This window comes from Lutjanus erythropterus, chromosome 14, assembly GCF_056507025.1.
Source record: "Lutjanus erythropterus isolate fLutEry1 chromosome 14, fLutEry1.hap2, whole genome shotgun sequence".
NCBI lineage: Eukaryota > Metazoa > Chordata > Actinopteri > Lutjaniformes > Lutjanidae > Lutjanus > Lutjanus erythropterus.
Window position 1 is genome coordinate 29,632,502 of NC_139330.1, and position 62,999 is coordinate 29,695,500.

The 62,999-nt window shown below is 38.7% G+C and overlaps 1 protein-coding gene across 1 annotated transcript; it reads left to right on the forward strand.

The window, feature by feature from the left end:
- The first annotated feature begins 9,572 nt into the window (after positions 1-9,572).
- On the forward strand, positions 9,573-56,498 carry plcb1 (phospholipase C beta 1). The gene is made up of 32 exons (XM_084735734.1): positions 9,573-9,918; positions 14,392-14,469; positions 16,696-16,764; positions 20,468-20,608; positions 20,710-20,789; positions 23,342-23,395; positions 25,571-25,646; positions 26,173-26,273; positions 27,994-28,157; positions 29,939-30,085; positions 31,350-31,507; positions 33,385-33,467; positions 33,562-33,646; positions 33,751-33,916; positions 37,572-37,627; positions 39,170-39,266; positions 40,777-40,861; positions 41,338-41,462; positions 42,874-43,028; positions 43,203-43,370; positions 44,593-44,692; positions 45,435-45,539; positions 47,582-47,694; positions 47,772-47,922; positions 48,064-48,117; positions 49,181-49,358; positions 50,174-50,306; positions 50,625-50,701; positions 52,510-52,599; positions 52,766-52,823; positions 53,022-53,108; positions 55,182-56,498. The coding sequence occupies exons 1-32, from the start codon at positions 9,820-9,822 to the stop codon at positions 55,332-55,334; spliced, it is 3,486 nt and encodes a 1,161-aa protein (XP_084591860.1). The 5' UTR covers positions 9,573-9,819; the 3' UTR covers positions 55,335-56,498.
- Positions 56,499-62,999: the final 6,501 nt, after the last annotated feature.

The following is a 62,999-nucleotide window of genomic DNA, read 5'->3' on the forward strand; positions in this document are numbered from 1 at the left end:
CTAATTTAAAAATCACTGAATCAAAAATCCAGATGGAAAAAAGTAGCATTTGCAATGCAACCAGTCTGTCGTGTAGCTGTTCCATAGAGGATGTATACCTACCTCTGCTTCATATTTTCTCCACCTGTGTATTACCAGAAACATATTCTTAACTATCTTTGTTGCTATTGTAAAGAGAGTTTGCTTGCAGCAAGAAACAAATTTTGCATGCATGGGGATATAAATACCAAGTGAAAAAGTAATTAAAAATAATGTTTTTTTCTTTACAAGCTGTCAAAAACTGAAAAAAAAAGGATTCTTAATTATATGATAATTGGGAATTCATGAACTGTTAAAGCTGTCTTGGTTAAACACTTGTGTTGCTCATTCTAACAGACATAAAACCCAGGTTGATATTCAGTCTTTCAAATTATCATTTGGGAATCTTCGCCCCAAAACTGCCATAAACACGCAGGGCTTAACTGCCGACGGTGTTTCCACCCGTTCGTTGGACGTACCGTATGTAAATGCAGCAGGAAGATCCTGAACTCAATCCACCCGAGACAAAAACCCTCCCACCTCTGCTGCAGGAGCTCCTCAAAGCCTCTGTCTCATCTCACCGAGGTGCAACACAGAGTACCTTAACTGCTCTTTTGTGCTGACAGCCATAAAACTGTTCAATGCTTCCCGAGTGTTTACTGAAGCAACACGCCCGCTGTGTTTCTGTGAACAATACTGGATTGTAATTTGGACTAAACAGCATTTCTACTGTTTATGTTCTGGAAATGCAAAATCTAGCTTCATATTTGTCCTTAATTCTGATCTGGTGATCACAGATGTAAAGACCACACTCATGTACGCTCCTGCCTTTTCTATACATCCATCACTGGTGTAGTGCCAAGTCACAATATATTCATTTTGGACATTTGCCGACACATTTGGCTCTGGCATTGACTAACAGTATCAGGACAAACTCACAGTGTCATGGCAACATGAGTCTCTGCACGTGTCTTTTTATGCATTAAAGTGTGAGTGTGTAGGAGGCTGCAGGCTGATAAAATAGGCCTTGAAGGACTGTATATCAAATACATGATGCATTATGTTTGTGTGTAAGGCAGCGTGGAGGTCACGGGGTCATGCTGAGACATTGGCAGAACGATCTATGTTCTTGTGTCTTATTAAATGTACATGTGGAGTCAATATTTTCCTGCATGCTAGTGCGTAGGCGCGTGTGTTAAGGCAAACTGCTATATATAGTTGGTAAGCAGTGTTTTTGTGTCTTAATGCAAAAATACTAATGGGACTTAAATCACAAAATGTGATTGGAAGAAAAAGAAGAGTATTTAATCTCAGGTTGGTCATTTGTGTTGGTGTAACACAAAAGTGTAACTAAAGAATTAGACAGTATAATAATGACTAACAGTTCTAATCATAAAATGACCATGATAGTCATCATGTTTCATCAAAGAAACATGTTTAACGTGAAATACACTCTACTTTGAAAACGCTTCAGCCACTTTGTCCCCCTTTGAAATTTCTGTTATATTATTAAATATCTGTTTCACATCAGAATGAATGTCGAATGATTGCTGAATGAGTTACTGTCTGAAAATGAGTTGTAAAAAATCATCAATAATCTTTTAGAAGGCGGCTAAACTGAGCAAAATTTTAATGGAGTTTGGCAGGCAGTGATACATGCAGTCACTTAACTCATCATCCAGAGTGTGTATTTTCAGAGCAGTGGGCTTTTGTTTTCAGGATAACAGTTATAAACAGCTGATCAACTTATAGTGGAGGACTTGTCATTTGTTATTGTTGATTGCACATATCTTGCACTACTTAGCAGCTCCTGCAGCCTGCCTGAGCTTCCCTGAGTCTGGGGGAAGAAAGGATGGGGGGAAATAACTTGCTTCAACCATAGATTGTATATTAAATAGGACTTCAGGCTACTTAATGTATAATCAATGGCTCCAACTCCTTATTTGGACTGCAGTGCTCATTTTTTCACATGCAATTGCTACATATAGCCCCTTTAAGTCATTCATCAAGTAAAGCATTTTTCTGCATTTTCTTTTTCTGTTTCTTATTACTGTAAATTGGATATCTTTGGGTTTTGGACCATCGGTGGGACAGACTGAGCAACTCGAAGACATTTTTTCATTATTTCACAATTTTCTGACATTTTATACCAGCAGATGGACCAGCGGGGTTTTCAAATTTCGGATGGCTGAGTGCCAATTTAAGAAGCCAGCATATGATTGAGCGCCGGACAGGAAAACTCATGAACTTGTGATCGGTCTCATTATGGTGTTTAATGCTAAATTCTCTCTGAGCTCCAAGTTTAGCAGTCTGCAGATAAGGCAGATCATCTCGACCCCGTCGATGTCCAACGCATGTATAGTTGATGCATTTTTTTCTGAAACCTCATCTTCTCTTCAACCATTTTCCATGGTGGGCTTTTCATCTCACTTCTCCATTATACTGCCAATTTGACACCAAAATTGCTAACTTTAGCTAACAGCACTACCATTGATGACAGGAAGTAATTTCCACGACACTCACAATGTGCCAGTAGTTGCCATGCAACCAGTATTTTTCTGCAAGTTGTCATTCCTAATATGACAGATACTTGTATGGGGGTGCAGTTTGAAGCAGTAGTTTTGTAGTACTGCGTTAAATGTAGACTGCTGAAAGACAAAGTATTGAAATTGACTGTTTAAAATATAATACATGCATTTCATGTCATGTTCAGGAGCTGCACAGAATGTTTCTGAGAGCCACCATTAATGCTGAATGTTCACTGAATGACTAAGTGTCTGTTTATGATTTGTAAGAAATCATTACTAATCTTGTAGAAAGCGTAGATGTTTCTAACTGATAAACAGAGCAATATGTCAATGGAGTCTGGCTAACTGTGAGACAAATTGTGAGACTGAAGGTCAGATCACATTATTCTGGGCTTCTGCAGCTCCTTAAAAAAGTCTACAACCAATCATTGCAATTTTAGGACTTAAAATGTCTCTAAAACATTAAAGTAAGCAATATATCTCAAATATGATTCTGACTGGTCTTAAAAATTGATTGGATTATTAAGTTGTCGTTACTTTTATAAAGCTGCATTAACTTCGGTCTTAAAAACTGTACTGATTACACTGTTAACTACAAAAGAAAACCAGCATTGTCATAATAACCACAGATTAATTCAAATTGTTTCTCATCTAATATGGGTAAGTGATAGAGTAATTCTTAAACAAAAACACAGGAACATAGTCTGAGATTCAAAATGAGTAGGGTCATCTAATGAAAATCTTGCATGCGAGGGAACAGGTTACATACAGGAGTCTGCAGTGTAAGTGTTCGAAGAAAGAATGTTCACACAGGATTTTTATAATGCAAAATGGACAAAATATAACATTCTTACTAATAGTCTTGTGACAGCAAATGAGTACGGTGTCTTTGTAAACGAAACAACTTATTCTGTTACTCTGTGGTATGTCAGTTTCTCCTTTCAAGGGTGCAGCTTCTTCTTCACATGCTCACACAATCATGTCTATGTACAGCATAGTTATTTCAGTTCATACAGTTCAAACAGTATATAAAGTAAAATCACCATATTTTTCTAACAGTAAGTGCGAGTTTAATGAGATCTGGCTTGAGAACAGTGCATTTAGTGTTTGGTTAAGGCCTGTTGAAAATGATAAAGTTGAAACCTGCTGCATTTGTGCAAAAACAAAACAAAAAAAAACAAAAAAACATTAAAATCAGAAACTTTTTTTCAGCCATTAGTGTCACATTTTAAAACCACTGTAAAAAGCCATCAGCAACTGCCATCACAGAGTATTTTTCCATATTCAAATTGGGAGCATCACCATCATCCAACCCGATGCGCCCAATTTGCACTAACAACATTCAGGGACACTGGGATTTTTCTCCATATCCTTCTTTTGTACCAATATGGACGTGAAATAGGTCTCAAATTGAATTCATAATGGCAAAAAGGCCTTTAAATGTCTCAGTTGAAATCTGCAGAAACTATTTACTTCTAGTGCAAAGGTGGGCGACTGTTTTTCATGGGGAGAGCAAATGAGAAATTGATCAGGCTGCCATGGGCCAGACACAGATTATGTAAGGCTAGTATTTTGTTGACAAGGTCCAACACTTGATGTTTTACAGTGTAGTGTACATGCTGCATACAGGTCACAATAATTGTGGCAGCAAAAGTATAATAACAGCATAAACATGGATATACAGCATTGAGTCAATAATGTGACTGACCCTTTTCAAAATAAAAGTCTGATAACAGTTTAATGTAAGCAAAATGCTATTGACTGTCTTTGCTAGATTTTTAACTTTTGGTATTTCCATGATGGCCTCACGGGCCACATGAAATCTGTCAGTGGGCCACATCTGGCCCCCGGGATGCATTTTGCCCATGTTTGCTCTGGTGGTATCCAAGCGTACAGAGTTTGTTAGTTCTGGTTTATTTGTTCAGATTTTAGGTTGTCCATCTTTGAGATTTTTGTATCTACTACAATATAATGGAGTTTATTTGTGGTTCTTTCAGCATCTAAGAATAACAATTTAAAAATTCAACAACATCTCTGTCTAGTACATGTGGAAGTTAAGGTAAAAAAAAAAAAAAGTCATAGTCCAAATGATGCAAAGTCCAGTTTCTGATTTGCTAAATTAAAACTATGGGACTGAAATTTAAAACTCATTGTGAATTATAATGATTTTGACACACCGTCATTGATGAGTATTTTCATTTTATCATTCTCAACTTTTCATCCCATTTGAACTTTTTTGGCTTCAATAAAAAAAGTTGTCTTTGTTAGTCGGGATAATCCACAGACCGCACTGTGAACTGTTTTCATCAGAACTACTTTGTGCCAAAAAAAAAAGCAAAAACAATCACAGAGTCTGTGAATAATCTTCAATTGCATCCGTGCAACAACAGAAAAATTCATCAGGGAACACTTTTTGCAACAGATGTTCTGTGATATCAGTGATTCAGGCATTTTTATGAGAATTTTATTATGTTTAAGTCTCTTTTTAGTCTCTGCAAAAACTTAACGGCATGTGTCACTGAAATTGCTTTACAGAAAACATGACTGGATTTAAATCCCCTGCTTATTACTAAACACAACACGCAGGGGCAGATATTACCAGATATTACAGACTTTCACAGGCTCGTGTCCTTAAATGTCCTTATTTGCCTCTTGATCCTCTGAATCAGTACACACATACTCACACTCATGTCCTCTTATTTACTGGACTCTTCATGCACCAAAACTGCCAATATCGGATATTGCTTTTAGAGGCAGACACATGGTTAATGCTTTCTGCCCGTTTGTCATTGACAGATTTTTTTTTCACAATATTGTTCCAATGTTCAATTATTGAATCTCCACTGTCTCGCCCACTCTCCTCCTTCATCTGTTATAATTAGGTGTTTGTGAACATAAAAAACCTAATTCCAACACGTTTATGTTTATATATACTTTGTGGCCAAAAGTATGTGGACACCACCATACATATTTTAGGGTTTGAGCTTATGATTCCAGTTAAGACTGATCTTAACGTTACAGCATGAAATTATATTTTAAACAAATGTTTGTTTCCAGTTTTTCTTACCACAGTGAATTCCCACAGGTGGGTGGTTTACCACAAATGTCCACCAACCCATCCTTGTTGTAAAAATAATTATTTGACTTTATTAAAGGATACTGCTAGAGTGTAGCTCCTTTAGGAACAGGACAGTGTATAATGTGTGTGCATAGTGTGCATGGTTGCAGGTAATACAGGCCGAGCAGTCAGAGAGTGATGGTGCTGCTTGCAGAGCAGAGGAAAAGGTTAGCGGTAAGTTATCAATCTGGCAGTAAATATACTGTGTAGCTTACAGTGTGCCAGCTAATAAACACTGCAGTTTCTTGAGACGAAGAAGAAAAGTCTTATTTATTATTTCTTAACTGCTGGAAAAGTGAAAGGGGTTAGCCCTGAATTAGCAGGAAAGGCTAACAATTATGGTACCTTTGTGTCTAGAACCGTGTCTAGAACTTTAGCTCTGGTGAGATCATATTCCTTTGAGAAGGTTTGTACTCCAACCTTAAACTGCTGTGTCTGTTTGGACAATTTATCACGGATGCATAAGGGAGAACTGGACGCAGCATTGGAGGCAGGCCTTCGTTTCTATAAAAGCTGCTCAGTGGTGCATGAAGCCAACGTCTGCGTTTGATCTTCCCCATATTCTGAGCAGCAGAGGCTTCCTTTAGCCTAGCAGCTAACCTCTGCTTTAGCCCTCCACTAATTTGATTGGGGATACAATTATTTGACAGCCACTTCTTTCACAATGTAAGTCTATGGGTAAAAGTCTTTTTAGACTGCAGTGCATCATGAAACATTGTCATTACACTGTTTGGCCAGTGTGTCCAATTGGCTTCAAAACTTGGTGCTCTTTCTGGGGGCTCGGGTATTAGCTGTCCACTGGCAATCCCATGATGCCTTGGGTTGAGTCTTTTGTCCAATCAGAGGTTGTGTTCCTGACTTGTCAACCGGTCAGCACCTGTATTCCTGACTGGGCATATGGTGACAGCTTAAATCTTAAACGACTGACATAAATAAAAGATGGACACTGCAGCTCTACTTCTTCCTGCAGTACAAAAGTCAGAATATCCAAGATATGAGCGCTGCCATCTTGTGCTGGTGACGAGCGGAGCCACAGTCTGGAAATTAGTGATCAGCATTGGAACCACACTTTTGCATTTCTGCCCCCATAGCCGGCCGACTCAATGGCTCAGCTTTCAATCATGGCATAAAGGCCACTTTTTATAGCATCCAAACCAATCAGGAAAGTGGACACTTGATAAGAACTACCTAAAATGACAGAAACCATCTTTGGGAAGAAATTATTTGATGTGTAGTTTGGCCTGTGTCCCACCTGGCCCCATTAGGGAGGCAGGATTTATGACCTGTACTGCAGCCAGCAACCAAGGGGCAATCCAGATGCTCTGGCTTCACTTTTAGGGAGCTCTGATGTTGTCCATTTGTATATGCAGTCTCTGTCTCAAACACATTGCACAATGGAGTAACATGAGTTTGACCAGGCAAAAATTTAAAAAACTAAAATTTGCTGTGGTGATCTTAACCCTGTGGCTTTACATCCCCTACATACATTATTGACTGATTATTGTCTTATTATGCAGGGGTGAGCCATTTCATTAATTATTAAGAGGTGAAAGCATTAATAGGCTACTTGCTTAATACATTTTACAACTAAATGATTTGCCAAACATAAATATTCCATTTTATTGTTCTCTGTAAATCACTTAGTCAGATGCATCTTATAACACAAGACAGTTTTCAGCTGTGACCAGCAGCTGTATAATATGCTTCGTCAGTCGGTACATAAAATTTCCCCACCCATTGGCGGCCACAGTCTTCACCCTAGGAGGCTGAAATTGGCATGGAGATCAAGTGTTTGTGTGTGTGTGTGTGTGTGTGTGTGTGTGTGTGTGTGTGTGTGTGTGTGTGTGTGTGTGTGTGTGTGTGTGTGAAGGTGTTTCTTTGCGTTCATGCCATGTGGCTAAAAGGGGGAAACGTGGAAATGGGAGTTGTCTATCGCAAAAAGGCTCTTAACTTCCAAATGGATCAACAGACTCACACAAGATTTTGTGGAAAGGTTAGTCATGAGCCAAAGGACAGCTGATTACGTGTTCATGTCAACTGGCAAAAACCTGGATTGGCAGTGGGAGTGGCCTACGGCAAAAAGGAGCATAAATTCTAAATGGATTCACATAACATGAACAACCTTCAGTTGTAGACTCTTGTGGAAGGCATCATTGCACTCAGCAGAGTTCCTTTTTCATTAGTGACTTATGGCCGGGCCGCTATTCTTTAGCCACACCCCTTATACAACTCGTTAACTGTTTGTCGTAGACTCCTGTAGGAGGCATAACTGGTCTCAGCAGAGTTGGTTAGCCTATACATTAGCCACGTCCCTTCTTAACTACTTAACTGTTTGTTTTGGGTACTTTTGTTTGCCAGTTCATTCTTCACTGGTAACCAACGACATATATTTGAAGTGGACATAATCACAGCTCCCCAAAAGTAGAGCCAAAGCATCTTGGTTGCCCTCTGGTGGCTGACTGCAGTACCAGTCATAAATCCTGCCTCCAATGTTAATGGGGGAACATGAGCCAAACTAAAACAACAAAGTACACGTCAAATTTTTAAAAAATGCTGGTGGTTGTTCGAGTGGTAATTTTTCTTATCAGTTTGGTTTAAATACTCACTCACAATTGAGTTAGCTCAGCTGCATGGATGGGAGCTCGATACCGCAGCTCCGACGCTGGTCACTACTGCACAGACTCTGGCTCTAATTGACGTCACCAGTGCAAGATTGCAGTGCTTGTATCCGGGTTATTTTGGCTTCAGGAGGAAGTGGAGAAGCGTCGTCCATCTTTATTTCCAGTCACTAATGGTGACGGTCTGTCTTGTCTTTTTTCATGCCCCCTTTCATAACTCATGAACCATTTGTCATGTAGCCTTGCAGCAGGAATTTGCAATGAGGTCCTTTTTTCACTGGTGTGATCACTCCCACTCCTTATACTTTAGCCCCAGAGGTCAAGAGGTTGTGTGTATGTGGCTGGTCGCAGCTATTGTGAATTTGTGCTTGCTAATAGTAAATGTTGAGAATGGGAACTCATTGAATTCGCAAGGCAGAGAGGCAAAGAGTACATACACCAAGAAGAATGTGACCAGAACATGATAAAACGTGGAACTGATCTATTTTGTGGCACAGATCCGATTGGCGTTACCAAAAATGTGACTTGGTATCAGTAGTATCACCCTCACCCCCTACACTAAAGCGATGAAATTATTTTCCCAGTTTGCTGTGGAAGATTTTCACTGGCTCTGACCTCAACACCAACGCTGACTGCACGCCAGGCCTTCCCGCCCAAAATCAGTGCCAAATCTCACTAATGCTGACCAAGAGCAAATCCCCGCAGCCAGGTTCCAAAAATCTGATGGAACCAGAAGAGTGGACGCTGTTACAGCAGCAGATTAATGCCGATGGTTTAAGAGAGAGAAAATCACATATTCTCACATACTTTTGGCAGTGGAGTGAATATTCTAAACTGGCCTCATTTGACCGAAATCCATGGTTTTGGTTTGATTCACCCTCCACTAAAATCGCCCACTCTCCTTCCCTTTTCTCCCACCAGCTCTTCATGCTCTCTCTTTTCCCTCCTTCCTCTTCCTCTCTTCTCGTTTCTCTCCATCTCTCCCACTCTCTTCTTTCTTTCTCTCTACCTCTCCCCGCCGCTCCTGTTCTCCCTCTCTCTCTTATCCCTCCCCCATCTGTGGGAAGCTGCCGTTGTGCGCATGTCGTCGATGAGTCAATTTGTGGAGGCAGTGCACGCACGCACACACACATGCACACACACACAAACACACACACGTATCCTGTCTCCCACGAAGGCATCTGTTTCAGTCTGTCTCTCTGTGAGATGCAGCACCAACAGAGGAGAGAGGGGGAGACAAACAGAGGGAGGGAGGCAGAAGAGAGGAGGGAGGGATAAAGAAAAAAGAGAGGAGAGAGGAAGGAGACACAGAGCAGAGAGGAAAAGAGGAGAGAGCAGAGTGAAATTTTAAAAAAGAGTGAACAGAGAGGAACAAGTGCAGCCAAGACAGAATCTGAAGGAGGAGTAGAGGATGCTGCTGCTGCAGCTGAGTGTCTCTGCCTGACTTCTGAGGAGTTTGGGCTCGGACATGACAGAGATGCAGCATCCAAGTGTCTGAGCATCTTCAGTTTGTGTGTGTGAGAGTGTGTGTGAAGCCATGGCGAGCGCTCAGCCGGGGGTCCACGCGTTGAAACTCCAGCCTCCCTCCGTCTCTCAGACACTGAGGAAAGGAAGCAACTTCATTAAATGGGACGAGGTAAGGACACTGATTTTCTTTAAATACTTAATGCAAAAAACAGGAGCTCAAACCAAAGATCTTTATAATTTTTAGCTTTTTAATTTCATGAAATTTTGGGGTTTATTTTTATTTTTGTAATATATACATGTATTTCGCCAATGTCAGAATGTAGACACTAAATGTGCAACTGAGTTGAATCAAATTGGATTGAGAAAAGGAGAAGGAAGAGGAGGAAATGTTCCATGTAGTCAGATGTGTTTACTCTTCATTTGTTGATTGAGCTTTGGCAGTAAGTACCTGTGGATTAGACGCCAGCAAGATAGAGAGGAGTGTGTATATTTGCGTGTGTGAGTGAAAGGCAATTGTGATCAATTTATCTATTGCCACCTGTTGGTATGGAATGCATTAGTATGCATTTACTGTACTGAGTGTGTCTGTGTGCATTTAAATGTGTATAAAACACACATGTGCAGAAGTGCTCTGATGCTGTCATGTGCACAGTCAAACACATAATTGTAGGTATTTGTGGAGTTGTGTGCATCTGTGTATGTGCGCGCAGTGTGTGTGTTGGTATGCCGAAGTACGGGTCCTGACTATGAGAAACATGCTGTCCGGTTGCCATGGTAACTGGCATGGCTACCACCACCTAAACAGATCTGATGTGTGCGAGAAAGAATGGATGTTTGTTTGGCCGTGTGTGTGTGTGTGTGTGTGTGTGTGTGAATCAATGTATTGAGCCATATAATGTCATGAATCATACTCTTGGAAGAGCTAATCTGATGTACTGTTGAATCTATTTACCATGATTGAACCCAGTGTGTGTGTGTATGTGTGTGTTTTGATATTTGAATCCCTCCAACATGAGCTGAGCTTTATGAAAAATAGAATTGGTTGCTATGCCAACGAGTGATAACCAGGGATCTAGTTAACCATCTTCTGAGCTTTCTTGTGTAGTTTTTATTCCTCTGAATGTAGGCTGCACTGTTATGGGGAAAGCGGCTCAGACAGCAGAATCCATGACCTTTTGAAAACAGGCAAAGACATATACAGAACTTTATGAGCACTGACATGTATACAGATTTTTTAGCACACTGTTTCCTGCAAGAGATCCAGGAGATATTAACAGCTGGTGTCTTAAAGCTGGTCACTGTACTGCATGTTAAATGTGCAGATTTGGATCTAGTTCTCATTTCTAAATAATCCCAAAATTATTTTAAAAACTCCTTTCGCTGATCTATACAGTACAGAAACAGCATTTTAGTAGAATGAGACAAGCTCCCCCTATCCCCTCCAAATATATGACAAAAATGTTTGTTCCAACTGGACTCCCAGGAGTTGTGGTCCGCTGGTGGACACGAGAGACCTGGGCTCCTAGCCTGACGTCATTAGAATAATTCACAGATGCGAATTAGCCAAGACTCTTCATTCAGTTTTTATTCTCAAGGGGTGTTATCAACCTGCAGAGTCTTGACCCTTGACCTACTGCCCCCTGATAGTCAACTAAACCATTAGTTGATGAGAAGAGTCGTAGTCGACCCAGTTTGAATTTATTTGTTAGTTACAGGGGGAAAAAAACACCCCTGCTGCTCCATTCAGGAGCAGCGCCTCGCTGTTCGGATTGCTGCAACACAGACTTTTATCCTGTAACGCTCTACTCACTGTTGCTAACTGTGTTGTAGTTGCCTTTAGCTAGTTAGCTTAGGTAGCAGTCCTAATTGACAGGGGCACAGCCTGATGAAGGCCGGTTTGACAACCAGGAATGCAGAGCAGTAACTTTACGGAACTGATGTACAATGGCTTGACCAGGATGATGACGAAGACAAGGCGGGGACAGAAGGTGTGAAGTAGTTCAGTTCAGTTGATAAGTCAGCGACTATTTGCTTTTATGAAGTTGGAAGTTATTTATTCCATTTCTTCGAACAAAAATTGTGTGAGGTTATACTTTGTTGAAATAAATTAACAAAATGTCCAGTCTCCACGCCTGCTGTTCCAACACATTCATTCATTGCTGTTAGCGTTTAGCAGGCGGCCTGATTTGTGCCCAAAAATATATAATTAAATAATGAAATTAATATCACAAACATGCAATGACTAATTGACTATTGGCTTTAACTAACGACTACCAGTTATGTGGGCTGGTGCTTGGTCTGTTTTCAGATGGGAATGAAATGCCAACATGGTTCTAACTTTAGCTCTTTTATAGCTAAACGATACACTAAACTAAAATAGAGTTTAGAATAGAAAATAGAGTTTTGTGAGTCCAATGCTTTGCAGTAAAAATTGTGTCATGTGTGACTTTTCAAATTTGGACCTGTGGCACTCCTCTGTCAGTCATCGTATCAAACTCGCCCCGTAATAAATAAACAGTTGAGATCCAGGGCTGGTGGAAATTTATCTGAATGGGAGGGTGGCCAGATGTGTCTGCCAGGGCAAATGAAACACAAGCTCACAGTTTCATCTGGGCTCCTCTCCTTTCTCCCTTCAAGTAGTCAGCCCTGTTTTCTGTTAATTATGACAACAGTCATGCCATTACCTTGATGAAAACAAGGTAAAGGTAAACTGACTTTATTTATTACATACACATTCATACAAGTACAACATATATAATGCAAACACCCTCGCCCATGAAATGCTGCATAAATGTTTGTTAATGTCAATCAGTGCTTGTGGTGTAGAGTCAGCAAACATGCATTTTTTTGTTGTCATTATATTATTGTATTAATTTATTGTAATTGCGGTTTGACACTATACGGCGGATTTTGAGTTATATTTGACCCATCAAATTGCTTCATGTTAACTATGAAGTTCCTATGTGTAAAATTTACAGGGATTACAGGGACAAAGCAAATGCTGACTCTATTCATTTTTTCCACAAAATCCCACACACTCATCCTTCAAAGCTCTGTGCCTCAGCTCCACCCCCATCCTTTCCACATTACTTTCCCTCATTAATTTTACCAGACACACTGGATTTTGCCATATCGCTCAGTTTTCTTCCTTGGCAATGCACATTCGCAAATTTGAGGGGTGGAGCACTGAAGGGAGGGGCGTGTTTGTTTGGCTGCTGCCTTTCTCCAAAATGACTCACTCCACCTTTAAAGCTATCAAAACCAACAACTATACTTAAACACTAACATAGTGGACTTTTTACTAAGCTTTACAGAATCATGCATGTTTGCTCCATTGTGTGTGTTCATCTGCATCTAAGTTGCAGTCCAGACTTTTCTATTCCCCTTGAGTTGAAATTATTTTTGAATCGATATTTTTATAGTTTTAGTTCTTGGTGTGGACAGCCTTTAATCTTATGGCCTGTAACCCATATGGCTATCATATTTGCTGCCAAGATATAAAATGAAATAATTTTAGGAATCATATAGTTTAAAGGGACAGTTCACCAAAAACTGAAAACTCATTATCTACTCACCCTCATGCCGATTGAAGGTCGGGTTTAGTTTTTTGGTCCACAAAACACTGCTGGAGTTTCACAGGACAGCAGCATTGCAGAATCTTCTTAACAATGGAAGTGAATCGTGACCAGAAAACAACTTGGAAAAAAGAACATATAATACCCCCACGCTGTTATTTTCACCATGTTTGAACCTAAATCTTCACTGTAGATCCTTAGCTTTGAGCCATGTTCACATGCACATGCACACTGTCTGAACTGGGTGTGTGTGGTGTGACGGTGTGCAAACAGCATGTCGGGACTTCAGGATACTTGGATCATGCCAGATGAGCAGTATGGAGGCATTTAATGTTTTTTCCAGTTGTTTCTTATGTGAGAAAACTGGTCACCATACGCTTAAAGTGTTTGAGAGATTCTGCAACACTGTTCTCCAGCCGTGTTTTGCTGACTAACAAAATAAACCCGACCCTCAATCGGCATGAGGGTGAGCAAATAATGACTGAATTTTCATTTTTGGGTGAACTATCCCTTTAACCCAGTTTGTCCTGTAAGTAATAACTTGTGCAAACCCAGAACATCAGGACAGCTGCACTGCCTGATTCCACCTGCAGCCAATTACGAACTGTCATGGTGGGTTACTATGGCAACTGGGACAATAGTTGGATGTCATGACAACTGAACAGACCAACTTTAGTCTGTAACATGAAAGAGTTACACGGTGTCCAAATCAGCCCCTTGTTCACTCACTCAATGTTCCCTGTTTGATAAGCACATTAAAAGTTGACTCCAGCCTGAGCAGGAAAATGAGATTCTGGACATTTATGAATCATCACCACTGACAGGTGTAGAGTTGCATAATTGTCTTTTCTTCCAAAATGACAGCAACAAATGAACAGTGACCCATTAATTATGAGATGAGTTTTTAGCATAAAGTATTCCTTTCAGTGTTATTTTTTTTTTTTGTTAGATTGTATGAATTCTTGATTACATCATATCGTGCAGAAACTCTTTGCTACTTGCAAGCTGTTTGCTGCTGTGGTGATTTTCTGGCTGTTTTTACTGGTTCCACCTGTCTTTCTTTTTAGGATCTGTCTACCGTGACTCCAGTGACTCTACACGTGGATTCACATGGATTTTACCTCTACTGGACCGACCAAAACAAGGTTGAGCACACATGCACTCAGATACATAGGCTGTCTTGAATCCGCTCTACATGTAGGTCTATACTGATGAGGAACAAATTTAGCTTCATACTAGGAGAAAAAATTAATTAAGCCCAAATTTGACTCATCAATATTCCATTAAGTCATCAGATTTGGGACTTGGGTCAGTTCTGAGTCAACTCATGTAGTAGTTGAAATATACCTTGTACCTCACACTCTTATTTTATTTTCTATATTTTACATTAAACTGGGCCAAATATTCTATGAATAATTTTTCAGAGGAAGTCAGATCTGTTACTGAAACCAGCAATTTGGGACTTTTGCACAAATTAATGTCTGTTATATTCAAGCCCTTGCCAAACAGGTTCACACAGAGCTGATAAAGCCTATTATCATAAAGTAAAACTGTCCGTATTTTGAAATATACTAGTGTGTGTGGTGTGTAGAGCTGAAGGGGGAAGCAACAGTATGCCAGAGCCTATGGCAGAAAAAATATAGGCCTGCTTCATTCGCTTACGTTGACTTTGTGTAATTACGCTCATTGCCTGAAGGGGGAGACAAAAGTTCCACATTGCAGGTATATATATATATATATATATATATATATATATATATATATATATATATATATATATATATAATTATTATTATTATTATTGTGCACCTATTTAAAGCTACTATAAGGGACTTTTATATTTTGTTGTTTTTGGAAGCCCTTGTGGACAAAAGCCATTGTGTTTCCACAATAATAATCACAAAATCTAACAACAAAAAGAAAATACAAAAAAAAATACTATTTTTTGTACTTTTGAGTGGTAACATGTAGATACAAACTTGTTTCATCTGATTTCAAGGGAACTCTGACCCGGTGGCAGCCATTAAGAACACTATATAGAAATAGACAATCTTCTTGTGGATGGTCTTGTTAACTTTTGTAGGTCATATAGAGGCATCAGAAATAAATTAAGGGTGTTTCATAACCAGTTAAAGACTCATTGTAGTAGCTTTAACTATATATGACCAAAAAAAATACATTTTTTTTTTTTGTGCATCAAAATCCAATCATGTTTTGTTCCTATAAGATAAAATACGACATTTGCTTACATAGGCTTGAGCCAACCACTTTCAGTAATATCATGACATGCACACATCAATCAGTTTTCAACTTGTGGCAGCACAGAGCTGAGAGCCATTAGTTAGATAGCTAGCAACAGCATGGTACGATGGGGTAAGTTAGGTTGTGAATCACACATTTTTCAACGTTTAAATCAAAATTCCTCCCAAGCTTCTTTCCCGCCTGCCTATGCTGGATCACTCAGAAATGTGTCACGATATGCAAGCTAGATACTCTCAGAACGCTGTTTCATCTGGACTTGAAGTGAAAGTACTAATATCACAAAGTATGTAAGTATAATCAGGAAAATGTACTTGTGTATTCTGCATTAAAATGTACTGAAAGTTCTCAATGCAGAAATATGGCCACAGTTACTGTTATACTACTACATATTATATTATTAGATTATAATTAGTATGAACTGTATATCATTGCTGTCGGCAAAAACCTCCATATTTTGACTTTATTTTCATAATTCAATGCTTTTGGTCACCCTTTATGTCTGTCCATGGGTTTTACAAATATTTAACTGATGAAAAGAGTTGCGAACTTTGACTAAGCAGCAATCAATGAGTTTAAAAACCCAGGGTTTTTTCATTTTCTGAAAAGAAACAGTTTTGGACATAGTTTTGGAGGTTTTAGCCGGACAGCAAAGATATGATATACATGATATAAAAAATGAATTTTGTTGTATTATTTCTTACATAATTATTGTGTTAAGTTTGATCATTATTTTCAGAGCATTCGTTGTGCATTTTTTCATAGATGACAATATATGTTAAAGGGAAACTTCCTTTTTACATCTGGCTCAAACTCTGTCATACTGGCAAACATGTATATAGTATGTGTTTGTACTGTACATGTAAATATGCTATAAAATACTTAAAACTGTGCCAATGGATCTAATATGAAAGCTGTAGAAACAACTCGATAGGCATTGCAAAGAGCAGTGCATATAGACACCATGAGTTCATCGATTGTCACACATGCACACAAACATGCACACACACTTTCTCACCAGGTGGGCTTAAAGCCTTAGCGGGAAACAGGATGAAGCATTTACCTCCTAGATAACAGCTCACTCTGTGTGTCTGTGTGTGTGTTTTGTTTAGGAGACAGAGTTATTGGACCTGACCCTTGTAAAAGATGTCAGAACGGGGAGAAGCACCAAAACACCCAAGGTACTCGACTTCACCTTTCACCCTTCATGTGTCAAGTCAGTGCTATCTCTGACGCCCACGTCAGCTCTCCCTGTAGAGACCTCTTTACTGCTGCATCTCTGTGACCTCGCTGTGACCTCTCGCTCCATGTTTGCTCCTCTTATGCCTTATATTTAAATCATGCTGTTTTCAGTATTGTGCTTGTATTATCTCTTGCACCATGTATTTTTCTTTTATAGTCCATCTCTTCTCTACAACTAATCCCTCTCTAATTTTCTACCTTTATTTATATTTCTCTACTATCATATTTTGTATTTAATCCTTTTATGTGCTGTCATTATGTTTGATCTTTCGAGAGGTAGTCTTGAAAATTGTGTATACCGCTTGAGTGCTCTATAAATAAATAATGTGAAATATACTGCATATTGTTCACTGGCAGTGGGTCAGTGGTTCTAAAATGATTTTAAATCATGATTAACGTGCCGGCTTCACAAATCTCCAATAATCTCCTCCCTCTTTCCCTCCACTAACTCTGCATTTATTTTGTCACCCAGACATTGAAATCACATTTTAACGTTTGCCTTAGCAGAAGAAAAGCTCCTTGAAATCTGGAGGATTCCTCCTCGCTAAGTCTCTACAGTTTGAGCAGAGGAGGGAATTAAACTTATTGTGAATGCACCCAAATTCTTAAAAAATACACAAGGTCAAACATGAAACTGTAAAGGATTATACTGTGTGTGTGCATATGTATGGTCTGTTTTAATTTCATTATTGAATAAAAGCAAATATGACAAGTTTATGATTAAATTACTACTTTTATTTATGATTATATTTGGAGCATTAGTATATATATAGTGTATATATTATATTATATTGGATCAGAGGTTCCCAGTAGTCTTGGGCATTATGGATAGTGCAGGACCTATGTGCATTCCAAAACCTGACACATTGTCGGTTTGCAGGGGATCTGCAGATTTTCTGCATGAAATGGCACGTGTCCCTTGTGCCAAGTTAAACTGACAGCTTCTTCAGCCAAGAAACAAAATGCCACATGTACCATTAGCAAGGTAAACAACACGGTTTTTGTGAGATGAGTAGAAGGCAACACACACACCGCTTGCCTGGTATATTTTATGGTGCAAGGAATAAAAGCCCCTGAAAATCCATTTCAAAGGAAAAAGTCAATTCCCAATTCAAGCGTGTCTTGATAAAGGAATTAAAAGTGAGGAGTGTGCGTATTTCTTTGAAATAACACGGTTAACACACAGACATCATGACTGGGCTCATACAGAGGACAAAAACTACTGTACTGCTTCTCCCAACAAGTTGTCCAAACATGAAGTCAAAGACTGTTGTAGTGGTTCAGTTGCCTGATATCAGACAGATCTGTCAAACCGTTACACTCTGTTTCATTTTTCACTCCGACAGTCTGACTCCACTCTAACCAATTTCTGTACAGGAGGGGGATTCAATTTTCCCTCACCGATCCCTAGAGACTAACGTATCCGCCTGAGTCTACCATCATTCTAATGCTGGCCTGCAGGAGTTTTGGGCCGATTTACCTCAGATTCACCCCTCCTGACAAAAGGAGGAGAAATCTGGGCTGGACCTCAGTTGGTAGCGATGTTCAACCCAGATTACCTTATAATGTGAAAAAAAAAACCCTGAACTGTTTCCAGACTGATCAGGTCCGCCCTGATAATTTTATAAAATGTTTGATATTACACGTAAAAATCTGGATGCTTGTGTTAATACTTGAGCAGGACCACAACAGCCAATGAGAGAGACAAAGAGACGGAGGTGAATGAGAGGATAGTGATGGTGACAATGTTGCCAGACCATGGTAAACACTTTAGCCCTTGAGGCTAACATTAGCCACCATTCCACTGTTGACAGATATTAAACTGGCAGTTAAAATCTCACCTCTGGATCTCGCTGTAGAATAGACAACCTGTGATGACTGCGTCTCCCAAAATATTTTCTCATCCAGAATCGTTTAGCCATTGTTTTTTCATCGCTTTTTTTTTCTTACCACAGTCTCCATTTTGTTGTGAAATCACATTCCTCATGAGATGTCACAAGATCGCTGTCCCTCTGGCATGAGAATCTTAATAATATCCTATAGTATGTGATGAACCATTATTATCAAATCATGTAGTGTGTGCATGTCTGAGATTAGAGAGAAAAACAGTTTCTTTTTATGTGCGTGATGCGGCCAGATTTCAAAAACACTTAGGATTTTAACACTCCTGTAGGGTGAGCCCAGCGCAAGTCCAAACTGATGCATAGCTTTGCCAACATGCTGGTTTTGCCAGGGATGTAAGAGTGGAGCAGAGTGAGGAGAACAGCTTTGATAGCGGCATCTATGTTGTCATTCTGGCAAGCAACCAGACAACACTTGAGAACTTTAGTCCTGCCGATGGGCACCTAGTTAAAGTTAAAGGTAGAGCTGCACGATTATTGCCAGGCAAGGTGAAGTATGGCAGGATTTTTTTTTCCTGCAGTGGTGACAAAAGGTTAAAATATATACGTATGTCCAGTTTAGTTAACTAAAGCTGTCTTGTGCCCTCTGGGGAAAATGTTAAGCCAAACTCCCTTTAAGAAATATGACATATTCACAATTCCTTACATGTCCAGAAAAACACATGACTCAAGAAGCACAAGATAAAAGGATTTGTATGTTGACAGTCTTCTTGTCAATTCGGCATCAGTATAATCAATAAAGTACAAACTGTACAAATGTAATGTTTTGGATTTTGTAGCTTCAACTCATTACCAGCCTCTGTTGGTTAGCTGTGCTATTTTAGTAGGTGAAGACAGTGGGAGCAAGAGACAAACTGTTTCAAAAATGAAGATTTCATCCTAAAATAGGTGCTGGTTGGTGGATCAGATACACAGCAAATTAAACACTGAATCACAACATTGTTAATTCACCATCTACTATGTGTTTGAGGAGTTCTTTCAGCTGTTACCAAAGAACCAGGTTTGCTCATTCCTGTTTTGTGCTGGAGAGAACGCACATACTTTCCACTAATATCAAACACATTTGATTTTTATTATGATTATAACTATTTTTGATCCACACCAGCTCAAATTTTTAAAAGTAGCAAAATTATATGATCAGAAAGCGGGGATGCAAAAGCACACGTTTGCTCCCCCGAGTCTAAGAGTGGGGGCGCAGCTGTTCCACTTGCTCTGTTGCTCAGGCGCCTGTGATCTCACCTTTAGTGCTGATTGGCTAATCGTTAGTCCCTCTGCAGCGCTCATTGGATTAGCTGCTTTTTCAACCGAGATACAGCTGTTTTATGTGATGATGCCAGAAGAATTAGTCATCCTCAGGCAGGTAGTTTAGTAGTTCTGCGGCAGTAACTCATTCTCAACAAGAAGCAATAACGTTCAACAACATTTCCTGCAACAGTTTGATCAACAGCTGATAGTTTCTCATGTTCTGCCTGCACTCATGTGTGCAGGTTTCCACACTCCACATCATCTTTTACAAATATATGATTTCACACTGGATGCAAACTTTGATTTTCTGAGACACAATGCTCTCACTATGAAAGCAGGACACTTTGTCAGCAAGCAGATTTTTGGTTTGATTTGATAAATGAGAAGTAAATAAACCAAATGGATGTCCACCTCCCCTCACCTCATCCCTCTCCTCTGTGTGGCTCAAGCGTGGCTCTGCTTCAGCCGACAGCTTTTATTCTGTGTCGTCCAATAGGAGGCCAAGCTGCGAGAGCTGCTCGACGTGGGCAACCTGGTTGGCCGGCTTGAGAACCGCATGGTTACCGTGGTTACGGCTTCAGACCTTGTAAACGTCACCCAGCTCAACTTCATCGCGTCACAGGAGGACGAAGCGAAGGTACTGAAGTCACTACAGTGATGATGTCAGGGGCTGATCATGACGACAAAGATGATGGTGATGATGATGATGATGATGATGACAACGTCTGATTTTGGTAGGTGTGGTGTGAGGAGCTGTTTTCTTTGTCTTCCAACCTGCTGAGCCACAATCTCAACAGAGACCACAGTCTGTTGAAAGCGTGAGTTTAAACACACACACACACACACACACACAAACACACACACACACACACACAATAACATGCATGTACAGACTTCAGTCTCTTTAAAGGATCAGTCTGATATTCTTTATCTTTCTTCCTGTCAACAAACCTCAAGAAAAGACCAAAACCAACAATGAAGCATTGTGTGATTGTCTTGTCTGTGTATCCAAACCCTGATGTACTTTGTTCCTCTGCGCCTCGGAGCTCCATTGTTGTCCAAATTTTATTAGAAACACATCAGTGAGCCACGCTGTTGTGCTGTGGTTCACATGATCTTTTTATTATCTAGAAGCAACTGTAGTTTATTTTGAGTCAATCCCACCTACACCGTCCTGCTGCCATAAATACTCACTAGCACACCAAATGTGTGTTGATCCACCGCCGAAAATAGTCCTCAGCAAATGCACTATTTCCACCTGTTTAAATAACGTGTTGCTGACAATAGCAGTGTCCAGCTGCTATAGGAAATTACTGAGTCTGTAATTGTTGAATGTGGGAAGAAAGAAGGTGGAACCAGACGATTCTGCAAACTGCAATTGCTCTGCTAGATAAATCTGAAACACGACCCATCTTGATGTCTTTGGGCCAATCACAACTGTTTATTTAATATGGGGCAGGTTTGATGCAATGACTGACAGCAGACTGAAAATAGATTTCAAGCACAACGCACTAGGATCATGAAACTCAGATCAAACTGTCAAACGAGGCAAATATGAATCAAGATTGTGTTATTGCTTTGCCATTTATCTCCTCAAATGATTTTAGAAATACATCCTAGTGTTCCGTCTGGCAACCAGAAGGAAAAAATAATACCACGATTTTTCAGATTTTTGCCTTCAGTTTGTTTTTTTGATCCAGCGCCTGTAAAAAGACTTTCAGATGTTTGTATCCCACAGCCTTTTTGCCCTGTTTGGCAACCAGGCAGCCATTTTTTTTCCCCCGCTTGAAAATGGACCAAACACCACCCCAACTTGTGTCACTCAGTCACACATTTCGTTGCTGTGATTAGTAATAGGTTTATCCAGCTGGCAGAGGCATTTTGGTTTGCAGCCACTGAAAACACCCCCTGGAAATGAAAAGTGAGCTAATGCAAATTAGTCTGGCAATGCCCGGCTAAGAACAAGAAGGCCTGGATAGATGCATTGTTGGTTTTGATCTTTTAATGGCATTTGTTGACAGTCAGAAGACTTAAGTTATTATAAGTCTTTCTGCATTTTTTTTTCTTTTGTAAAAATCTTATATAAACTCTTCAGTTCTTAAGTAAATCTCATGATTTAGGATTATGACGCTAACCAGACTAACAACAGTCTAACAAACAGTGTTACAGAATCTCCCAAACAATTTAAGTGAACCAATTAAGTGACCATTTTTCAAATGCAAAAAAAATAATAATAAATAAATAAAATGCTTCCCTGCTGCTCATCTGGTGTAATCCAAGTCTCCTAAAGCCCCAACATGTCATTCATTTGTGGGCGCACACGTCACACTACACACACCTAGTTGAGACGGTGTGCACGCAGATGTGAATGTGGCTCTAAGCTGAGGATCTACAGTGAAGATTTAGGCCATAAACATGGTGTAAACGATGTCTTTCATGTGAGCTTGGCATGCTGGAGCTTTAGGAGCCTTAGATTACACCAGACGAGCAGTATGGAGGCATTTTATTTCATTTTTTTTTTCTGGGTGTTTTTTTCCATTTGAAAACTGGTCACCATTCACTCAAATTATTTGGAAGATATGAGTATGAAGGTGAGAAGAAAATGACTGAATTTTCAATTTTTGGGTGAACTATCCCTTTGATGAAATCTGCATTATTATTTTAACTTCCAGCATTAGTGGCACAGGGGATATTGTCCCCACCTGCATGTAACTCAGATCTGATTACAATAACATTACAATACATTTTTGACCCACATCAAAAGACGACGTAACTAGGGCTTATCGATTAATCTGTTGATTATTTCTATGATTGTTTAGCCTGTAAAATGTGAAAAATGTTCATTACAGTTTCTCAGAACTCAATGTGGCTTCTTCAAATGACCTTTTTTTAATCCAGCAAAACAGTCCAGGACCCCAAAACTCTTAATTTACCAAATGACAAAGAAAAGTATCAAAGTCTTACATTTGATAAGCTGAAACAAGCAAATGTTTGACATTTTTGCTTGAAAAGTGACAAGACAATTATTTATCTCCGATCAACTTAACTGAAAAATAATGTTGAGAAATACTGAATAGAAATATCACTTCAGAAGTCTAGAAGAGATACTTGTTAATGTTGTACAACAGCGATACCAAAAGGTTGGCTCACCCCACAGAACTTCATCTGATAAAGTGCGATTTTTTCCCCAGTACCTCTAACAAACATTGCTGTTTGGTTAAACTGTAGGTGAGAAAACTGAAGGAGAAGTTCAGTCATGATTAAAATCTTCCTTTTGCTGGGTCATCACTTGTGGAGTTTAGGAGCCTTTGAACGAGGAAAAGACACCTGTGATATATAACTATGAACATTTCTGCTCTCTTTGTTTCAGGTACGTCAGGTTAACTCTCCAGCCGAACGCAGAGGGGAGAATTCCTGTCAAGAAGTGAGTTCGCAAATATTATTATTACCTTTCTAATGTTTAATCAATGCTTCTGTGTGAGTGTTAACTTTGAGGCACATGTTACAGTACATGACTGAGGATGTGAGAAAATAGCTCGACGAAATCTGCAGAGACACGCACAAACTGAAACTTTGCTCTTTCCTGTCCCTTGCTTCCAAAAATAAACTTAATTCCATGTGCACTTGGGAAAGCAAAAACAGGGACAGGATTCATGAAGGTGCTTAATTCAGCACTGACCTGGTAATCAACCACTGCCAAGAGCATGAGATGGATTATAGTTATATGAAGGAAAGCTGTATTTTAGAAGCACACCAGGAGCAGAATTAAGGTCAGTTGATATATCTTGGAAGTCAAGTGAGGAGAGGGGACGTTTTAAATGGGTAGTTTGGATTATCTGAAGTGGGGTTGTATGAGGTACTTATCCACAGTCAGTGTATTAGCTACAGTAGATGGCAGTCAGCAGGCCTCCAGTTTGGAGAAACACAGAGGTTAAGTAATGTACTGCTGTGGTCAGGGTCAGCAGCAAAATGTATTTTAGCCAACTAAAAAAGGCCCATCTAGAAAAAATCAATTTCAATTTAAAAGGACAGAACATCTCAAAATCAAAAATACATTTCTCCTTTTAACTGTGGTGCTATTAAGCCATCTAAATTCTTTTGGTGTGAGTTGCAGAGTTTTAGAAATAGCGACCTTAGAGGTGTCTTCCTTTTTTCTAATGTACAACGACTAAAGAAGACTCGGCTTGTGGTGCTCGAAGAACCAAAAAATTACATTGAAAAATTCAAAACCAGTGTCTCTTTCTAGAAATCATGACCATGTTACTTAAGATAATCCATAGACCTTGTTGTGAGCAATGTCATGTAGGAACTACTGTCTTTCTAGTAGAAAGAAAGGAGTTTTTGTAGAGTCTATCTTAGAAAGAAAACAGCTCCTACATGAACCTGCTCATCTTTATATCATTGAGAAACCAGACATACCAACCAAAACCATCTAGATGGATTAATAACACTACAGGTAAGAGGAAAAATCTGTATTTTTGATTTTGGGGTGAATTGTCCCTTTAAGTGCATACGTTTTCTATTTAACCTGTCTCTTTTCTTTTCTTTTTCTTTGTTTTTTGTAATTGGTCAAAGCAAAAAACAGGAGCGACTTTACGGATACACCAGTAACTGAAAGAGGGACAAAATACACAAGGGCAAACAAGCGAAGAGAGAGAGAGAGGGAATGAGGAAAAAAGAAAAACCAACAGACAAAAAAATATACATTTAGAATATTTTTGCCACTTTATCTTGTCATCAGACTGGCTTTTACGATGGGAAACCGCTGATATATAAGCCAAATATCAACCTCTTTGAATCAACCACACTCCATTGGCAAAACCAGTAATTTTACCTCACAGCACACTGGAGTTGCTGGTCTACTGCTTTCTCAGTCTGTTTGTTTTTTTGTGTTACTGTGTGACTTTGGTGTTTTAAAGATTTAGTTCAGATACACCAAAATCACACAATAACACGAACAAACTAACAGATCGATGCACCACTGGTCCAACAACTCATGTGTTCAGTATGGTAAAATTACTGTTTTTGCCAATGGAGTCTGGTAGCATGAGAGAGAGCGATATTTGGCTTATATAACAGCATTTTCCCTTTGGAAAAGGCTGTCTGACAGCAAGGTCAAGTAGTGAAAATATTCTATTCTGGTACACTTAAACTGATATTGATTTTTTTTTTCTTTTTTTTACGTGGGCCTTTTTTTTTTAGAAGGCTAAAATACAGGCATGAAAAAATACTGATCCCATCCGCAGTGGTTCATTTCTCAGCTTCCTGTATGTTGCTGCTTCCCCAAACTGGGGACGTGCTGATCACCCTCTATTTTAGGTAGTGCACTGCCTATGGATAAATCCCTCACACAACCCCACTTAATGATGTATATATTGTTAGGGTAAATTTTTGGGAGACCAGGAAGTTTGAGGAAGGTAAAGGTATTTTTTGGGATTGTGATAAAGGACACTTTGAGATTGAGGAGGACATTTGGAAGAGTTAATTAGGGAGAAGTCTGGAGGAGATACTTTTAGAAGTGAAAATGCAGGTTTGGGGTTGGTGACATGTTGTGGTTAAGGATGAGCGGATAATGGTGTGATGTCATTGTCTATTGCAGCATCGTTCGACTGTTTTCATCAGACAGAAAGAGAGTAGAGAATGCCCTGGAGAACTGCAGACTTCCATACAGCCGGGTAAACACTTCAAATCAGTGTGTATATTGCTCATATTATCGGTAGCAGTTTATAGTTTAACCAGTTAGAATTTGCCTCGAATACATGCTTTGAAAAGCTGTTCCCGTCTCTGTGGATAACTGCATTTATATAAGACACACACAGAGTCTTTTTCAACTTTATCCTTCTTTTTTCCTCCATTTTCTATTTGCCGTCGAGGCTTTTATCTGATGCTTTTTGTCCAGAATGACTCACAGTGCACGGAGGGGTGAAATGAGCTCAAATATCTGGGTCATCAAGTTTTGAAGCAACCAGTGAAAAGCAGAAATGTTAAGAGTCAGATTCTCTGCTCACACTGGATCTCACACAGAATATTCCTGCGAGCACGGAAATATTATTTAGATGGAGAAGAGCTGGGAGAATAAATCTGAGATAAGGAGAAATGTTTTTTACAGCGAGCAGGGAGAGGATAAAAACAGAAAGAGATGCTGGACACAAATTCCAGAGATGTGGTTATATCAATGTCCATGTCCTATGTATTTGACAGGGTGACAGCATCAAACTGGAGGAATTCACACTTGAAATTTACCGGAGCTTTTTGGACAGTCTCTGTCCTCGTCCTGAGCTCGGCAACATCTTTAAACTGGAGTGAGTATTTAGAAAGTCCTTTACCTTACTTACAGCTACAGTCGCTGACCTCTGATCAGCTCTAATACTTATTAAAGCTGAACAAGCTGCTCTATAAAATAAGCTTGTTAAAAGTGTGTTGTTATTTGCTTCAGGCTACTTGCTCTGATATGTGAAGAATGATGAATAATGATTCATCTTCTGTCCCATGAGTACACAGAGAAGGATTAAATAGAGACTTCTTCATCTACTACCTTTATAATGTTCAGAAAATTCAAAGCCAGGCTGCAAATTCAGTAATGATTATAAGTGTTTTCACTTTATCGTTTTTTAAAATGTCTGAAAATTAAAATGCCCAACACCAGTCAGAGTTAAGGCTTTTTGAAACACATAACTTTAACTACATTTACGCTTAACATCCACAATATCCCAGCATTTTTGAACCCCTAACATAGTATTTGAAAATGCTGCTAACCCGTGTTTTAATGTTAAAATTCTGTAATTGCATTTTAGTGTGGACAAGTAGAAATGGAGACCTTTGAAAACGATGGCGCAGACGCCCACCCCTATCAGTTACATCATGTTCTTCCCTGATTCATCACACCCCTATCACATGACCCTCTTCCATAAGAGAACAAACAGTCTGGACTATCAGCAATTAATTAGGTTGAATAACCAACCAGACAATCTGCTTCCTGTTTACAGCAGTGTGTGCAGATACGCAAATGATCATGTGATGTGCGTTTTCAGCAGAGGTGGGGCCAAGTCATTTTTGTGCGAGTCAATTCTGAGTGCAAGTTCAAACAAGTCATAATGTAATAATGTAACTTTTCAGCCTCATTGATTTTCAAAGTTACTTAGCTGTTAAGCTAGTGATAGCTACACATTAGCTCGCTAATAGTAGCCTCGTCTTATGCCTTAGTAGCCTTATCTTATTTTTTCCAACTGGAGCGCAATAATATAATGTTAGCCTTAATGGTTGTTTCTTGCAGCATGATTGGTTGCCGTTGGATTGGTTCAAACAAAGTGGATCTGGGGAATTAAGTGTGCGTTCCAATACCCATACTACCATATTTAGTATGCCAGAAAAAGATTTAGTATGTCCCAAGCATGCTTTTCTGGCTATTCTGACCCTCAATCGTTTGTGATGGGAGTATGAGCAAGAGGGTCAAAGTTCAAAGTATGTGTTTTGGAACACAGAGTTAGTGTTGACTTGCTGAAAATGAATAGTTTTCATGTTAGATTCAGGAAGGAAAATAAATAGATTTGTGGCACACTTAGGTATCAAGTATTTTCAAATTTAAAAGGATCAAGTCTGTGAAAAGCCATGAGTCCAAGTCCAAGTCGGATTGCAAGTCTTATTTTTCTAAGTCAAGTCTGAAGTCATCAATTTTTTTGTTTTTTTTTTCTTTTTAATAGCGTTTTAAAAAGAAAAGTGTGGAAGCAGCCAAAGTGGTTAATCACTTTGTCTGAACAGCAGTTGAAAGCACAAAGGGATTCAGTTTATGATGATGTGAGATGGAAAAAAGCTGCAAATCCCACAAAACAATTGGAACCAACAGTGACAAACAGAAAGTTTAACAGTGACAAACAGAAAGTTCATTTTAGGTCAATTAAAGAAGGCAGAGCTCATGTGAAAATAACATGTGGACGTAAAAGAGGATAATAAAAGATGGTGTGAGATGTTTTGAGGATCTGTAGACGCCCTGTAACCTCAGCTCCGACCTGCTCTGGTCTGTAGAGGAGCGAACGATGGGACCTTGTCGGTGGATCAGATGACTGAGTTCATCAACAACAAGCAGAGAGACCCGAGGCTCAATGAGATCCTCTACCCGCCTCTCCGTCCTGCACAGACACACACTGTGATGGAGAGGTACCAACATGACCAGGCACAGCTGAAGCAAGGTACACACACACACACACACACACAGATGTTCCTCTTTGCTATTTTATTTTCCTAAATAGCTCAAGATGCCTTTAGCTAGTCGGCTGCGTTTATTACCAACATGTTCTCTCGTATGTGTACATGTGTTGGCACCAAAATACTCTTCTAACCCACCCACACATCCACAGAGAGTAAACTGCTAAAATAAGCTCTCAAGGTGCTCACATTTGTGTTGCATGCTGCCAAAAGAAAAGTTGGCACCAACTTTGAATCACTGAATGTTATTTTTGTCATTTTCTCTATCTGTGAGCTAGAATAGACACATTTATTTATGTGTATGTGTGAAGTCCAGATAAAGCTGTTATGTTAGTCAGACACTATTAGAAATTGCTTTGCAACAGATCTGTTTACAGAACTGCTTTGTACCGTTAATATAAACAATAAAATTATGGATTGAGATTCACTGTATTTTCAAAAGCTCCCCAAAGTGATTGAACTGTAAAGCTAACAATTGGTATTAGGGTTAGAGCAACCTGACAAGCCCATTTTTCTGCAATAAAAAAACTGTAAAAGTGTTACTTTTGGGACATAATTTTCAGTTGAAAAAAACGGTAATTAATTGTTTGTTACAATTTTAAAATTGCAATATGATCACAATATGTGGGGCGTCTGGTGATTCCCACCCCTAATGGAAGGCAGAATTGTCCAGATATTAGAGGTAAAACTTTAGCAACACTGTGTTGGTACCTGACAGGTTTGCATATCAAATGAGACATTGCATTGGTACAGACAAAAAATAAAAATGTAATGCCTACAGAATAAAAGAGATCCATACAAAAGAGGGTGCAACCCTAATCATAACCCCCCTGAAAACAGCCAGATTAATAAAATTAGATAAATAAATAAAAATAGGCAAGGTAAGAAAAGAAACCAGTCATATTTCAGAATTTCAAAATTCCAATAATCCCCCCAGACTGATCCAGCATGGATTTGTATGAGGCAAGTCTTTCATTTCTGTGGGTTTAATTGATATCCGATACCTGAGTATTATTCTAGCAGCCATAATGACCCCAGCCATAACAACTGAGAATTCTTCTCTTGGTATGTGGCATACTTGTGATCCGTGTCCTAAGAAACACAGTCTTGGAGACACTGGCAGTGTCTTAGCCGGCCACCGACTCATGTGTCTAAGAATTTTACTCCAAAAGGGCTGAATGAATGGAGAATCCCAAATACAGTGTAAAAAGAAAAGTGCCTTTTTCTCTCTGCCGTTAACTTTATTTTCAGACCAACACATTTTGGCTCTGGCCTTCATCAGGGTTATCCTGATGCTGAAGGTTAGAGCTGAAACACGTTGGTCTGAACGACAAATGTTAATGGAGCTTTGAGCCTTTTCTCCTTCGCTGTGCACCTTGGAAAAAAAGTGAAGTTGTGCCAGAAATCTGAACCTGCTTCTCCAGTTGTCTGGACATTAGGACATGTTGGGTATGACTGAACTTTTTTGTCAACTTTATAAGACTATATTTTCAGATCTGAAATATTAGAAAGAAATAGTCTGAAAAGGACACTTGAGGGTTCATGAAATATTTATATCAGAGAAATACCACAAAGATGAATAGCTCACTCTGATGCTCCTTTTCTTTTATCCTTGTTTGATGGAATGTGTTTTTTACTTTTATCTTCTTATAATGTGTGTCTGTGTGTGTGTGTGTGTGTGTGTGTGTGTGTGTGTGTGTGTGTGTGTGTGGGTGGGTGGATGTTGTGTGCATGTGTGTGTGTGTGTGTGTGTGTGTGTGTGTAGGTGTCATCTCTCTCCAGGCGTTCTCCAGTTATCTGTCCAGTGATGAGAACGGAGTCATCCCACCGGAGAAACTGGACCAGTCTGAAGACATGAGCTTCCCCCTCTCTCACTACTTCATCAACTCGTCACATAATACATACCTGACAGGTACACACACACACACACACACACACACACACACACACACACACACACACACACACACACACACACACACACAGCAAATAGAAGACAACTTTCAACATGAAACAGCTACAGATTTTGCATAATGGGTTTGTTGTTAACATTCATTGATTAATGTGAGAACATTAAATGTGGTCAAGTCATGGTCTAGACTGACTTATTCATTCCTAGCTAATACAAACACCAGAGAGAATAAATTACAATCACAAGCTGCATCTGTGGACAAGATGACAGTTCAAAGGACCAGTGTGTCAGATTTTAAGATTAGATTTTGATTTGAACATGCAAAAATGAACAAAAACTAAACAAGAAAAAAAATGAAATTAACAGCAAACCTTTGGCAAACACATTAAGCATCATAAATAAATTATTCATGTCTGAAAGGAGTAGGAGGAAGTGACTACTTATAAAGTCCTGCCCTCCTTTTTTATTTTTCATCATTTAGGGCAGTGATTCCTAAAGTGTGGGTCAGATTTAAAATTGGGCTGTGGCGGTCGAAAGTTTGGGAATGGCTGATTTACTATGATGGAAACTGAATATAATATTCATAAGTATGTTTTCTTTCGTTTGGAACAATCACCTGAAAATAAGAATTGTTGTGTTTTGGCTACCTTGGAATAAGCCTTCTACGCAGATTGTGTTTTCACATCACCATGTTTCTACAGTAGCCCAGAAGGGACAAACCAAAAGTTGCATCTAGAGAGGGCTTTTTTTGTGTGTTTTTCGCAAGTTTCACAGCCACTGTAGTTTTTCCTGCACACTTAGAAGGGGAGGGTGCAGCAAACAGTGTGTTGCAGTTGTTTGCAATCTGCAGCCTCACCGCTATATGCCACTAAATCCTACACACTAGTCCTTTAAATTCTGTAGTTTCTTTTAAGTAGAGCATCTCTCTGTTCTCTGTGAGCAGTTACAGTTCCTCAGAGTGACACTCAGCATCTCAAAAAAAATCACCTCACCACCACACTGAACACCCGATGTGCATTTGTAACAGTGAGATAAAGGATTTCACTCTTGTGTAAATCAGAATTTGACATTAAAAAGACCAGAATTACAGATGGACCTAGAAAGTGAGGTATGGATTGTGCTGTATTCCATTATTATCTTTACAAATTTTTATTGAATCATCCAGAAAAACAATGTCTCTAATATGGACATTGAATGTGGAATGTGTGAATTTCTGTTGAATCTGCTCTAATGTCTCTTTTCATTTCTTCTTCTTGTGTTTCAGCTGGCCAGCTGGCAGGGAGCTCCTCAGTAGAGATGTACAGGCAGGTTCTTCTGGCTGGATGCCGCTGTGTGGAGTTAGATGTGTGGAAAGGACGAACGGCTGAGGAGGAACCTGTCATCACACACGGGTTCACCATGACATCAGAAATCTCTTTTAAGGTAAGTTGCTCCTGTGACGGTGTCAAATTTTGCTGCCAGACTGTCAGCAAGAAAGAGCAAATTTGATCACATCACATCTGTTCTCAGATGCATTCTGTCTGCATCAGCTTCTCAGTACTTTTACAGTGGATTAAAACACTTTACTGGTTTGAGCTCTCTCTTTAAAGGGACTGTTCACCCCAAAATCAAAAATACATATTTTTCCCGTGGTCTGCAGAGCTGTGTATACATCTGGATGATTTTGGCGTGAACTGCAGAGTTTTGGAGGTATCAGCCATACAAATGTCTGCCTTCTCTTAAATATAATGGGACTAAATGGCACCAAAAAAATACAAAAACCAGTATCACGTTCCAATAATCATGACCTGGTTACTCAAGCTAATCCATTGACCCTGTTGTGAGCAGTTTTATGTAGGAACCACTTTCTTTCTGTAGTAGAATCTACCAGAAGAATTTAGAATCGACTGGAACTACTTTCTTTCTACTAGAAAGAAAGTAGTCCCTACATGAAACTGCTCACAACAAGATCTGTGGATTATCTTGAGTAACAAGGTCATGATTTCTGGAAAGTGAAAGTGGTTTTGAATTTTTCAAATGTATTTGTTTTGGCACTACAAGCACCACAAGCCAAGTGGCATTTAGTCCCATTATACTGGAGAGAAGGCAAACATCTCTACAGCTGATATCTCCAAAACTCTGCAACTCACACCTAAAAAATCTAGATGGATAAATAACACTACAGGCCAGTGGAAAAACATGAATTTTTAATATTGGGGTGAACTGTTCCTTTAATGTTATCCCTCTCGTGGCAGTTCTCATAAAGACATAAAATGCCCCAGAATTTTACTAGAAATACTTTTTCGTCTTCTCTTCTGTTCCACGAACCAAATCATGAGGATGTAAAGCTGCTTTTATGGTCTTAAAGGGATAGTTTGGATTATTTGAAGCGGGGTTGGGTGAGGTACTGATCCACAGTCAGTGTATTACCTGCATTAGATTGTTTGGAGAGGCAGTAGGAGTGTGTAGGTGTAGGAAGCTAAGCAATGTCCTGCTGTGGACAGGGTCAGCAAGAAAATGTATTTTAGCCACCTTAAAAAGAGCCACATAAGAAAAATCAATATCAGTTCAAGTGTATGCTTTATTCATAACATTTTCACTGCTTCACTTTGCCATCAGAAAGCCTTTCTGAAGGGAAATCACAATTATATAAGCCAAATATTGCTCTCTTCCAAGAAAAAAGGAGTAATTTTACCTCACAGAAAGTGGGAGTTGCTGGTCAATCGTTGCCTTGATCAATTAGTTTGTATTTTTGTGTGACTTGAGTAAATCCGAACTAACCATTTAAAACACTGAAGTCGCACAATTACACAAACAAATTGAAGCAGCTGCGGATGTGGGTGAAAAACTCCTGTATTCAGCGAGGTGAAATGACTGTTTTTGCACAAAGAAGTCTGGTGGCTTTGAAGAGAGCAGTAAGTGTCTTACATAACAGCGGTTTCCCCTTGGAAAAGGTTCTCTGACGGCAAAGCAGGTAAAGCAGTGAAAACATTCTAAATACAGGGCACACTTAAACTGATATTGATTTTTTTTTTAGGTGACTGAAATTCATTTCACTGCTGACCCTGGTCTCAGCAGTACGTTGCTTAGCTTCCTACACGGCACTTTAGCTGCTTCTTCACACTGAGGGCACGCTGACCTCCATCTAGTTTAGATAACTGTGGGCACCGACTCTGGATAAATACCTCATACAACCCCACTTCAGAAAATCAGAACTATCCCTTTAACTACTGCAATATTTAGCCATTTGATTTGATGAGCTCAAAACTTGTACTGTTTGAAATAAAACTGAAAGCATGCTCTTTTTTTTAATTTTCCAGGAAGTGATTGAAGCTATTGCAGAGTGCGCCTTCAAGACCTCACCTTTCCCTGTCATACTGTCCTTTGAAAACCACGTGGACTCGTGAGAATCTTTGTCCTTATTTCATTATTGATTTATGTGTCAATTAATCTATATGGATGGACTGCAATGTCATATCTTTCTATCTATCTATTAGTTTGAAGCAGCAGGCTAAAATGGCTGAATATTGTCGATCTATTTTCGGAGATGCGCTGTTGATTGACCCTCTGGACAAATACCCTGTAAGTAACACACACACACACACACACACACAACTGCTGAACAACTTCAGATTGTGTCTTCTCAGCTAACTGCTAGCGGTTGTCTCCGCGGTGTGCGTCTGCAGCTGGAGTCGGGTGTCCACCTGCCCAGTCCTCAGGAGCTGATGGGCAAAATCCTCATCAAGAACAAGAAATCTCACAAACCCGCCAACAACACAGACACCAAAAGACTGACGGACCAACCTGCCAATCAGAGCAACGAGCCAGTGTCTCCTAGCAACAACACAGGAGGTAAGACACAAAGACACAAGGACTTTATTTCAGCCCAGAAATCCATGTTAATGTGTTCAGCTGTGACACACCGACAGTCTTTGTATCAAAAACACAAAACATACCATAATGATTCTGTGGTTTCTCTGGTTACCAGAACCACATATGGCTGGAAAATGTGAATGTGTGAGTGTTCAGACTTTAATTTAGTAGCACAATTTGTTAAATAGTTTTACAGCAGACATATGCCTTCACAAATATGACTCACATAAGCATCATTTATAAAAATGTACAATAATGTTGCTGCAGCGTCAGCACTGTGAGTGATGACTGGTGTATAGAGATTCAGACAACAGAGAATATTTTTACATATTTATTGACCAAATCGAAGGAGAGAGAGAGAAGGAGGATTTGGAGAGAGAGACAGCAAAATGTGACAAATATCACAGGCTGAGGATCATTTATGTTCAGGGGTTTATTTGAAAGGAGAATATCATTAGCATGGCAGTTACATCTTACTGCAATTTATAAAACATGTTTTCAATTAAAGTTAAAACATTAAAGTCATGATGTTGAAGGTTACTGCGCAAAAATATGTTAATATTTTCTGTATTTGGAGTCTCCTTACAAGAGCCTCCTTCAGAGGACACCTCACATCATTCAACCATAATTTCCATCATGATTTTGGCCAAATTGGGTAGTAATGGACTACATCTAATCAGGATTATGTAATCAGACTACAAAAAATATGCAACTATACAGTAATCAGCCCAGATTACATTTGAGAAAATGTGATATGATCTCTATGCTGAATATGTTCTACTGTGTAGGTGCACAGAGACGTCATTACTTGTATCTGTATCTGTTCAGCCAACAAAATGGTCAGTCTCTGTATCTGTATTCAGATAGAGAAAAGAACTTAAAATTAACAACTTAAAGTATCCACAACGCAAAGCTCTGACCTTTTTGTTTTACACTGATAATGATTTTTAAATGATGGATGCACTTCGTGGTGGTGAACTTGAGGTCACTGAGCAATAAAAAACTGGAAAAAAGAAAAACTTTAGAAATCACATGATTCTGTTTTACATTGGATATAAGAACTTTTTCTGTAAAGATATAAAAACTATCCTTCATTTGAAGGGAATAATAAAGTGGCAATGATGGTGCATTCATGTTTCTTGATGTTTTAATCTTACTGCAGTTTACAGTACCAGAATATTATACATATATATATTTAATAATATTATAATATTAAAATTGAGTATTTCTGTGAAAAAAAAACGTACTTAGAAGAAAGTAAAAAGTATTCTGAATGTTACTGTGTTACATTTTGGAAATATATTTTTTTCCCAAATAACAAGCAACTTTATGTAAAAGAAATATCCATCACATTGTTTGTGCTTTCCTGATTAATGTATTTGTATTTGAATGCATCCCTGCAACTATACATCAAAGTGACTTACTTCTCTCAGGTTGCCAGTTTTGTTAACGGTGAGTTAACTGAAAAATATAGTTTTCAATGATGATTCATGGGTGATGGAATTTTTATTCCCTTTTATTTATACATTGAAAACAGAATATGAACATTGTAAGTGCTCCTCCTGACAAAGTAAAAAAGAGAAAAAAAAAAATATAACATTTAATATTTCCGATGTTTGGCTTCAAAGTAGTCTAAAAGTTTTCAGGTTATATTGCATCAAAAAAAATACCATGTAATTTGTAACTGACTACATTTCAAAGTCGTCTGACCCAAACCTGCTGCTCCTTCTGCTCACACTGATGTCTTGATTTTCCTCTGCAGTCCTCTGCACCTCTTCTGGGATGTCTCAGTAATGAGCAGGACATCCCAGAAGAGGTCGGACGCTCAGAGCAGCAATTAAACAGCGGTGCAGGGGGAAATTAGGGAGACTTATTGACACGTTTGATGTGCAAATCCTGAAAGCAGGTCTGGGACCGAGAGCCCAGCTGGTACACAAAGAGCAGACTGGTAGCTGTGCTGAAGTACGTACTCATACACCGGCCGTGACCCTCTAGTCAGCGAATGCTTGAGTGGGCTGAATAATCACCTGCAGACAAGTTAAAGCACTGAGTTGTTTACAAAATCACAGGCATGTGTTTGGTTTATATTCTGAGCCTTTGTGAGTTTTCTACTTGAAATCACAGCACAGATTTGTCACTATGACTCAGATATTGTGCATGAGTGTCTTCTGCTGGTTTATTTAGTAACACTTCTTAAAAATAAGGACTCAGTTTACCACTTATTTACCATATTATTGTGTAGTGTCTGGATGACACTCTAAAGCATATATTTATCAGCTTTTTTTTTAAATAATAACAACAATAATAATGGTAATAATGATTATAATAATGATGTGCAGTATTTGTTCAAAGCAAAATGTGTCAAAATGCCATTTTAAATTAAAGGGAAAGTTCAGTGAATACATATTTGCTCCTGGCCTGTAGTGCTATTTATCCATCTAGTGTTTTTTTTTTTGTTTTTTTTGTCTGTGACGTGCAGGGGTTTTGGAGTTTTGGAGACATTGGCCATTACAGATGTCTGCCTTCTGTCCAGTATAATGGGATTAAGTTGCACTTGGCTGGAGCTCTCAAAAATATACATTTGAAAAATTCAAAACCAGTGTCTCTCTCCAGAGATCATGACACAGTTACTCAAGATAATCTACAGACCTTGTTGTGAATGGTAGCCGTAGATTTTAAAGTGGTTCCAGTTGATTCTACTGCAGAGAAAAAGTAGTTTCTACATGAAACAGTTCACAGCAAAGTCTGTGGATTATCTTGAGTAACCAGGTCATGATCTTTGGTCTTGATCTCTTGAAGCTCCACCACACGAGTGACATTTAGTCTCATTACATGGGAGAAAAGGCAGACAACTCTACAGGTAATATCTCCAAAACTCTGCACCTCTCACTAAAAAAATCTTGATCGATAAATAGCACTGCAAGCCAGGGGAAAAATATGTCTTTTTGATTTTTAGGGTGAACTGTCCCTTTAAATCTCATAATGCTGCAGAGATGTTCAAGCCTGCATATCATATTCTACAGACTTAAGAAAACATCTTTGTTTGGTACAGATCTCCGAAAAAAATAACACCATAATCATTTTAATATGTTTTTCAATGAAAATGAGAGCGAGGATGTAAAAGTGATCATTCTCTCTATATCACAAATCACATCGCAATCAATCCAAATATTCAAATAACAATTAAATAATAATAAGTAGATATTTTTCCCAAATCGTTCGGCCCTACCGTGATTAAAGACCTCTCAGCACCTTTACGTTTACTCTGTTTTATTTGTTGTGAGACAACAAACCTAGCTGATAAAAAGTCTTCCTTGTAATCACTTGTCTTCGGTAACCAATTTAATTTACTCAAGTACAAATTTGAGGTACTTGTACTTTACTTGAGCACTGGTGTAGAAACTTTGCAAAATCTGCAGACTGACATACTTTTTCCTAAGTAAGATTTTTAATGCAAGACTTGTAGTGTAATGGAGTATTTTTTCACGGTGTACTTTTACTCAGTAAGTAGTAAAAGTAGTTTGTAAAGAATCTGAATATATCCTCCACCACTTGTTTACACTTATATTTGGAAAAAGGCGAAGAGGTAAAGAGACAATGAGGATGAAGACTTGTTTAACTTTAATTTTAACAGAGATCGAGGCTGAGAGTGAGGAAGATGATGATGATGACGATGATGATGGTAAAAAGGTCAGTGGTGACGTCACACGAAGCTGAGGGGCGGTCGCCCTCGCTGCTGTCGCCATTTGTCAGTGTTTTATGAGTGTTGTTTATTTTCATTGTGTTGTTTATTCTTTACGCCATCGTTAAACTTGTTCCGCATTCTACGTGCCATTGATGTCGATGTTTATAACAACTGCTTTTTCCTGTTTGTGTTTTATTTTTTTCTGCTGTCTCTGTAGTGTGTTGCTGTTAAGTCAGTTTTTTCTGTTGTTGTTGTTGTTGTTTATTCTCAGTGTGTTCTGTTCTTGCTGTTTTGTGTTCTTATCCTTTGTATTCACAGTAGGCCTGAGTTTTAGCCATACAAGTGATACTCACTATTTACTGGTTTGATTGACTTTTGATTAAGAGAGTCCTCCGCCAATTTAGCATGACTTTCCTTTAAAGGACCAGTGTGTAAGATTTACAGGGATCTATTGGCATAAGAATGGCAGAAATGGAATATAATAGGCTATTTATTAGTTTCTATGATGGTATCACCTAAAAACAAGAATTCTTATGTTTTCATTATCTTAGAATAAGCTGCTTATCCTCTTCCATGTAGTCCAAGTTGCACTGCCGTGTTTCTACAGGTTCCCAGAATGAACAAACTTAACACTGGCTCTGGATATACATTTTTTCCATGTTGAAATCTGTAGCCTACATTACCCACAATGCAACTCAACCACAGACAGTTCAGTCGGAGATTTGGTCACGTTATATATTTGCAGATTCTTCAATTCTCTAGCCTCAAGCAGACATGAGGAGCGGCCTACAGAGATCTTACTTCTTTCTAACTCCCCTGATGTTATTTTTTTCCATTTTCAAACAGTCTTTGGACCCAACTGATGCTGACTCAAATGACATCACTTGAGGTCATTTATCAGATTTTGTGCAACTACCTCTGCAGCTTTTTTCAAATATACAGAAGAATTTACACATTTTGATGTGTAAAGTCTGCAGAGCGCCCCTTTACATTTATCTGCACAAACAGATGAGCTGAATGTTCAGGAAAATTTGTGGGGGGGAAACAAGACGATATGCAATCTGGTAAAACAAAGAAACTGCTGATGAAAATATTTCTACTCACATCAAAACGGAAGACAGAAATTAAACGGACATCAAACAGATCAGACAGCTGTGCCGGGTGAAACATAGTTCACTAGCAGAGAAATAGGATGAAAACAAATGCAAACAATAACAATAAAACAGGCCTGCTGTGAGATCTGATTGTGAGAGATGGTTACTGTGTTTGCATATGTGTGTGTGTGTTTTTGTCTGAAAGTTTATTTGGATGTCTTGTTGGAATTGGTTGTGACGTTTGTATAACTGTTCACTGTGGGATGATGATGCTGTTTTTTGCCACTAAGTGCTGCAGTACATGTGTATCTGTCCTGCGTATCTGTTGAATCTGCTGCATTCAACTGACAGCTGCAGTTCCCTCCCAGTGCATCAGACCATTAAACCCAGCACCGTGATTACAATATGTGAAACTTTACTCCTAAACTTTATTCCTGTTGTCATTTACTTCAGGGCTCAGCGGAGCGGGAGGCCGTGGCTACAGAGGAGATGTCAACTCTGGTCAACTACGTCCAGCCAACCAAGTTCAACTCCTTCGAAGCCTCCAAGAGTAAGAAAAGCAGATCAGAACCCGACACTTTGACATACTGACACACACTCTGTTTTATATTTCTCTCTGTGCAAGACTGGAACAGTACTCTCACAAAGCTGCAAAATCCTTCAGTTTCATTGCATGCCCAGGCTCAGTCTGTGCAGGGACCAACATTTATCAAATGAAGAATAATTTACAAAGAAAGAGCAGCAGTTTCTCTGTCAATGATCTCACTGTTTCTTGAAATTTGTGAGTAAATAATAAATCATGTGTCATTTTGACCTTTACTATGTGCTGCGTTTCCACCAAAAATAATCAGAACTTTTCTTCCCAGGAACTAATTTTCAAGGAAGCCTGTTGTTGTCTAAGTTTCCACCACGGTCTTAAGACCCAAGAATATTTTGCAAATGAGTCCACTGACATATGAAAAAGCAATGGTTTTCACAAGTCATTTTTGTGCACAACTATAAGAGCAATTGTCAGTCCCTCTGTTGTCTGCTTTGCTCTGTTACTCCATAGCAGCGTTTCCACCGCAGGAACTTTCCCCATGACTGGGAACCTTTGGAGGAACTTGGTGTGTTTTCAATGCAGGGACCAGACTCTAAATTAAGTTTTGGGGACATAGTTTTACACCCCAATCCAGTCCCTGCTTGTTGGGTTGTACCTTCCAAAAGTACAGGAACTTCGGGGGCGGGGCTTGCAAAGCTGAACATCGTTTGAGCACCGTACCCCCCCCCTGAAAAAAAGCAGGCACTTTTTGGGGAGTAAAACAATGTCCCCTGAACTTAATTTGGACCCTGGTTTAGACCCCTCCAAAGGTTCCTAGTTCCTAGTGGAAATGCAGCTATGGAGTAATAGCAGTAATAGTACTGTGGAGTAGTCAGCTAATAATTTGCCTGATCTAATTTGCTAATCTCTGTGGGTCTTTGGACCATGAGGGAAATGCAGACATGGGTTGAAGGAACCTTGTAATTCACTGAAATGTAGTCCCTGGGACTAGAAGTTCCAGGAACTTTGGGTAGAAATGTGGCTCATATTGATTTGCTGAAGCAAAACAAAAACAAAAAAATAAACTGGTTTGCAGCTGGAGAGTTTTCCAAATGATGGGTGATATAAAATGCTGTGTGTACTTGACAAATAAGGAATGTAAGCTGCACCCGCCAAAAGCCCTGTATTTTTGGAAAGCTCTATCCCAGAGAAGGGAGGGATGTAAAATAATGTCCCAGGAGCCTAATGTAGACCCTCATCCCTGCCGTGGAAATGCACTGAGTTCCTCCAAAGGTTCATATTCTCTACGGAATGTTCCTGTGGTGGAAATGCAGCAATATTTTAATATGAGGAATGCAAAGTTTGGGTCTTTACATTTTACCACAGAAGCATAATACTTTAAAGGCATAAAATTATTGCTAATGCTATCCAAAGAAAATGTCAGAATCATATTCAAACCAAGATAATGGCTGAAACATGTCTCTGTGTGTATTTGTGTGTGTGTGTGTGTGTGTGTGTGTGTGTGTGTGTGTGTGTGTAGAGGCAGCCCGCTGTTACCACATGTCGTCTTTTGTGGAGACCAAAGCTTTGGAGCACCTCACAAAGTCACCAGTGGAGTTTGTAGAGTATCCTTGGCAACAGTTACCACAGTTGCATCACACCATGGCAACTGCCTCCATACTTTGTGTTCCTCTTCCCTCTTTTGATGCTTTTTTGAATAAACCCTCAAAAGTCTGTCTCTGAACAACATTAAATATTAATTTTAGTTTTTATTAACAACGGTATTACTTTGAAAAGCTCTATACCAGTGTGTACCAGATATATATGATGATGTAACAAGTGTGAAAAACAAGTGTATTAGTAGTTTTAGTCAGAAAGTAGTGGAAGCAGGTGATGTAATATGTACACATACATGTAATTTTTACACAGAAATATTTAATTATGTACAATTAATGTTATAATTGGTGTCTTTCTTTTGAATTTATGCATGTGCAACTGGAAAATGTCTGTCTGATTTTCTGATCTTTTTTAAAATACTGGTGTTGTTGATCATGAAAACCATTTAACTCTTTGTAATTGTTCTTAACCTTATATTAACCAGATATAATAAATCCCAGCTGAGTCGTATCTACCCTAAAGGAACCAGAGTCGACTCATCCAACTTCATGCCTCAGCTCTTTTGGAACGCTGGCTGTCAGCTGGTGGCTCTCAACTACCAAACTATAGGTGAGAGTCCAGCCTTTGACCTCTGATCTCTGATCAGTCTAGCACCAGATTATAACTGTAACAACAACTGGAGCACCCGAGGCCTCAGCTGAAGCCTTTCTGTCTGTAACATACAGGTTTTTAGTATGAATGTCAGCTTTTTACCTTTTTGGCTTGTGACCCGTAAAATCAAAGCTAAATCTACTTTATTAAAGGTTACAGTTTTTGCAGGTTGTGACCAGTTCAACCACAGTTTTATTCTTCTCTAAGGTTGTTCTATTTGAATAATTTTTAGAGATACAGAGCTGAAAGTCTCCACTAATATACAAGAAAAGAGGAAAGCTTGGAAGTAACAAACATGTTTTGTTTTTCTGATATGCTATTTCCTTAGTCATCTCGTAACCCCCCACATTTATTTTCGATGTCTAGGGAGTAGCTGACCCTCAGGTTGGGAACCACAGCAACAGAGCAATGCAGTGCACAGAGCTGCAGATACTTGCTTTGGTTTGCTTTTTAAAGTTTTCTCTGTGATCCTCAAAACAGAAACACAAGATTCCCCTGGGTATTTTGAAATATGTTCTGTCCAGTGGTTGCACCAACAAGGACACATTTCTTTTAAGATTAATGCTAATCAGAGTGAACTAGGTTCAAATCCAGATTTAAAATTTGTCATTTGTCAGTTCTTAATGGTTACATCGTTGTCTAGTTAGCTAAAGAGTTAACAAAACATCACATTTTCTGCGAGCTAGCTAAAAAAAATAAAAAAAGAACAGCATTACATTATTTGCTAGTTATAGTTAATAAAATGTGACATTGTTTTCTAGTTATAGATGACAGAATGTTACATTGTGTGCTAGCTAGAAGTTAACAAAACATTACATTGTTTACTAGCAAGCTCACAGGTTAACTAAGCCTTCGATTGTTTGCTAGCTAGCTAAAAAGTTACTAATACGTTACATTGTATGCTAGCTGGCTAAAAAGTTTTTAAAAACATGTTATATTGTTTGCTAGCTAGCTAAAAGGTTAAAAAAAAAAGTTACGTTTGCTAAGTAGTTGAAAAGTTAACAAAATGTCACATTATTTGCTAGCCAGCAAAGGAGTTAACAGAGTATTGAATTGTTTGCTAGCTAGCTAAAACATTTGTATCCTAGTTAATTTAATCATGATGGGTCAATGGAGAAGCTCTGATTTCTCCTTCTTTGAGAAAAAACCCTGTTAAAAATTAATGATGCAATATGGCCAAATAACAGAAGATTAAAAAACAGCACAATACTACTTTCTTTTTTCTTTTTTTTATACAAATAATCTTTTTTCCTGCAGTTGCACTACAGGTCCTCCTACTTTGCTGCTCTTCAGCTTAATGGCTAAAGGAGTGTAACAAGTCACCTCAAGCCTTCGTGACCTCAAACTTAACATTATCCTTTGGCTCCAGATTTGTCCATGCAGCTGAATCTCCACATGTTTGAGTACAACGGACGGAGTGGTTACAAACTGAAGCCTGAGTTCATGAGACGACCAGACAAACACTTCGACCCCTTCACAGAAAACACAGTGGATGGAATCGTAGCCAACACCCTCTCTGTGAAGGTACAGCGGCAGCAGTTTCCTTTTGTTAAAGCCTTTCATGTGATTGTAGCACCTTACAGTACTTGTGAAAAATGAGACAAACCTGGTGAAAAACAGACGAACGATCCCTGCTGTAGCGCATGTGTGTATGTATATTTGCTCACACGTTTCTGCCTGTCTGTCCGTGTGTTGTAGGTGATTTCAGGCCAGTTTCTGACTGAGCGGCGGGTGGGTGTCTATGTGGAGGTGGAGATGTTTGGACTTCCTGCGGACACCAGGAGGAAAGCGCTGAAGACCAAAACCTCTCAGAACAACAACGCCATCAACCCAGTGTGGGACGAAGAGCCAATTGTCTTCAAAAAGGTGAGATACAGCAGAGAGATAGGAGGCAGCAACGTGCGCTGACATCTTTGCCTGGGTAGGCAGAGACCATCCATGTGGAATAAAGATCTGCATTCAAATAAAGCAGCAGCCAAAGTTCATATAATGCATGGATAGACAAAATGAAGTCTATAGTCGGCAAGTATGCCTACCTGAGGTGTTGGTTTCACATTAATGATCACAGCTCTATTTTCTTCATAAGATAATTGTTGAAAGTCTTTCTCAGTCAAGCACTAAAAAGTGCCAGTGGCTAGTTGGGAAAGGCAGCGGTGCCTTAAAATTTTAAGCTGACTGAATTTGAAAAGACATGATTCAGAGCAAATAAACTTTTCTAGTCAAATAAACTTGATATTTGAACCCGAGAAAACATGTTTAGGGCTGCAACTAACAATTATTTTCAAAGTCGATTAATCTGTTGATTATTTTATCGATTAATCGATAAATTGTTTAATCTGTGAAATGTCATAAAAATACAGATAAGTGTTTTCCCAAGCCCAAGACTGCATCCTCAAATTTCTTGTTTTGTCCACAACCCAGAGAAATTCAGTTTACTGTAATAGAGGACTAAAGAAACCAGAAAATAATCACATTTAAGAAGGCTGAATCAGAGAATTTTGCCTTTTTTAACAAAAAAATTGCCAAACCAACTATCAAAATAGTTGGCAAATATTTGATAATTGCTTAATAGTCAATTATTCAATTTATTGTCACCACTCTATTTAAGATATTGAGTTCAACCAACAACTCTTTAGTCTCACTGTTGCACATTACAAATAATAAATTACACATAAATTTGATTTCTTTTGACATTTTTTCAGTTTGAAAAGCCTCTTCACTTCACACAAAGTACTTGCATCTGCAGCTGCTTCATCATATATGTTTTCTTCAAACTATAAAAGCAAACAATATCAGGAGAGTTTTTGACTTTTTTCACACAAAAAAATACCAATTAATCGATTCTCAACATAGTTGCTGTTTAATTTAATACATGATTCATCTTTACAGCTGTAGCACAGATAGCGACAGAGGCACAGATAGCGTCTACCTCAAGATTCAGGAAAGATAGTTTTTAGGAGCAAGCTGTGGCAAAAGGAGCAAATTACACTTTTAAAACAACTATTCTGGCTAATATTTAGCAGGATCTAATCTTATACTGTCACTGTATAATCTGTCTGTTCCTGGTGTGACTTCTATCATCTGACAGGTGATTCTTCCTACTCTGGCTTCTCTGAGAATCGCCGCTTTTGAGGAAGGAGGGAAGTTTATTGGTCACCGGATTATTCCAGTGTCTGCCATAAGGCCAGGTAGTTCTTTTATTCCAGCCGTTTTTCTCTGCCTGTTCTGCTGTTGTTGTGGTGTTTGAGCACTGCACCTCTCAGAGATCCAGTCAGTGTGTGATGTCTTTATTTATTTATGCCGGTAAACTTTGAGTTTCATTCATGTTTCACTTCTGTGCATCACAGTTTGTCCTCTATTTATTAAAAAAAAAAAAAAAAAAGGTTTCAGCTTTTGTGGATGCAGCACTAAACCAGAAACCTCAATAGACAACAACTGTTTAAAAATGTTAAAACTTTCCTGAACTGGAATTAAGATAAATTACTATTGTCTTTACATGCAGATACTACACATTATTACATTAATCTTATGTTACTTCATGTTAACTTGTCAAGATTAAAGCACGCATTTGCTTTTGCCTCTAATGTCTGTGTCGACGCTAAATCAACTAATGTATTTGTCATTATTCAGACACTGCCAGTCTTTCAAACTTACCTTCCCTCCTCCCACACACAGTTTTTAAAAACCCATTAAAACAGCTCGCAGAGACATGCCGCTGCTTTGATAAATGTCACTCACCACTTTAAAATGAAATTACTTATAATTTTTCCTTGTAATCTTTATCCGTACACGACTAATGTTAGGCGTGAACTCTAATGCATGTCTCTCTCTGTCTCCTAACTATCTTGGCAGAGTCCTACATAATTGTTCAACCTTCATAACTCAGACGATGGTAACATCAGACTCTGTCTTGTCAAATGTTCCCTTCAGGTTATCGTTACATCGGCTTGAGGAATGAGAAGAACCAGTCTCTGATTCTCCCGGCTGTGTTTGTCTACATCGTGGTCAAAGATTACGTCCCGGACACTTTTGCAGGTATGAATCTCAAGTCAGACTTTCCCCTTCATCAACACTTGAACATGGTGTCGCACAAACAAGTGGGCAATATCAATGATTTTTCTGTTTTTTCTCTTTTTTAAATGAAATGTGACAAAACCGACATTAAAGAACATATGAAAAAGAACATGTAAAACTTTCATTTGCTGTGGACATTCATGCAAGAGTTATTTTTTGTGCACTCTGTAGCCCTACAGCCAAATTTGCACTTGTTCACTAGAAATCTAAATGTCAAATAGGCAGACTGGAAATTATTGAGGACATTTATGCTCCTTTGCTCTCTAGAGCCACCTGCAGGACAAATACTTAGCAATGCACAGAAGACAGAAAATGTTTCCTCAGTGCTGAAGCACCTATTTGTCTGGTGAAGTAACAACACGAAACAATTCAGTTCAATACAAACACCACACTGTAAAAGTGCTTTGTTACAAGTAAAAGTCCTGAGCTGAAAATGTTAGTTGAGTCAGTGTTTCTCAAATGGGGCACTAACACCCAAAGAATACTTTAGAGTACTGCACTGGTACTTGAGATTTGTTTTAAATGTTAATTTTAGAAAATATAAGTCATGCATAAGCCCTAAAATACTTATACAATAATAAGTTCAAAGTGTAAGTTTGATTAAACCACATTTTATATTCAGCATTTTCAGTGTAGTTGTTAACTGCCGAAAACTCTCAACTGCTGTAAAACCTGACAGAAGAAGAAAGCAACAAACACAATCACGCTCACTGTGAGTGGGAAAGCAGTTTCTGTACTCAATGACAAAAATCAAGAAAACGGATTTGTTGTGGAAACAGCAGTAATACAGCTCAAAATGCAGAGAAAGAAATGAAAAAGAAAGCGAAAACAGAAGCAGCCGTCAGTATCAGGAGGAATATATTTTAATGTGACTGAACTTCCTGCTCTCTCTTTCTTTTACTTCGTTTATTACAAGACAAGGGACAAAAGAGTACAAGTAGGAAACAAAACAGTAAAACAGTATGACAACGTGAAGGAAACAAGAACAGCGAATAAAGGGATAGTCTAACAATTTTGTTAGGGAATAATAGCAGGATAGTTATGTGAATTGTCATACGTTGGTTTGATGGCATTTTTTTTTCTAACAAAAATATTTTGCATTGATCAGGCAGTACATGCTGAACAAATATTTCAAAGGGGGTACATTACTGAAAAAGGCTTGAGAATTACTGAACTAAGATTGTAAGTATGTAAGTTTATCAGGAAAATGCACTTTAAGTATTTAAAGTAAAAGTACTAAACACATCACAGTTCATTATGTATTATATAACAATATTATTATGACTCATGCATGTTTTGTTTTGGACTGCAACTAATGATTATTTTCATTATGGGTGAATCTGCTGATTGTATGCTTTGTAAAAATCCTGAAAATAGTGAAAAATGCCATCACAATTGCTCAGAGCCCAGTGTGACACCTTCACAGCGCTTGTTTTGTCCAACCAGCAGTCCAAACCTCAGATTTTTAAGAAATTCTCACACACTTCTCTCACAGTCTTCACACTTACGTAGCTGGAAACATGAAGTGATTGAAGCGATTACCGAAATAGTTGCCAAAAGGTTTTGTGCAACTTTGTTATCTCTTTTCTGGCAAATGAACTACACTCAAGTGTAGGGAGGTGGAGGTGGAGGTGGAGAGAGAGAGTCTGTAACTGTTCAGTTCAGACATGTACAGAAAGTGATATTACACTTAATGGATAGTGAAAAGGCATCCAAATGAAGTCATAAACAAAAGAAATAAAGGATTCAAGAGCATTCAGTGCGTTTAAGAGGCACTGGATCATTTACATGATATTATTGTGTATTATTAGCATCATATCAATATTGATTTTTTTCCACAGTTATTGTCAATATTGGTATAACACAACACTTCTAGTTGTCCATTAATTGTCCGTCAGTTGATGCTTTGATTAATCAAGTAATCATCTCAGCTGTACTTGAATATACTGTTTGGTAGTTTAAGTTTTTAAGTATTTATCTGTCTCTACATATTTCCTCTCTAGATGTGATCGAAGCTCTGTCCAACCCTATTCGCTATGTCAACCTCCTGGAGCAGAGGTCCAAACAGCTGGCGGCTCTGACACTGGATGACGTAGAGGAGGAGACGCCGACTGAGGTCAGTCGTGTTTCTCATGTTTTTTCCTTCTTTGTCGTGAATTTGTCTTTGTAACTGTGGTTGGTGTCGTTCTTCAGGATGAGACTGACAGTACTGCAGAGCGCAAGAACGATATGAAATCAGCTCCGCTGGAGAACGGGCTCAGCCCCACCTCTGGCCCTGCAGGCCACACCCCCATCGCCACAACACCCAAAGCGTCTGCGGCCAATCAGCAAGCAGCTACGACGGGTAATAACTGCCTACAGCTCTCCTTTAAAGAGAGTTTAATAAAGATCTTACATATGCTAATGATCAAAAAATAGCTCTGGTACTATTCTGTTGATTTTATTGTTGTTTTGTGTTGTTGATTTTGTCTTTTCTACATTTTAGATGCAGCCAAACCAGCAGCAAAAACTGAAGATCTGGTTTTAAGTGTTTTGATAGGTCAGTACAGTGCATTGCTGTATATTTGTTTTTCAAATGCTCAGTATGCAATCAATCAACAATAATTAATTAGATAAAACCAGATATATTTAATGTAATTTAGTTTACGAAGACAACACTCAACAATCAACGTGTGTGTAAATGTGCCAGTTTTAGCCAGCTGGCTCATTTTCCACTACAGTCCTTTGTAGTTTTTGCGTGAACATAAATTACAGTGTCGTCTGCATACATGTTGACTTCACACCCTGTGCAGACTGATGGTAAATCATTTTTTGTATAGACTGAACAGGAGAGAAAGAGGAAGAAGTTACAGTTGCAGTTACACTGTACTTGTACATGCAAGATAGGAGTTGATATAATTCAGCATGTTAGCGGAGAGATTGAAGTTGACCTGTTTACAGATGAGTGTTTGGTGGTTGACTGTATTAACATTCAAAAATGCGTATAAGCCTATAAGATAGATGAATGTGTGTGTGTCTGTGCTTGTGGTTAATTGGTGGCGGTATTATAAATTATTATATTATTCAAAAATCCAAGTACTCTATTCTTTTTTCAGCATCTTGTAATGACTTATTTAACAGATGTTTTTGGTGGTGGCATTTAAAAATGATATTAATTATGGGGCTTCAACTTGAAGAAACTTGAAGTTATTGTTGACTTTTAATTTTTTTTATTTAGTTGACTTATTTTTTATTTATTTATTTATTTATTTATTCAGTTTTTAGTCTCAGTTTGTTTAGACTTAGGCAACAAAACTACTTGGTCAGGTTTAGGAAAAGATCATGGTTTGACTATGGTAATAAGCAGAGCCGGTTTGGCTATATTTAGTTATTTGGCTATTTCATCGCAGGTGCAAAAAGTATTGTTGGCTATGGACACCTGGGTGCTTGTCTCTGTCATGCTAGGCTATATAACTCCGGGTGTAAGCAGACACATTGGCTATTCCACCCTGGATGTCAGTATCACTGTTGGCTACTGACACCTGGGTGCTAATAGCCTAAAAAAAAAAGACACCAGAGAAAGATGTTAGAGCTTTATTAATTATTCATATATACTGTACCAGATGTCCCGGTGTGCGCCATGGAGAGTCTACAGCAGTCAAAGGTTTACCAGAAGGAGCAGAGGCGTCAGTTTAAAGAGCTGAAGGAGTTAGTGAGGAGGCACCAGAAGAAAACCTCAGAGCTCCTCCGAGAGTTCAACAACAAGTACAAGAAGATGGCCAGACAGTGCAGCAAGAGCAGGTATACACACACACTGTGTGTCTGGTGGGGATAATGAGTACGGCGGTGTGTGTGCATGTATGAGTTTTTACATCTGTTCATCTTCCATAAACTGTTGCAGGCTTGGTTTTAAAGCTAGAGTGAAGATAACAAATAAACAGGCCAGAGTGAGGCTACATTTTGGTGAGGAAAATCAGTTCTATGCCAAAACATGAACCTTCTGAACAGCCACAACTTCCACTGAGACATGCAGGCTCTGACCTATTAATAGTCAACATCAAGTGTAAATTGTTCAGATTTTCTGATAATCTGAGTGTAGTGAGTAAAGCCACCTGGTTGCTCGTAATGTTCTAAATCAATAACAAAATGTTCTTAAGTTAAGTGAACCCAGGACGCTGGGTAACAATACCATTATGCTATTTTATGTATCTTAAAGAGGACTGGAACTATATTCTTCACAACACTTTGGAAAAACTTTGCACACATCGAGACAGAAAAACTTACCCTATACTACAACAAACTTCATTTAAAACTTTGTACATCTCAGTTGATTGCATCTGGCAGCCATTGCAGTAGGTGCTTCACCATCTATTGCCTGGGGCTTGAACTCAACTGAGCGCACTCTTCTAGTTTTAAGTATTTCCTCTTCTCACTTTACATCATATTACTTTTTTATTAATTGATTATTTCATCATTTCTCTTTCTTGTTCATAGGAATTGAGGTAAACTCATTTATTGTTATGTAAAACTCTGCAACTCATCAGTAGTCTAGACTTTGTCCTGTGTTTTCATTTGATGCATATCTGAGTTTTTGTTTGTGTCTGTGTGTTCTACAGGGGATCGTGTTCTGACAACGAGAAAGACGAGCGCCTACAGCAACTGAGAGACGAGCAGCACCAGCAGCTTCTGGCTCTGAGGCAGGAACAGTACTACAGTCAGAAATACCTACAGAGAGAACATATTAAACTGGTAAACTGCTGCTGACACTCACCTTAAGCTCAGACCATGTCTCTATATTTGGATGAACTAATTTAAAGCTCCCTTTCGACTGTAGATAGTTTCTTTCAAAGTAAAATTCCCCAAAATGACTAAATGCTAACCAAATGCCATTGAATTATAACAGAGTATAACAATATAGCATTAACAAACAAAAATATTCCATGGTATATAATTAGGTCAACTTCCAGTTCTAGTTCTAGTTGTATGTTCCTCAGGCGTTGTGTTACATTGACCCAATAAGCTTTGGACACAAATGTAAAATCTAAGCAGAGTTTGTGTATCCTGCAGCTGACAGAGCGACTGAGCAGCCTGGCTGAAGAGAGTCACAACGCCCAGATGAAGAAACTCAAAGACATCTGTGAAAAGTAAGTCGCAAACGTTGGACTAAATGACACACATTATGGTGTGAGGAATTACACAAAGAATTACACTGTTAAAATCCAGTTTCGTAATGCTGGTACAAGTCCAAGTAAAAAGCTTGATGCAATGAAAACGAACAAATCTGAAAAGTAAATCTTTAAGAAACAAATCCAATGTATTATTATGCTTAAAAATAATAAACCTATTTTTTAATGGCCTAAAATTACAAGTAGATCTGTTGCAGACATTTCTGACTTTTTGACAAAGGCCATATTTGATTTTAGAATTGTTATTTTCCCATCAAAACAAACTAATGTAGCATAATATCTTTGTATTCATATTAAATTCTTAAATTGAGGCTATAATCTAGTAAGAGTAGGTCATATTTTAATCTGTTCAATGTGATGCTTTATGTTTAATATTTTGGGCTGATTAGAACACTGTTTCCCAACCTTTTTTTTTCTTTTTTTGTAATTAACGCAACTCAGCTTTATTTATGTAGCACCTTTCATACCCACATTCAGCCCAACATGCTTCATACAGCAAAATTAAAACAAAAAGAAACAAAAAACAAATCAACAAAAACTACAAGAATAAAATTTACAGTAAAATGTTTAAAATAAGTCAAACAATAAGTCAATAAGTCATGGAAATGAAGTAAAAGAAACACCAGGTGTTAAAATCATATAAAAACCAATGATTGAATCTTCAAGGCATAATATGCAAAATTTTCAAAAAAAAAAAAAAAAACTAATAAACATAGACTCATATAAACATCATCTGTCTCAATCATCGTGTGTGGTGGTTGCTGTATCTGCTTGTATTTACTTATTTTCTCATTATTTTGCTGCTCGGGATGTTTTACCAACCCAAAAACACTGGTATTTGACATCGTGGGAATGAAACTCAACAATCAAATATCTTTCTCATGTGTTTACAGTTTGGACAAATCTATCTTTAAATAACCAACATCACTCCCAATTAAAACTTAAAAGTTAAAATGTGTAGGTCTAATTTTGACGACCTCAGAGCAGACAAAGCCTTGGGGACCCCCTGGAATTTTTGCCGCCTCCCTGAGAGGGGCCCAAACCTCAGGTTGGGAACCAATGGATTAAAACATCTTAGGGTAGGCCATTAGGCATCTATTTTTTTAACACACTGTCTTTTTTATTGGTATGTATAGTCATATAAAATACAATAAATCACACATTCAGGTAGAAAAACACAATATAACTCCCACAACAGAGCTTCACCCCTATTATAGTGTTATTGTAATAAAACAGAATTGTAACTTTTTTTTGCTCATTTATTATCTATTTCTATCTTTATTTTGTTTTGTTTTTTTTAACAATTCTATTGCATTTTTAAATTTTATGTAGTTTGTCTCACCTACAACTTTTGTTACACTGAATTTATTTATTTATTTATTTTTTTTTTTATTGTCTATGAAATTAAAAGTCACAAATAAATAAATAAGTGAACCATATGTAACATGGGCTCAGTAGTACAAAACCACATTATCAGTTGCATCCATTTTTTCTATATAGTTTAAATGTTATTGCCATATAGCACAAAGTTTCTGATCATATCCTCTTGTAAAACAATGAATTTTATGTATCATAAGCAAATTGAAGAGGCATGTGTCAAAACTTCATCAGGAAGCCCTCAGCCAGAAAGCATCTTTTTCCACGTTTTCTGTGACACTTTCTCTGTTTTAAGACCACTCCCTGCTGCAGATACAACCGTTTTCAACACCAAACTGAATATTTTTAACCACTTTCTTCACTTTGGATGTTTTTTCCTGCTGCTGCAGGGAGAAAAAGGAGTTGAAGAGGCAGATGGATCGAAGGAGAACAGAGAAGATCAACCAAGCGAAGACCAAAGAGAAACATCTGGCTGAAGAGTACGATCCATAAACACGCAGGCACACACAGATTTCAATCCACTGCACCTCACCCCAGACACCTGCCGCAGCTCCTTCATCTACCACACACACTGATCCATCCAGCTAGTCTTGTCAGGAAAGAAAAAATTGCTCAAACTGAACCCATCTGACTGTGTCCCCCCAGGGAGAAGATTGAGATCAATAAGTCCTACGTCAATGAAGTCGTCCAGAACATAAAACGGGTGAGCGGAGGATGGAGAATCTGGGTTAAAGCAGCGCAGGATTTTTTTTTGATGGGTTTTTCTATAGACTGAAAACTGCCGAGACAATGATGAAAATTTTATGTTTCTGTCTCTTCACCGTCTCTCTGCCCCATGTCTCCGCAGTGATAAAACGCTTCATAAGACTCTTTGACTGTCTGTCTGTGCCTCTGTCTGCAGCTTGAGGAGACGCAGGCGAAGCGCCACGATCAGCTGGTGGAGCAGCACAATGAGCTCATGCAGGAGATTCAAGACCAGAAACCAAAGGTAAAATCATCATGTTTAAGGACTGCCCTTATTTCTTCCCTTGCCTCAGTGAAATGTGCCTCCATACTTACCATTTCTGCTTGAATGCGCCACAGACCAAGAACTTTCTCGTCCACGGAGCTCCAAGTTGCTGCTGCTGTCTGTGGCTGCGCACCCACACAGTTTATAATCAGTACTGACGTCAGCGCGGAGCGTTTGAGTGATATAACGTGCCCCCTGGCAGCCATATCTGGAGCTGCTCAACTGTTGGCAGTAATGGCTGACAACAGCTGGTTGCATTTCGAAATGTACAACCCATCTGTCTCAACAGTAGGAAATAATCAAGGCAAATTTCTGTGTTGTTTTTGACTGGAGGTTGACTGGATGAAGTGAGTCATCGCCAGTTTCACTGCGCCTGTGTTTACATAATTGAATGTTTACATAAACCATCAGCAGACAATCAATCTGAACAGAATCTATAATCAATGGGCGTCATGCAGGACCCACTCATATGTTCTCAAGTGGTCATTTAAATTGACTATTAGCATTACTGTCAGACCTGTTGGCTGTATCTTCACACGCAGGGTTATGTAAGTTGCTGTCCAGGGGAACATCCTCCATTGTCTGACAGCGCTCTGACGTTTTTTTTTTTTTGTTTGTTTTTTTAAGCTATTTTCATATCGAACCATTTCTTCTTTATTTCAGTGACAGTACGACCCTCAGGTTACACAACATCAACTCCTTATTTTTTCCCATGCCTCGGCTCTAGCAGGTCCCTTAATTCCGCCGCTGGTGCTGTTCAAGTTATAGACTTTCTTTTATGGATCTCCAAAAGCAGAACTTAAAACTCTGAACTCGTAAAGTTCTTGTTTTCACAAATGAAGATCTCATGTGGAGACGTGGATAAGAAACTGAAAAACAAAGAAGGGATATTACACCTCTAACAAGTTCTGCTGAAGCCTGTGGGAGATGCGGTGTCAATCACAGTATTTGGAAACAAATGCACACATTTGGTAAAATCAGTCAGAATGCTGTGTTTTTAGTGTTTTAAAGGCATTTCTTCATCAAAAGTCAGGTTTTTGTGTGCTTCTCCATGCATCTCTGGTAAGCTTCAGTAGAACTGCCACCAAAATCTGGAACCAAGCAGAACATAAAATGTTCCATAGTGAAGTAATGTCCCCTCCTTTTTTTTAATCTTCCTTGAAATATAGGACAGTAGCCTCAATAGTGTTTTTTCAACTTTATTTTTATTAAGGTTTTCCAGTTACGACAAACATTACTTACCAATCAAATGGTCCATCTCGGCAAATATGGTAAACTATCAAATGCATGGGCAAGTAAATAAAATCTGTTATTAAACCAAAGGTGAATATGCAGATATTTTAGGAATTACAATGTACAAAAAATCTTGACGTTCATGGTCATCTACACTTCATGATATTTAAGTTGCCCAACCCAACACCCACACTAGTTTTTGGCTTTATTTAAACATTTCAAAATTTTGTTCCAAAACCCCATGAAGCTCGCCTAGACATAGATAAGTTTCCAGATTTCCCTTAATCCATATTTTTTTTTTAGCATTTAACCTTTCATAAACAAAGCGTGCACTGCTGTAGCAAAATTGTTTGGCAGAATAGACATCTGTATTAAAGGGGCAGTCTGCAGCAATTTAACAGCATCATAAATTATATTCATGACAGAAAGTTTATTTAACTTTTCTATAAATGTTACAGCTGCAAAAAATAGCCTAAAGGAGGTCAAAGTCTATAAAGGCCCAATGTTCTTGGTGATTTATTTTCATAATTACCCCGTCTGGGTGGAGTAATAATTTTTAGTGATCAGCACGGCGTGCTGTCATGCTGATTTGAGCAGAACTTCTTTTTCTATAATACCTTTTATTATGTTGCTAACCATGTCAAGAACCACACCCCAACTTAGCAACAGATTTCTGTTGTCAGGAGTGATTTGTGAATCTGACGTGGCACACTTGTACGAGCTTGTTGTATGAAAAAAGTAAGAGAAAGTTAAGGTAAGAATATAATGTTTGTGCGTGAGGCCCGATCAAGGTGAGTCACAATTCCTTTGTCTCTACAGCTGCAAGGGGCCGTGGAGGCAGATTTTCAGGAGAAGTTCCAGTGTTTGCCCGGGGAGATTGAAGACTTCCTGCAGGACAGGAAGACAGAGTTCAGAGGTCACAGCAAGTCCAGATCATCGACTCCACACGAGGCTCTGTCAGAGGAGGACTGAAGAGAAACGTGATGTGGGGGAGTGAGGGAGCGCGAAGACGAAGAATCAGTCGAGTCGAGAAAGGACAACGGATCAGAAGGAAGAGGAAAGGCAGGGAAGTAAGACAGGCAACACTGATGAAAGGGTGGTGAGGGTGTAAAACGAAAGCAAGCAAGCAAGAGGAGATATCAAGATTATAAAGACTGTTAATTTCTTTTTTTTTGGAAGAATGCTTTAATGATTTATTTTTTGATTCCATTCGAGCATGCACTTTGCTGTACTTCAGCTTTTAATCAGAACCCATTAAGTCTTATTTTCTGTCATCTGTTACTTTGACAGACAACTGAAACTCTACAGTTTGTACTGCATGACAACTCTATCTATCTATCTATCTATCTATCTATCTATCTATCTATCTATCTATCTATCTGACAGTTTGTGCTATTTCTGTTCATACATCAGACTTGAGGCCTGTCTCTGTTCTGTATGCACATGGAGAGACGTTCTACAGTGGCACTCAGTCGCCACGATCAAAACAGCTGCCGGCACCTCAACTATTTTTAAGCATTTATTTATCATTATTAGCGATGTTCTATCTTTCTCAGTCACATAATTGCACACATCCCCACACTTCTACCCAGCACATCCACAGTCTGATCTGTTGGCAATGGAGCAGCTGGAGGCTGATGGCTTCGCTCAAAGGCAGCGGTGGTAAAGGGGGAGGGGCTTACAGTACAATCCTCTTTCATTTTCTCCACCCTGATTTATCCACCACACCTTGCTTGTCTAAAACTGAGTAAACTAAGTTCAATTGGAAATAATGATGCGCATTGTAACAAAGGGCTGTACTAAATCGTTTGAACGCCATCTCAGCATTAATCAATAATAATTGATGGACATAATATAAACTGCACCTGCTGCATGCAGCTTGACCTTTGCCACAGCTGCGAGGATGAAATACAAAGTTTATTACCTGCGATCTGTCACTGTCTGTCTGAACAGCCTCGTGGAAGTTATATTTTACGATTCTCCGTATTAAAAACAAATGAAATTTGTTGAGACAGATTCAATATTATATTTGCGTTCAGAGGTTTCTGCTGTGACTTCAGCAGAGGGCTGGCACCATGCACACTGCTACGTTAGAAACAGCCAGCCTAATGAATTTAGTGATCACTTAAAATTGAAAAGCAAAACTCTAAAAAAGCTCTCATTCATCTGGTGTGAGATTTTGGACGGGTGATTCAGGAACTTTTGGCTTTGCCTTTCTTCAGTGAGAAGAACGTTTTGCCAGGAGGTTTGGAGGTAAATCCATCATATGCAGCCATCTCTGCCAGTTTTTTTTACGCAGAAGCATTTAAATAATGTGCGACTCCAGTGATCTTGAAGCTTTGGGCTTTCACTTGGAATTTTGTCTGCTTTTCCAAATGTCACAGCAGACCTCAGTCCATTGCATTTTATCCCTCATTAAAGCACAGCGCACACTTTGCTTCCTCGTTGTTTAATCTTTTGAAGTGTTTCCACACAGAGCTGGTGGCAGACATCATGTTGTGTTAGTCTAATTTAGATGGTAGAGCCACAAGTTACAGCACTAATTGCATTAACAGTCAGAGGGGTTTCAATACATGGCTTTTTGTGCTTGTTAACTAATTAATTAAAACGCTCGGTGAGCTCGGCTGGTAACACAAGACGCACTCTGCGCCTCATCACGTCAGTGAAATATGAAGAATAATATAGCATATGTAATAGGACTGTATGACTGAATTTTAAGGGAATAAAAGGAAAGGAAAGGAGGATGATTTTTTTTTTTAATTTTGCTTTCTGAGAATAAATTAAATGTTGGACTTCCAGTATTAGTGCCAGACACAAGAAAAAAATAATCATGAGAATGAAGAATTGTTGTTCAACTTTATAGTCAACATCATGACTTTATTCTCAACAGTTTGACTATATTCTTAAAATGCAAAATGTAATTAAATTGATCCAAACATTTCCGACAACCCCAGAGTGATATCAAATCCTAAATTCAAACTTTATTGAAAAAAGCTCCAAAATTCACATTTTTTTTAATCTAATGACATATTCTGCATCAGTCCATATTTGTTTGTGTTAAGACTTTCAAAAAGAGAAATTTGCACCTGTATTAACACAGCCTTCTAGCAGCAATGAATTACATTTATGTTGGCGAAACTAACAAGATATGCTCATTGAAAAGAAGTTTCGTTAAAAAAAACGAATTGATTTTTTTTGTTTTAGGGTGATTACATCATAAAATGAGATGCCTGACATTCAAAGCTTTATTTGACACGACCTAAACAGAGGCTTCAAATGTAAATGAAAATACATGTGGTACAGCCCTATTATAACAGTACTGGATGAAGATAACACACATACCATGGTGTAATGTGAATGCAGTTAACTTTTAAGGATGGGAAAATACACAGACACACACACACACAGAGTACTTGTCACAGTTTTTTATGGTTTTATATTGCATAAATCCATCTAATGTCATAATATTTGAAAAACATGTTACCGGGACTTTATCATGTTTTTTTGTTGTTTTTTTTTACTGTAGGGTTATTGTTCATGTAGAAGCTGACAGTCAGTTATATAACAAATAGGACCTTGACAGGATTGTTGAGAACCTGAATGAGTTAAATGTGATTTCAGAGGACAAAGAAATACAGTAAAGACACAGTAAAGAACTGATACTTTGTATTTTACAAGATTTATTCTTTAGACTACCACTGGGTCATTTATTGTGTCCTCGATAGGTTGATTATGCACTTATTTATTTATTTATTTTGGTATTAAAATTTATCTCAATGGCAATTTCTGTTAAGTTATTAAAAATATATATCATAGCATGACTGTTAGCCTAAGACATTTATGGACCTACTGTATGTACTTCAATAATGTTTAAGAGAAGGATGATTTGCACTGAAAGATTGTCGGATAAGAACAAAATTCTTGTAAATTCACCTGTTTTTTTAAAAAAACACAAACTATGGATCAGAGTTTTGTGACCGGTCCAGTAGCAGCAACATCCCATCAGTTCCCTGCGACTGCTACACAAACGATCTGACGGTTTGATGTCCTGTTAGAGCCTCAGAGTCCGCTGCCGCTGCATGATTTCTTTGTTTTGATGTGAGAGTTGTTTTAACATAGCTATCATTCTGATGACCGATTTATTTATTACTTAATTGTTATTTTCATTAGAATTAATGATCAAGAGCATACAGAAAACTGTTCAGAATTGTTTCAGAGTGCACAGTCGACCTTTTTGTAAAAATGTAAAACGAATGGAGCTTGTCACTCTTTGTACAGTGATCTTCCAGAAAATATTTGTCGGAACATTTTCCATGTTTTGCTTTTCTCTTGGACTAACTAAGGCGTCAGCTGTGTTCAACAACCTTTTTTGCAGGGAACCATCTTCTCAGATTTAAGCCACTGTTGATTGAGATCGAACAATCTTGGCCACGGCCCGTACCCAACCTCGTAAAGGTAGCCTACACTGCAATATTTTAGACTCAGCTGCTAAACTCTGTGTGCTAACATTGAAGTACCTCACTATTCTGTCACCACGTTAGATTAAAAAAAAAGAAAATTGCTGTTAAAAACATGTTGAAGTGTGCAAAGTGGCTGAGGTTCTCCAACAAAACGCCTTGTTGAACGCACCCCTGCTTTAGTAATTAAACTGAGCATGCTTTATTGTCTTGGATTTCTCCGCCAGTTGAATTGTTTCTTGGTTTTACTGAATGCTATTTTAATCGAAAGACTATTAAAATGATTTGATCTAAAGATGAGGCGTTATTGGTTCACATTCCTGCTGCTGCAGTCCAAGATCTCAGCTGTGTTAAAGTTTAAGATGCACCGATGAAGCACAGGAAAGGAGGTAATTACTGTTGTCAGTCACATCACAAAACAAACCCACTGCATTCTTGTCTGTGCGCAAAACTTTGCTGTGATTATGTGTGTGAGCACGATAATGTGGGCTTTCTCAGAGAGGAGTTTTCACGGGGGAGGAAGGTGGGGGAGGGTTTTTAAGTAGAACGATGGTCTGTCAGTTTCTGCCTGTTGTTTAACTGACAGAATGGACATTTAATCAATAGTTTAATATATGGTGCTTTTTCTTCTTGATTATTGTGGGTGGCTTAAGTGTTTGTCTATTTACCTCAGCAGTACAATATTTACAGCACTTGAACAATGTGTTGCTTTTTATTTTATCATGTTATTTGCATTTTTATTACTATCTTTATTATTTTCTTCAAAGTAGTAGTAATACTATAGGGCAGAGGTTTTCAAAGTGGTAGGCGGGCCTCCTCGGGGGGCTTCAAACAGTTTCATGGGAGGCTCCATGAATGAAAGTGAAATATTTTACGTTAGTTATTATATTAGTAAACAAATCAATCAATTGATCATGTAGAATAGCCTAAGTGCATATGATTGGGTTTAAGAGATAGCTAAGAGAAAAAGGAGTTTGAGGGAATTTTACTGTATTTTCCCACAGTCCCAGAGTCAGAAACTAATAAATACCTTTTGGACAGACCTTTTTTGTAGTCTGAAGTTATGTCAAACAGTGTATTGTATACGTTATATACAATATCTGGCTATCTTGGCTCAATTGTTGAGTGTGTATGGGACTAAATAACATCATCATGATCCCACAGACAACCAGGAAGTGAGAAAAACTAAACAAGCAAACCAGAGTGGGCCTTTTCCAAGCTTTGTCTAAGGGGAGACTCACAATTTAAGACTTTGAAAACCCCTGGAGTAATAGTCTATCTTAACTTCAAATGAAGGCCTTTGTTCAGTCTATTGTTACATGTTAAAGTTGGGAAGGTATTGCTCAAATCTACAGAACTTTTTCATTTACCCCAAAATTTCAAGAGATACCAAGTATGTCAAGGTAATTTCAATAAAAATGTACTTCAAGTGATAGACAAGATCTCTAAACTTAATGTCAAGATATAACCAACAGAAAGCTCCTCTACTTCATATTTTTTATATTAACAATGGATGAATAGCCGTGCTTCCATCCAAATGTAACCAAATTTCAAGTAAATCAGCAAAAGAAAATGCGAATGAATGCGTGTTTACATCAGTTACCATTGTGCGATTATTAACAGTTGGTTCATGGAGATGAGCAGTAGGTGGCACCAGTTCTCCAGTCAGAGTGACCAACTCCTGCTACTGTGTGATGAAAGCACAGGTGCTCACACCCTTAGCAGCATGGAATTGTTCCTATAAATATATCGAGTGTTGTTGCTTTAAGGTGATAATATGTCAGATGTGTGTGTGTACAGTGAACCTGCTCTTTACCTCTTGTGAGGTTCATGAGAGTTTGATCTTGAAATGTGTTTTGTGGACTTGGAAAAGGCCTATGACCATGTCCCACCTAGAATCCTGGGGGGCGCCGCGGCAGTATGGGGTACCGGGGCCGTTACTACGAGCCATCTGGTCCTTGTATAACAAAAGTGAGAGCTACGTCTGTACCCTCGACACAAAGTCAAACATGTTCTCAGTGGGTTCCTAACTCCACCAGGGCTGTCGATTTTCAGAGCTGATCCTGTTTGTGTTATTCGTGGACAGGATGTCAAGTCGTAGCCAGGGTGGGGAGAGTCTGATTTGTGAATTGGGAATTGGGAATTGGGTCTATGCTGCCAGGATGAGAGTCAGCACCTCCAAGTCTAAGGCCATGGTTCATGGTCCTGCCAGAAAACCAGAAATTTCTTCCTCTAGGTGGGAAGGGAGTTGCTGCCCCACGCATAGGACAAAGTATTTCAGGGTCTTGTCGCAAATGATGGTAAAATGGAGCATGAGATCAAGAGGCAGTGCGGAGTCACTAGCATTGTACTTAAGATGAGGAGGAAGGCATGGATTGCCATTTTACCAGTCAATCTACATTCCAACTCTCACCTATGGTCATGAACTTTTGGTAGTGACTGAAAAAATTAGATTATGGACACAAGCTGCCAAATTTTTTTTACCATTGTAGGTGACTTAGAGATTCAGTGAGGAGCTCAGACATTTAGATGTAGTCAAGCCGCTACTACTTCATGTTGAAAAGAGCCAGCTGAGGGGATTCGGGCATGTGATCAGGATGCCTCCTGGGTGCCTCCTTTTGGGGATTCTCTGGGCATATCCTACTGGGAGGAGACACAGAACCTGCTGGAGGGATTGCATATCTCACCTGGCCAGGGAATGCCTCAGGAGGAGCTGAAAGCATTGTTGGGGAGAGGGATGTCTGCAACCCACCATGACCCAACCCCAGATAAGGGCAAGAAAACAGGTGGTGGATGGATGGATGTGTATGTGTTAGAAATTCTTGTGGAGTTCTACCGCCCCCAAGTGGCCAGATGTTAATGAATTCACCTTGAGACATGTAGCTTTGTAAAAAAATTAACATATACTTTATACCATACAGTCAGATGTGAAGGAGCCTCCCTGGGGTCAACTGTGCAAAAAAAAAAAAAAAAAAAAAAAAAGAACCACATGTAAATCTTAACTCACATTTTTTTTTTCTCTCTCAGGTGACCTTAGGGGGCCTTATAGTGAAGTGTGCAACTAGTGTGTACAGATTCAGAACCAGAGGCTGGTGACCTGTCAACTTACTGAAGAAACAACTCTTTCCTTCCAGTCTGCAAAAGGATGTTTTTTCTTTTTCTTTAGTGTCTGGTTGTTGGAACTGAAGTGAATGGTGACTGCCAGCTGATTTGACTGTGAGAGTCACTGAAGGTATGTTTGTGACTGACAATTTGGTGGTATTGTTCATGAATAGGTTCATGGAACTTATATAGTGAAGACCATGGCTACTATGAACAATTTTATGCTTTTAAGGGATAATTCACCCAAAAAGGAAAATTCAGTAATTATCTACTCACCCTCATGCCAGTTGAAGGTTGGCTTTATTTTGTTAGTTTTGCAACACAATGAAACGCAAGAAAACAGCATAGCAGAATTCCCCAAACAATGGAAGTGAATGGTGACCAGTTTTCAAATGTAAAAAAACAACAGAGTAAAAACTTTAAATGCCTCCATACTGCTCGTCTGGTGTAATCCAAGTCTTCTAAAGCCCTGACACGCCAGCTTGACCAAAAAAAATGTTATTTACACCATGTTTTTAGCCTGAATCGTCACTGTGGATCCTTAGCTTGGAGCTTCAGTTGTCCTTAATATTTAAAAACAGGTTATTTCCATTGTTTGGAAGATTTTGCAATGCTGTTTTCCAGTGAAACCCTGCAGAGTTTTGTGGACTAAGAAAACAAACCCAACCCTCAATCGGCACAAAGGTGAAGTGATAGTGACTGAATTTTCATTTTTGGCTGAACTATCCATTTAACAATTTAATACTACATAGCTCTCAATTTTTTCACAGTTTCAGCAACTAAATTTCTAACATGTAAGACTTATAATGTGTTTAGAAGAAAAAGACAGAATTTCCTGTACACCGACTTTAACAAAAATAAATGTAATGCGTAACAAAAGCAGCCCATGGACATGTCATGTGTGTCAAGTGTTGTCAGTGCAAAACCAAAACAAAGTGACACTGAGTGGATGTGTGCTGTAGGAAGCTAGAGACAAAGTGGACACAAGGACCAGCTTTTGTATCCTAAGGACCCAGGTGACCTTCATCTGACCTTCCCATGTCAACCAAGAGTTATTTTTCACAGCAGCCACTGACAT

What these genes read in the sequence shown, in the direction of transcription:
- plcb1 (XM_084735734.1), top strand. Translation starts at nt 9,820, where the DNA reads ATGGCGAGCGCTCAGCCGGGGGTCCACGCGTTGAAACTCCAGCCTCCC. An exon ending in GCAGACTTCCATACAGCCGG is followed by an intron (nt 25,647 to 26,172) that starts GTAAACACTTCA and finishes TGTATTTGACAG; the next exon opens with GGTGACAGCATCAAACTGGA. An exon ending in TTTGAAAACCACGTGGACTC is followed by an intron (nt 33,468 to 33,561) that starts GTGAGAATCTTT and finishes TCTATCTATTAG; the next exon opens with TTTGAAGCAGCAGGCTAAAA.